Genomic DNA, 72,089 nt, shown 5'->3' with positions numbered 1-72,089 from the left:
AGTTTGATTCATTCTAATCTTCCCCAACACTGAGAATTACTGGGGCAGTAGATAAGTGGCTTAACAACTTTTAATACTGTAGCACAATCTGTTAATACCATTAAAGTTAATATCTTCGAAGAAATGATGAATCGTGGAAAATGTTTTTTGAATTTGTGTATCATTTTCTGTAACCACAGCACATTCCACAGTTACCCATCTTAACCAATAAATTTCGCTTGCATTCCAGCAGCAATATCATTCATGCTATTTTATAACAAAAGGGAACTGAATTGCAACAGTAAATCATTAATTGCTCTGGTACTCAAAAGCACACGTCAAACAGCTTACGAAAATTTCGTTGTGTTTTGCGCATGTCTGGACTAATACATTTTCGTTCTTAAAGGTGATGCTCCTCAACCAGTGTTATTAAATTCGATTACTATAGCTGCGCTCCGTTTTCTATATATAACTGTAAATAATTTAAACTGCGATTTCACTTAAAGATGAATATCGAACTGGCAAGTATTCTAAACAACGGCTATTCACATCCCCATCCAGTCCTTCACAGTTAGGTTTTCATTGGTTTCCGCAAGTCGCATAAGACAAATGTCGTGATGTTTCCTTCGAAAACGACTCGTCACTTTTCTTCTCCATCCATTTCCAAGGCGAGGTTATGCTCTGTCTCTAACGACCGTGTCGTCGACGGGACCGTGAAACTATAATCATCATTTATTCTTAAGCTATGAACCTGATGTGTTACTGTGGATCAGATGGATGCCATTTAACTTACGAAAAGTATCGGTTTTAATCGCTAGCTATTCACACAGTTTACACCCAGTGGCATTATTAACCTACACTCCTGGAAATTGAAATAAGAACACCGTGAATTCATTGTCCCAGGAAGGGGAAACTTGATTGACACATTCCTGGGGTCAGATACATCACATGATCACACTGACAGAACCACAGGCACATAGACACAGGCAACAGAGCATGCACAATGTCGGCACTAGTAAAGTGTATATCCACCTTTCGCAGCAATGCAGGCTGCTATCCTCCCATGGAGACGATCGTAGAGATGCTGGATGTAGTCCTGTGGAACGGCTTGCCATGCCATTTCCACCTGGCGCCTCAGTTGGACCAGCGTTCGTGCTGGACGTGCAGACCGCGTGAGACGACGCTTCATCCAGTCCCAAACATGCTCAATGGGGGACAGATCCGGAGATCTTGCTGGCCAGGGTAGTTGACTTACACCTTCTAGAGCACGTTGGGTGGCACGGGATACATGCGGACGTGCATTGTCCTGTTGGAACAGCAAGTTCCCTTGCCGGTCTAGAAATGGTAGAACGATGGGTTCGATGACGGTTTGGATGTACCGTGCACTATTGAGTGTCCCCTCGACGATCACCAGTGGTGTACGGCCAGTGTAGGAGATCGCTCCCCACACCATGATGCCGGGTGTTGGCCCTGTGTGCCTCGGTCGTATGCAGTCCTGATTGTGGCGCTCACCTGCACGGCGCCAAACACGCATACGACCATCATTGGCACCAAGGCAGAAGCGACTGTCATCGCTGAAGACGACACGTCTCCATTCGTCCCTCCATTCACGCCTGTCGCGACACCACTGGAGGCGGGCTGCACGATGTTGGGGCGTGAGCGGAAGACGGCCTAACGGTGTGCGGGACCGTAGCCCAGCTTCATGGAGACGGTTGCGAATGGTCCTCGCCGATACCCCAGGAGCAACAGTGTCCCTAATTTGCTGGGAAGTGGCGGTGCGGTCCCCTACGGTACTGCGTAGGATCCTACGGTCTTGGCGTGCATCCGTGCGTCGCTGCGGTCCGGTCCCAGGCCGACGGGCACGTGCACCTTCCGCCGACCACTGGCGACAACATCGATGTACTGTGGAGACCTCACGCCCCACGTGTTGAGCAATTCGGCGGTACGTCCACCCGGCCTCCCGGATGCCCACTATACGCCCTCGCTCAAAGTCCGTCAACTGCACATACGGTTCACGTCCACGCTGTCGCGGCATGCTACCAGTGTTAAAGACTGCGATGGAGCTCCGTATGCCACGGCAAACTGGCTGACACTGACGGCGGCGGTGCACAAATGCTGCGCAGCTAGCGCCATTCGACGGCCAACACCGCGGTTCCTGGTGTGTCCGCTGTGCCGTGCGTGTGATCATTGCTTGTACAGCCCTCTCGCAGTGTCCGGAGCAAGTATGGTGGGTCTGACACACCGGTGTCAATGTGTTCTTTTTTCCATTTCCAGGAGTGTATTTTACGAGGTACTATTGGTTTTTAAAATCTTCTCTGCACACTTAGCAAGTGGTATTACCATTTACAATGCTATCTGTGTTCTTTTATATACGCATTACACAAATGTGAGTGATAATGCCCTTTTGTATCGGAATCAAAATGTTCAAATGTGTGTGAAATCTTATGGGACTTAACTGCAAAGGTCATCAGTCCCTAAGCTTACACACTACTTAACCTAAATTATCCTAAGGAAAAATATACACCCCCATGCCCGAGGGAGGACTCGAACCTCCGCCGGGACCTGTGTTGGAATCTGATGGCAGGTTGTGCTCGTACTGCGTGTAAATGTCGTCTGTTGCGACTTGCATAATGTGTACATCGTATGTCACGATTTGCGTAACGCAGAAATTATATGTATTTTCGCTATCAAATTAACTACTTTGATTATTAAATGTTAATGCTGTGGCATTATTTTACAAGCGTACCACGTATCAGGTAAGAGCTTGTAATACGATCGTGGTACAATGTGATTGCTATATGGTTAGCTGATTCCTCCCTAGTGGATATTACAGGATAATTCCAAGATCGGGCTAAAACTTTCTTGAAACAGGATACGTTTCCAGCAAAATTACACAGCAGCGCAAACTGTCAGGATGCCTACGGCATGAACTGACGAATTATTTCTGAAATATTTTCTGCGATTTTCCGACAGCTATATAACTGTTTTTATGGTATACATGATTCAGCAGGTACCTCTTTCTTTAATTTTATTTTTTTCTTAGGACACGATATAGAAAGTTACTCTACTTCGAACGCCACACCATCTTCATAGCGAGATGTCATGATATTCGGTTTTCGGCAAATTTCTCTTATTTGCCTGTTGATGTTCTTGCTGTATTTTAATGATGTGCTGTTTGTTTGAATTATGAGACAGAATTAGTCATATATGCACATGATGCAAGCAATATATCCAAGTCAAACAAACAAGTATGAACATGCAAAATAGGAAATTATGTTTCTGTTGCTATTAACTAGTCTTACACAAATGAGATGGCTTTAAAATCCGAGAAAACGCAGATTACCCAGTTTTTATATTTACAAAAGTAGGCCTACGAAATCTTTTGTGTATATATTGTGTGTGACAACAGACCGTGGCAGAAGAGAATTGATGTAGCTGAGAGTTAGTAACGGCGCAAATATGGGCTCTGGCGCCGCGAGTATGAGTGCAGCAATTTTTTTGTGATTGCCAGACGCACTGCCAAGTTACAAGAGCCACAGTACGCTGGTTGCTTAAAACGACGCTTGGAGAGAAATAAAAGAAAGAGTAATCGTTCGTCCACAGCTAGTGTGAGGTGTATTTGCACCAGAACATGAACTATAACATGAAATTATGGAACATATCTGAAGGCATCCAAAACTGGAAGATGAAACAGCTTCAGAATATTGACTCTGTCAAAGGCTTGACTGTGTTTTGTGTGGTGTCACCGCCAGACACCACACTTGCTAGGTGGTAGCATTTAAATCGGCAGCGGTCCGTTATTATACGTCGGACCCGCGTGTCGCCACTATCAGTGATTGCAGACCGAGCGCCGCCACACGGCAGGTCTAGTCTAGAGAGACTCCCTAGCACTCGCCCCAGTTACACAGCCGGCTTTGCTAGTGATGGTTCACTGTCTACATACGCTCTCATTTACCGAGACGCCAGTTCAGCATAGCCTTCAGCTACCTCATTTGCTACGACCTAGCAAGGCGCCATATTCAGTTACTATTCTTAACAGATAATATTGTGAATCATGTACCGTCAAGAGCGACGTTCATCATTAATGGATTAAAGTTAAGTATCAAACTACTTACGTCCGCTTTCTGAATTCTATGTCCTTGTTATGTTCCAGAACTCACGTCAGTATAGTTCTCCCCTCCTCACGCCAGCGTGCGTGAGCTAAAGCGCGTGCATTTCGGCCTCCTCTAGTAACACGGTGTTGGCTCTTCTGCCAACACTACATTTTGTGTAATTTAGACATTGTATTTTCTGTGTGATATTTAATTACAATTTCATAGCAATATCAAAAGTCACGATTACTTGGAACAGGAGCCATGTTCTGTATTCCGAGTGTCACATTATGGTTGCTACATTTTAACATCATGGAAGAAAATTATTTAGCAAGAAAGCGAAAGCAAATTTTTTCTTGAGTTTGAAGGTTCATGTGGTTGCTAATTAATTAAAGACTTTACTTAAAGTCTGAATACAACAGCCGGCCGGAGTGGCCGAGCGGTTCTAGGCGCTACAGTCAGGAACCGCGAAACCGCTACGGTCGCAGGTTCGAATCCTGCCTCGGGCATGGATGTGTGTGATGTCATTAGGTTAGTTAGGTTTAAGTAGTTCTAAGTTCTAGGGGACTGATGACCACAGCAGTTAAGTCCCATAGTGCTCAGAGCCATTTGAACCATTTGAATACAACAAAAACAACTAATTTTTATAGGAAACATTGAAAAGAACTGAAACTTCCTGGCAGATTAAAACTGTGGTCCGGACGAGACTCGAACTCGGGACCTTTGTTTTTCGCGAGCAAGTGCTTTTTTTTTCTTTGCATTTTGTTCGGTATTGCTCGTTGCGTTTGGCCTGCGCTATCGCCACAAGACATCCACTCACGTTGATCGTTGATTCCTTTACTCTGACCGAACACGCTGAGCTACCGTGCGGGTCATCCGTCTGAGCTACAGAAGCACGATCGCGCCCCGTCTCCACAGCTTTACTTCTGGCACTACCTCGCCTCCTACCTTCCAAACTTCACAGAAGCTCTCTCGCAAGGTTCACAGGAATTCCAGCCTTCGTCGCTGATGAACAGCAGTCAGCATGGGTGCGTGAAATAGGCGCCTGCTGCGGAGACCCATACGCAGCAGAGTTCGCTGAAAGATCATTGAGGAGTCACTGGCGGTAGCCCATTGGTTCATAGGCCGATCAGTTGCTTAACAGTTGAACATCTATTCGCCGATACACATCTCCACAGGCATCGCTCACCCCCTTATCTATGACGTGTGGTGCACTGCACTTGCCTCGGCTCCGGTTTTGGATAGGACCATATTGCAATGCACGGTGTGTTTTAACCAGGACGGCAAGGAATATTACAAGCTTACCCGTTTCGGAAATGCTTTCACTCTTGGCTCGAAATCCGTATCACGCCCTTTTAACGTCAGATACATCACTAGGTTTCAGCATTACGACAAGGACTGCACTGCTTTCCGCCTATCCCCGATACGCTAGTGCTAGTGCTGCCACCTGCCGTCTATGAGCGGTTATTGCACGCTGTCCGCAGCTCGTGGTCGTGCGGTAGTGTTCTCGCTTCCCACGCCCGGGTTCACGGGTTCGATTCCCGGCGGGGTCAGGGATTTTCTCTGCCTCGTGATGACTGGGTGTTGTGTGATGTCCTTAGGTTAGTTAGGTTTAAGTAGTTGAAAGTTCTAGGGGACTGATGACCATAGATGTTAAGTCCCATAGTGCTCAGAGCCATTTGAACCATTTATTGCACGCTGACGTCGAATTTACGTAGGTTGGAAAGTAACTAGTGGCAACACTGCTGTGGAGACACTATGCAATGGAATCTACTATTGTCACTGATAGCACACGTTATTGACTTACCTACCTTATCTCCGAGAAAATGGACTCGCCAGTCCCACGTCACCGGCGTGCGCACAATGGGGGGAAACACAGTCACTTGTGAGCGAACGGTCTAACGTAACGGTGTCAATATGTTTTCGAAACAGAAACCGCGGCGTTGGATCAAGATAGAATGTGCCAACATGATTAACGTAGAAGTAAGTATCCACCGAGTAGTGAAGCAACTCAAATCACTTAATAAAAGCAAGTCTTCTGGTACAGACTGTATACCAGTTAGGTTCCTTTCGGAGCATGCTGATGCATTAGCTCCATACTTAACAATCATATACAACCGTTCTCTCGGCGAAAGATCCGTACCCAAAAACTGGAAAGTTGCACAGGTCACACCAATATTCAAGAAGGGTAGTAGGAGTAATCCACTAAATTAAAGGCCCATATCGTTAAAGTCGATATGCAGCAGGATTTTAGAACATAAATTTTGTTCGAACATTATGAATTACTTCGAAGGAAATGGTCTATTGACACACAGTCAACATGGGTTTAGAAAACATCGTTACTGAGAAACACAACTAGCTATTTATTCACATGAAGTGCTGAGTGCTATTGACAAGGGATTTCAGATCGATACTGTATTCCTGGATTTCCGGAAGGCTTTTGACACTGTACCACACAATCACCTCGTAGTAAAACTGTGTGCTTATGTAATATCGTCTCAGTTGTGTGACTAGATTTGCGATTTCCTGTCAGAGAGGTCACAGTTCGTAGTAACTGACGTAAAGTCATCGAGTAAAACAGGAGTGTTTTCAGGCGTTCCCCAAGGTAGCGTTAGAGGACCTTTGCTGTTCCTTACCCGTATAAACGATTTGGGAGGCAATCTGAGCAGTCGTCTTCGGTTGTTTGCAGATGATGCTGTCGTTTATCGACTAATAAAGTCATCAGAAGATCAAAGCAAACTGCAAAACGATTTAGAAAAATATCTGAATGGTGCGAAAAGTGGCAGTTGACCCTAAATAACGAAAATTGTGAGATCATCCACTTGAGTACTAAAAGGAACTCGTTAAACTTCGGTTACACGATAAGTCAGTCTAATCTAAAAGCCGTAAATTCAACTTAATACGTAGGTATTACAATTACGAACAACTTAAACTGGAAAGAACACAGAAAATGTTGTGGGGAAGGCTAACCGAAGGCTGCGTTTTATTGGCAGGACGCTTAGAAAAAGTATCAGACCTACTAAGCAGACTGTCTACACTACGCTTGTCCGTCTTCTTTTAGAATACTGCTGCGCGGTTTGGGACCCTTACCAGGTAGGACTGACGGAGTACATCGAAAAAGTTCAAAGAAGGGCAGCACGTTTTGTATTATCGTAAAATATGGAGAGAGTGTCACAGAAATGATACAGGATTTGGGCTGGAAATCACTGAAAGAAAGGCGTTTTTCTTTGCGACGGAATCTTCTTACGAAATTTCAATCACCAACTTTCTCCTCCGAATGCGAAAATATTTTGTTGACACCGACCTACATAGGACGGAAGGATCACCATGATAAAATAAGGGAAATCAGAGCTCGTAAGGAAAGATATAGGTGTTCATTCTTTCCAAGCGCGATACGAGATTGGAATAATAGAGAATTGTGAAGGAGGTTCTATGAACCCTCTGCCAGGCACTTAAATGTGATTTTCAGAGTATCTATGTAGATGTATATGTCGTGCAGAAAGACAGTGTCATCGAGGTCCTCAAGAGGCGTTCTTTGATTCAGCATTGCCATACAGAACAGTGGCACGCTGGGTAAAAGTCTTCTACGAAGGTCGGCAAAGTGTGGCAGACGTGCATCGGGAATGTCGTGCTAGCGTCTCTGAAGAAGAAGTGCATGTTGTTGTCGCGTTAGTGGACAATAACTGACGCCATACGATTCGTGAGCTCACTCACGAAACCGGATAGCGCATACGACTCTGCTCCGCATCCTGATGGAACGCCTGGGAATGCGAAAAAATTGCACCACTATGGGTTCCGCATGAATTGACGGAAATGCAAAAATGGATGCGTTACGACGCTGCTTAGACGCACTTGGAGCGCTATGAGCGCGAAGAAGAGGCTTTCTTACGCCATATCATAGTACTGGATGAGACAAGTGCCACATCGTACGAGCCAAAACTGAAACGCCAATCCAACGAATGGCGTCATTACGGGTCGCCGCGAAAGTCGAAAGAGCGTCAGAGCCCCAGTATGGTGAAAGTTATGGTGGTTCTCGTGTACAACTCTGATGGTGTTATACTAACGCATTATGTTCCTCCACTGCAGACCGTCAATGCACAGTATTACTGTTAGTTTTTGGAGCATCACCTGTGACCAGCTTTGCTAAAGAAGCGGCGACACTTTCTGGGCAACCCACCCATCATTTTGTACGACAATGCGAGGGCGCATACTGCGCAAGGTACGGCTGCTCTGTTCGGTCCATGGGACTGAGAAGAACTGTACCATCCCCCATACTCCGCGGACTTAAGTCCTTGTGACTTTGATTTGATTCCGAAGGTGAAGGAACCACTTAGTGGCATTAGCTTCAGAACTGTTCCAGAGATTCGACAGGCAGTAGACCGCTCCATTCGCACCATCAACCGAATAGGCTCTGCTAGCGGTGTACTACGCCTTCCACATCGCTGGCAACGGGTTCTACACAACGTTGGTGACTACTTTGAAGGACAGTAACAGGTTTAAACACGTAACTCTTTTGTATAAATAGTTATCAATAAATAGTTGCCACTATTTAAGTTCCTACCCTCATTGGTGCGACTGGAGCGTCTATAACAACCAGCTCCACGGACGTCTGTGATTTATGCCGGATGGATTTCGCTTGGCCGCAGTCTCGTTCGGTGAACATGAAGCATAAGGAAAACAGAACGCGAATTTAGCTTCAACGCTAAATCGATAGAATGTATAGAATACGTATAGTTCGTTCTCATTACCGGGTGTTGTTGAAACGGGAGAAACAAGAGTGGCCCGTTGTACATTTTGTGGCACGACACAGTACGACCATTTCCTCTGTGGCAAACGCAGGCGCGGTTAGTGGCAGGAGGTATCGCCACTCTGCTTGAAATCAGAACAATTGTGAGGAGGCTGTTTAGGTTTTTATATTGGTAACGCCACGTAGCGCTCTGTATGAAAATCACTGGCTGTGCTGTGTGCAGTCTGTGGCTGGTTGGCATTGTTGTAATACTCGCTATTGTAGTGTTGGGCAGTTGGATGTGAACAGCGCGTAGCGTTGCGCAGTTGGAGGTGGGCCGCCAGCAGTGGTGGATGTGGGGAGTGAGATGGCAGAATTTTGAGAGCGGATGATCTGGACGTGTGTCCCTCAGAGAGTAAATTTGTAAGTCTGGATGTCATGAACTGATATATATATATATATATATATATATATATATATATATATATATATATATATATATATATGACTTTTGAACACTATTAAGGTAAATACATTGTTTGTTCTCTATCAAAATCTTTCATTTGCTAACTATGCCTATCAGTAGTTAGTGACTTCAGTAGTTAGAATCTTTTATTTAGCTGGCAGTATTGGCGCTCGCTGTATTGCAGTAATTCGAGTAACGAAGATTTTTGTGAGGTAAGTGATTCATGAAAAGTGTAGGTTATTGTTAGTCAGGGACATTCTTTTGTAGGGATTATTGAAAGTCAGATTGCGTTATGCTAAAAATATTCTGTGTCAGTTTATTGATGATCTGAATAATTAAAGAGAGAAATGTCTGTGCACGTTCAGTTTTGCTCAGCTGTTTGAAAATCAAAAAACGTTAGGGGTTTATCGGCACAATCATTCATAAATGTTTCCAAGGGGAGGTTTCATATATCGACCCCTTAGCCGAGAATACCTTACTGGTATCTTCTAATTTTTTCTTGTAGTTTGTGTAATTAGTGTAGCTTTTGTTTATTGAGAGCACGTAATTGTAGAGAGAATATCCTTTGTAGTTGCAGTCTTTCATTGTTGTACAGTGAAACAGTTGTGGCATGCATGTAGATTTGCACCAAGGTTTTCGTAGCTGCGCACCACCATGTAATGAATTAACAGACATTCAAAGTAGTAATTTGGTAATTGTGCATAGGGAAATGGACCAGGCGGCAAATAGTAGTGTAGACAGTGAAACAATTAGTGAACAGGGAAGCATTGTCGACCGATCGGTCGGCAACAGCTCGCCTCAGGAATCTGAAATGACAGGACAAAATTTTGCAAATACTGTAGATTCAGGTTTTGCGTCATTACCCGTTTCTCAGTCAAGTCACAACACATTTTCTGTTTTTCAGAATGCCGATAAGCGCACAAAGGAACAAGTTCCAGACACTAATACATTGTTATTGCAATTGATGTAACGAATGGAACAAAATAAGGAACGAACACAGCAACAGCTACAAAAGTTAGACACAATGGAACAAAATCTTCAAAAGTTAAACACAATTGAGCAAATGCCTGAACAAACTCGTAAAGATTTAACTGCTGAGTTACTTAAAAGCGAATCGAAATGTCAAAAAGTCTATAATGACGTAAAAACACAAATTTGTGAGCATTTCCAGCCTATTTTTTCGCGGCATGAAAATGCATTACAGAATCACGAAGCAGCCATAAAAGAACTGCAAACTGTTGTTCAGGAAAATCACGAGACCTTGAGGGCTAAAATTGACTGAGTTGCATCTACCAATTCGGTTACGCAACTTGCAAAAACTCAGGAAAACTTAAAGGACACAGTAGATACTCTGAAAATTGTTTCAGAATGAGACACGGAGGAAATTAGTTCATTATCAGAGAAAGTAGTCGAACTTTCGGATCAGCTAAATAATTTATCTACGAAGGTAGATGATAATCTGAATGACACAAGACCGGTAGTCTTTAACGACACAGAAGAGTACGAACAAATTAGGAAATTGAAACAAAACCAGAATCAAATTAATACACAGTACAAAAGAGAAATCCGGGAAGTACAAGATCAGTTGGCAATACAAGAATTACATACTTCTGAGGACACTCGCGCTCCAACACGGGAAGAGGGACTTAAAACATGGAAAAACGACACCAGCGTACTTCGCCGTGGCCTCGAAGACCCTACATGAATAACAGGCTTCCACTACCTAGAAGAACCTGGTGTTTACTCAACAGAATCCGATGTAGAAATGGAAGAACTAAGTTCTTCACGTACAAATTGGGACTCTCAGACTCCCCGATGTTCGACTGTGGAGCAGCAGAACAGCCTGTTGAACACATTGTAGAGGAATGTTCCAATACAGGTTTTAGTGGAGCCTGGAACGACATAATCAATGCCTCGCCAACAGCACTCGATTGAATAGACTCTCCGGATATCAGTTTTTGATATAATTAGTGACGATAACTCTTGCACATTCCTATTGTTATGCCCTCAGATTTTCACCTTTCGCCGCTCTCCATCGAACAACCTTCAAAGAAATTCCTTTACGGATGAAAATGCGCTCTGAACATGTCTCGACGAGTTTTTCGCTTCAAAACCACGTGATTTCTACAGTAGTGGAATCTACAAGTTTCACCAGGCTTGGCCGACAGTTGTAAATGTTGAAGGAGAATATATTGTTGGTGACTAATGTGTCTGTTATGTGTGGCTGTAATGTTCATTAAACTTACGGAAAAACGTTACTCACTTACGCACCAACCTAATAGTTTATGTAGTTCAATTAAATCCTGAACGAAGGGGGACTCAAGCGTTTCTATTCTCTGTAATACAGATTTAATCAGCAGAAACTGGCGACGTGTGTAGGTATGTAAGGTTACGTTTACTTTCGTTACCTGCAAAAATAAAACAGTTTGCGCGTATTAACGTTAGACTTTGTTCTGTCTTTGCTTCTTCGACATGTTGGTTAAATGGAAGACTGCAAAGGTGGATGGTGTGAAGATATAAACGACAGCCGCTTAATCGAAGGTCGTTCGTTTCAGTGAAACGACAAATTCCTGATCTAATGGTAGGCTGGTGGCTTGACACGCACTTGGGCAGAGATTAGTAAAAGCGGCCCCTACGCTATTCCCTGTGGAACCGGCAACCCGGAGTAGCCTCCGGTGTCCCGCCTTGATATACGTGTACACGATTTGCTACTCACGCGAATAATGGCTATCGGCATGCAGCCTGCTGGCGTGTTTAAAGCGTCCATCAGAAGTGCCGAGTCGTGTCCATCCGTCCCTGCGGGTGCGTATCACTTATATCCGGCGCACGTCTACAATCATTTTACGTTTCTGTAATCTATGCAAAACCTGTCCTCCTCCTCTCGACATGGCGACATTACTGGCTGGATGTAATCAACAACGTCCGTTGCATCGGAGTACAATTGCATAAGCGCATCAAAAGGTTACTGAAACGTATAAGAAATCACAAATAACGCGAAAGAGTGGCGCAAAATGTATTGTTGTAGTTGTTGTTTTTGTGGTCTTCGGTCCGGAGACTGGTTAGATGCCCCTCCCAATGCTATTTTATCTTCCAGAAGTCACTTCATCTCTTAATAACTATGGTACCGCTTATTAACTTGAGCCTGTTTGGTCTTCCCCCGCCACTCTTCCTACCTTCCCATCCACCCAAACACATACACGAATACTTTTCACCATTTCAGAATTAACTATAACTTGATGGCTCAGGTTGTGTGTAATCAATCCAACGCAATTGATTTAGCAACAATGACATATTGTCGACTGACATTAAGTGCCTGCCTGAGTAATTATCATCCTTATTTTCTTGCAACAACTACTACAAACTCATTTCAAATTGCAGTTACCCAAGTCAATCAGCCAGTGATCACCATTAGTCTACGTGCTCATGGTGTTAAAGGTGATGTACACTACTGGCCATTAAAATTGCTACACCACAAGGATGACGTGCTACAGACGCGAAATTTAACCGACAGGAAGAAGATCCTGTGATACACAAATCATTAGCTTTTCAGAGCATTCACACAAGGTTGGGCCGGTGGCGACACCTACAACGTGCTGACATGAGGAAAGTTTCCAACCGATTTCTCATACACAATCCGCAGCTGACCGGCTTTGCCTGGTGAAACGTTGTTGTGATGCCTCGTATAAGGAGGAGAAATGCGTACCATCACGTTTCCGACTTTTATAATGGTCGGGTTGTAGCCTATCGCGATTGTGGTTATCGTATCGCGACATTGCTGTTCGCGTTGGTCGAGATCCAATGACTGTTAGCAGCATATGGAATCGGTTGGTTCAGGATGGTAATACGGAACGCCATGCTGGATCCCAACGGCCTCGTATCACTAGCAGTCGAGATGACAGGTATCGTATCCGCATGGCTGTAGCAGATGGTGCAGCCACGTCTCGATCCCTGAGTCAACAGATGGGGACGTTTGCAAGACAAAAACCATCTACATCTACATCTACATCTACATCCATACTCCGCAAGCCACCTGACGGTGTGTGGCGGAGGGTACCTTCAGTACCTCTATCGGTTCTCCCTTCTATTCCAGTCTCGTATTGTTCGTGGAAAAAAGGATTGTCGGTATGCCTCTGTGTGGGCTCTAATCTCTCTGATTTTATCCTCATGGTCTCTTCGCGAGATATACGTAGGAGGGAGCAATATACTGCTTGACTCTTCGGTGAAGGTATGTTCTCGAAACTTTGACAAAAGCCCGTACCGAGCTACTGAGCGTCTCTCCTGCAGAGTCTTCCACTGGAGTTTATCTATCATCTCCGTAACGCTTTCGCGATTACTAAATGATCCTGTAACGAAGCGCGCTGCTCTCCGTTGCATCTTCTCTATGTCTTGTATCAACCCTATCTGGTACGGATCCCACACTGCTGAGCAGTATTCAAGCAGTGGGCGAACAAGCGTACTGTAACCTACTTCCTTTGTTTTCGGATTGCATTTCCTTAGGATTCTTCCAATGAATCTCAGTCTGGCATCTGCTTTACCGACAATCAACATTATATGATCATTCCATTTTAAATCACTCCTAATGCGTACTCCCAGATAATTTATGGTATTAACTGCTTCCAGTTGCTGATCTACTATTTTGTAGCTAAATGATAAAGGATCTATCTTTCTGTGTATCCGCAGCACATTACACTTGTCTACATTGAGATTCAGTTGCCATTCCCTGCACCATGCGTCAATTCGCTGCAGATCCTCCTGCATTTCAGTACAATTTTCCATTGTTACAACCTCTCGATACACCACAGCATCATCTGCAAAAAGCCTCAGTGAACTTCCGATGTCATCCACCAGGTCATTTATGTATATTGTGAACAGCAACGGTCCTATGACACTCCCCTGCGGCACACCTGAAATTACTCTTACTTCGGAAGACTTCTCTCCATTGAGAATAACATGCTGCGTCCTGTTATCTAGGAACTCCTCAATCCAATCACACAATTGGTCTGATAGTCCATATGCTCTTACTTTGTTCAATAAACGACTGTGGGGAACTGTATCGAACGCCTTGCGGAAGTCAAGAAACACGGCATCTACCTGTGAACCCGTGTCTATGGCCCTCTGAGTCTCGTGGACGAATAGCGCGAGCTGGGTTTCACATGACCGTCTTTTTCGAAACCCATGCTGATTCCTACAGAGTAGATTTCTAGTCTCCAGAAAAGTCATTATACTCGAACACAATACGTGTTCCAAAATTCTACAACTGATCGACGTTAGAGATATAGGTCTATAGTTCTGCACATCTGTTCGACGTCCCTTCTTGAAAACGGGGATGACCTGTGCCCTTTTCCAATCCTTTGGAACGCTACGCTCTTCTAGAGACCTACGGTACACCGCTGCAAGAAGGGGGGCAAGTTCCTTCGCGTACTCTGTGTAAAATTGAACTGGTATCCCATCAGGTCCAGAGGCCTTTCCTCTTTTGAGCGATTTTAATTGCTTCTCTATCCCTCTGTCGTCTATTTCGATATCTACCATTTTGTCATCTGTGCGACAATCTAGAGAAGGAAGTACAGTGCAATCTTCCTCTGTGAAACAACTTTGGAAAAAGACATTTATTATCTCGGCCTTTAGTCTGTCATCCTCTGTTTCAGTACCATTTTGGTCACAGAGTGTCTGGACATTTTGTTTTGATCCACCTACCGCTTTGACATAAGACCAAAATTTCTTAGGATTTTCTGCCAAGTCAGTACATAGAACTTTACTTTCGAATTCATTGAACGCCTCTCGCATAGCTCTCTTCACACTACATTTCGCTTCGCGTAATTTTTGTTTGTCTGCAAGGCTTTGGCTATGTTTATGTTTGCTGTGAAGTTCCCTTTGCTTCCGCAGCAGTTTTCTAACTCGGTTATTGAACCACGGTGGCTCTTTTCCATCTCTTACGATCTTGCTTGGCACATACTCATCTAACACATATTGTACGATGGTTTTGAACTTTGTCCACTGATCCTCAACACTATCAGTACTTGAGACTAAACTTTTGTGTTGAGCCAACAGGTACTCTGAAATCTGCTTTTTGTCACTTTTTCTAAACAGAAAAATCTTCCTACCCTTTTTAATATTCCTATTTACGGCTGAAATCATCGATGCCGTAACCGCTTTATGATCACTGATTCCCTGTTCTGCGTTAACTTTTTCAAATAGTTCGGGTCTGTTTGTCACCAGAAGGTCTAATATGTTATCGCCACGAGTCGGTTCTCTGTTTAACTGCTCAAGGTAGTTTTCCGATAAAGCACTTAAAAAAATTTCACTGGATTCTTTGTCCCTGCCACCCGTTATGAACGTCTGAGTCTCCCAGTCTATATCCGGCAAATTAAAATCTCCACCCAGAACTATAACATGCTGGGGAAATCTACTCGAAATATTTTCCAAATTATCCTTCAGGTGCTCAGCCACAACAGCTGCTGAGCCAGGGGGCCTATAGAGACATCCAATTACCATGTCTGAGCCTGCTTTAACCGCGACCTTCACCCAAATCATTTCACATTTCGGATCTCCGTCAATTTCCTTCGACACTATTGCACTTCTTACCGCTATAAACACGCCTCCCCCTTCACTGTTCAGCCTGTCTCTGCGGTATACATTCCAATCTGAGTTTAGGATTTCGTTACTGTTTACGTCTGGTTTCAGCCAACTTTCTGTCGCTAGTACTATATGGGCGTTGTGATCGTTTATTAATGAGAGCAGTTCTGGGACCTTTCTATAGACGCTCCTGCAGTTTACTATTAGCACATTAATATTGTTATTCCCTGTTGCATTTTGCCTACTCCTATCTTGCCGCGTCTCAGGAGGCGTCTTGTCGGGCCTAGGGAGGGGATTCTCTAACCTAAAAAACCCCCATGTGCACTCCACACGTACTCCGCTACCCTTGTAGCCGCTTCCGGCGTGTAGTGCACGCCTGACCTATTCAGGGGGACCCTACATTTCTCCACCCGATAGCGGAGGTCGAGAAATTTGCACCCCAGATCTCCGCAGAATCGTCTGAGCCTCTGGTTTAAGCCTTCCACTCGGCTCCAAACCAGAGGACCGCGATCGGTTCTGGGAACGATACTACAAATAGTTAGCTCTGATTCCACCCCGCAAGCGAGGCTTTCCGCCTTCACCAATTCCGCCAACCGCCTGTACGAACTGAGGATGACCTCTGAACCCAGACGGCAGGAGTCATTGGTGCCGACATGAGCAACAATTTGCAGTCGGGTGCACCCAGTTCGACAACGTTTGCAGCAGCATGGACTATCAGCTCGGAGACCATGGCTGCGGTTACCCTTGACGCTACATCACAGACAGGAGCGCCTGCGATGGTGTACTCAACGACGAACCTGGGTGCAGGAACGGCTAAACGTCATTTTTTCTGATGAATCGAGGTTCTGTTTACAGCATCACGATGGTCGCATCCGTGTTTTCCGACATCGCGGTGAACGCACATTGGAAGCGTGTATTCGTCATCGCCATACTGGCGTATCACCCGGCTCTCTTTGGTTACACGTCTCGGTCACCTCTTGTTCGCATTGACGGCACTTTAAACAGTGGACGCTACATTTAAGATGTGTTACGACCCGTGGCTCTACCCTTCATTCGTTCCCTGAGAAACCCTACATTTCAGCAGGATAATGCACGACCGCATGTTGCACGTCCTGCACAGGCCTTTCTGGATACAGAAAATGTTCGAATGCTGCCCTGGCCAGCACATTCTCCAGATCTCTCACCAACTGAAAACGTCTGGTCAATGGTGGCCGAGCAACTGGCTGGTCACAATATGCCAGTCACTACTCTTGATGAACTGTGGTATCGTGTTGAAGCTGCATGGGCAGCTGTACCTGCACACTCCATCTCAGCTCTCTTTGACTCAATGCCCAGGCGTATCAAGGCCGTTATTACGGAAAGAGGTGGTTGTCTGGGTGCTGATTTCTCAGGATCTACGCACCAAAATTGCGTGAAAATGTAATCAGATGTCAGTTCTAGTATAATATATTTGTCCAATGAATACCCGTTTATCATCTGCATTTCTTCTTCGTGTATAAATTTTAATGGCCAGTAGTGTAAGTGCCCATTTACCCGTTTCTTCTACGTAACCGAACCACATTAACGTGACCACCTGTCAAAAGCCTGAATAACCACCTTTTGCAACATGGACGTGCAGGAAGAGAGTCAGTGAGATTCTGGAAGTTACCGACAGGATCGTGGAGCCACGACAACTCCAGTGCAGTGGAGAGCTGCACTAGGTTTCTCGGTTGACGATACTTGGTGCTAACAGCCCGACTGAGTTGGTCCCAAGGATTGTCGAATGAGTTTAAATCCGGGGTGTTTGCTGACCAGGGCAGTACGGTAAACTCGCCCAGGTGCTCTTCAAACCAAGCACGTACACTGCGAGCCATCTGACACGTTGCATTGTCCTGCCGGTAGTAACCATTGTGCTGAGTAAAAACAAACTGCATATAAGGAAGCATACTGATTTTTTGGTCCTTCCAGAATGACGATATCATCCAGGGAATGCCAAGAAAATATTCCCCAAGCAATGATGCTCCCTCTTTTGGCCAGGACCCTTCTGAGGATTGCTGCAGGGCCGAACATGCCAACGGCCAGCTGTATGGCGAAGCATAAAACGTGATTCATCTGAAAAGGCCACCTGTCGTCACACGGTTGACATACAGTTGCGGTATTGGCGTGCAACTTACAGCCTTCGTCGGCTATGAACAGCAGTCAGCTTGGGCGTCTGAACCAGGTGCCTCTTGCAAAGATCCATACGCAGCAAAGTTTGCTGAGGAGACACTGTTGGTAGTCCCTTGGTTCAACTGGGTGGTCAGCTGATCAACAGTTGAACGTCCTTCCGCCCGTACAGAACTCCCTGTCATCTATGGTCCGTGGTGAACCGCAGCTTCCTCGGTGCTGGATTTGAATTGCGCCACTTTGTCTTGCGTGGTATGCTTTAACAACGGCAGCAAGCGAAAACTGTACAAACTTAGACGTTTCGGAATTGCTTCCACTCTTGGTCCGTTAGCTAAAGTTGATGCGTTTTGGACGTCAGATAAATCGCTCTGTTTCCGCATTTCGACAACGGCAGCTCTGTTTACCGCGTCCCCCAGACACGCTTTATATCCCATCCACTGCGAGTGCTGCCACCGGCCGTCTGTGAGTGGTTATTGCACGTTAACATCGAACACAGGCGGTGGTCACATTAATGTGACTGGACAATGTTTTACACAACGATAGTCCGCATAGTATTGCAGGCTGTCTAAAGCTACCCCCATCCTGCTGCGGCAGCTCTATATCCGTGCGTGAAAGCGCATACGATGTTACACGAATGATGCCGATAGAAGACGAAGCACATGTGGTTTCAAGCGTCGAAGACGTCTACCGCAGCGCACTTCAGAACTCTAAGCCGCAGATATAAAATGATTTGGAAAATAAGTGAGTCTTTAAATTGAACAATATGGACTGCAGCTTTGTCTTGACAGCAATAGTAAAGATTATCAAAACGGAATCAAACGTGATACGGAGTTAAACGAAATGTGCTGTATATCGAAAGAATGTACGGTGGAGACAAAGTGCAGGAAATTTAGAAGAAAATAAAAGCTCAGCGTTGACAGTAGTGCCAAAAAAGACGTCATTCATAACCTCGAAGAGAAGTGATGCTGACAGTGAGAATGTTTACATACCAAAAGTATAGCTAATTCTGACAATCTCCGATTCACCAGTGCCATGGAATCACACAGTAGGCGATAACTTCAAGGAAGAAGTAATTAATTTTCTCATCAAGTATCTGGCTTCGTAATTTGTGCGGCTTAAGGTCCAATAGTAATCACCAACGCAATGGAATCACACAGTAGGCCATAACTTCAAGGAAGAAGCAATTAATTTTCTCATCAAGTATCCGGTTTCTTAATTTGTGTCGTTTAAGGTCTAATAGTAATCGCTAATTATCCTTGTGCCTTCTCCATATGTTTCGAAACAGTTATTCGTCCTCTAAAAGAAATATTTTTGTTCTAGGGAAGCAACTTCAATCACTTAAGAGTCTTCCGGTCCAGATAGTATACCAATTAGTTTCATTTCAGAGAATGCTGATACAATAACCCATTCTTAGTAATGATATACAACCACTCGCTCGACGAAAGATCCGTACCTGAAGACTGGATAGTTGCACATGTCACACCAATACTCAAGAAAGGAAATAGGAGTAATGCAATGAATTATTAACTCATACACTGACATCGATTTGAAGTACGATTTTGGAACATATATCTGTGTTCGGACATTATGAATTACCTCTAAGGAAACGGCCTACTGGAAACTAGCACGGACTCAGGATATATCGTTCTCGAGAAACACGAATGTCCCTTTATTCGCACGAAGTAATTAGTGCTGTCGTCATGAGATCTCAAATTGACTCCATATTCATGGATTTCTAGAAGACTTTTGTCACTTCTAATCAAATTGTCCGACTATGGAGTATCGTCTCAGTTTTGCGACTGGATTCTAGATTTCCTGTTAGAAAGGTGGTATTACGCAGTGGTAGACGGAAAATCATCGAATAAAACAGAAGTGACATTTGGCTGTCTACAAAGAAGTGTCAAAGGACCTCTGCTGTTCCTAATCTAAGCAAACGATTCAGGAGACAATCTCAGCAGCCGACTTACATTGTTTACAGATGATGCTGTCATTCACCTTCTAGCAAAGTCACCAAAAGATCAAAACCAACGGCAAAATTACTTAAACCTGATATCTGTGCGAAAAGTGCCATTTGACACTGAATAAGGAAAAGTGTTAGGTCATGCACGTGAGTACTAAAAGAAATCCGTTATATTTCGGTTACACAATAAACCGCACAAATCTAAAGGCTGTCGATTCAGTTAAATACCTAGAAATTACAATTACGAACGACTTAAATTCCAACTATCGCATAAAAATTGTTGTAGGGTAGGCAAACGTAAGACAAATGTTATTGGCAGAACACTTTGAGGATACAACGGGACTATCAGGCATACTGCCCACACTACGCTTGTCCGTCCTCTGCTAGAATATTGCTGTCCGGACGTGAGGAGGACTGTGATGGGAAAAGCAATTAATTACTCCTACCGAGAAGTTATCGGCAACTCTAAGATTCCATGCCACTAGTGAATCGAAGTCTGTCGAAATCTATACTTTTGGAACGTGGATATTCTCATTCCGAGCCCCATTTCTATTCGAAGCCTCAGCAACACGTCTTTCTCGAGAGTACTTTGAATGCACAATTGTTATTTGGATTTTAATTTCCTCCTGTATTGACAGCAGGCCACAGGTACAGCATATTTAGTTTAACGCGGTAATGTGTTTGTTCTTGAATCAATAATCTGTACTTTTAATGTCATAACGATACAGAATCAGTTCATATTATTCGGTTATAAGATACGTACTATTCGCGCCAAGTTCTGGTATTCTACTTCCTTTCTTCTCTAATTTACTTCGTCTGTCGTAGGAACTTTAAAGTGCACAGCTGCAGAATTGACCGCTGCTTGAAAGCACACGTGCGAGTGAATGCTTCGGCTCCTATGGACAGCATTTGTAAACATCCGAAAAGTAAGCATAGCTATGGGATCCCCGCCCCCATATGTTTCAGAAAACGGGAAGTAACGCAAGAAAGATACCATCATGGATGAGACAGAATGCAGAACTTGTTTTGTTTTTGACAGTTAAATAGAATGAGACAAGAAAGAAAACCTAAAAATGTATTTGAATATAGACCGCAAAAACAAGGCGCAGAGGAAGACCGCGTTTTAAATAGATTCAAAGAATAGAAAAGAGTATGACCAATAGAAATTTGACAGTTGAAGACACACAAAATAGGTTATTATTGAGGCTGAAATGCAGGTTGCAGCAGCGGCCATAGGATTCCCGCCAATTCATACTAACGAACCCGATCTAATTTCCCCTCTCTCTGTCCATCTCCTCCTCGTTTCCACTCTTTCTGTACATGACCTTCACACCCTCTGTTTATCCATCTGTTCCTCCCTCCTCTCTTTCTCCACCTCCTCTTCCCCTATCTCTCTGTTCACCTCCACCTTCCCCCTCTCTATGTTCGTTACCTTCTCTCCCTCTCTGTCCACCTCCTCCCCCCACCCCTCTCCCTCACCATGGGCTTTCTACATCCACATATACATCTACATGGATATTCTGAAAATCACATTTAAGTGCCTAGCAGAGGGTTCATCGAACCACCTTTACGCCGGCCGGAGTGGCGGTGCGGTTCTAGGCACTACATTCTGGAACCGAGCGACCGCTACGGTCGCAGGTTCGAATCCTGCCTCGGGCATGAATGTGTGTGATGTCCTTAGGTTAGTTGTGTTTAATTAGTTCTAAGTTCTAGGAGACTGATGACCTCAGAAGTTAAGTCGCATAGTGCTCAGAGCCATTTTTGAACCACCTTTACAATTCTCTCTTATTCCAATCTCGTATAGCGCGCAGAAAGAATGAACACTTACATCTTTCCGTACGAGCTCTGACTTCCCTTATTTTATGGTGGTGATTGTTTCTCCCTATGTATGTCTGTGTAAAAAAATATTTTCGCATTCGGAGCAGAAAGCTGGTGATTGGAATTTCGCGAGAAGATTCCTTCGCAATGAAAAACGCCTTTCTTGTAATGGTGTTCAGCTCAAATAATGTATCATTTTAGTGACGCTGTCTCCCATACTTCGCGATAATACAAAACGTGGTGCCCTTCTTTAAACTTTTTCGATGTACTTCGTCAGTCCCATCTGGTAAGGACCGCACACCGCGCAGCAGCATTCTAAAAGGGGACGTACGAGCGTAGTGTAGGCAGTCTCCTTAGTAGGTCTGTTACATTTTCTAAGTGTCCTGCCAATAAAACACAGTCTTTGGTTAGCCTTCCCCACAACATTTTCTATGTGTTCCTTCCAATTTAAGTTGTTCGTAATTGTAATACCAAGGTATTTAGTTGAATTTACGGCTTTTAGATTAGACTGATTTATCGTGTGGCCGAAGTTTAACGAGTTCCTTTTAGCACTCACGTGTGATGACCTCCCACTTTTCGTTATTTAGGGTCAACTGCCACCTTTCGCACCATTCCAGTACTTCTTCTAAATGTTTTTGCAGTCTGTTTTGATCTTCTGATGACTTTATTAGTCGATAGACGACAGCGTCATCTGCAAACAACCTAAGATGGTTTCTCAGATTGTCTCCCAAATCGTTTATATAGATAAGGAACAGCAAAGGGCCTATGATACTACCTCGGGGAACGACAGAAATCACTTGTGTTTTACTCGATGACTTTCCGTCAATTATTACGAACTGTGACCTCTCTGACAGGGAATCATAAATCCAGTCACATAACTGAGACGATATTCCATGAGCACGCAATTTCACTTCGAGCCGTTTGTGAGGTACAGTATCAAAAGCCTTCCGGGAATCCAGAAATACGGAATCGATCTGAAATCCCTTGTCAATAGCACTCAACAGTTCATGTGAATAAAGAGCTAGTTGTGTTTCACAGGAACGATGTTTTCTAAACCCATGTTGACTGTGTGTCAATAGACCGTTTTCTTCGAGGTAATTCATAATGTTCGAACACAATATATGTTCTAAAACCCTGCTTCATATCGACGTTAACGATATGGGCCTGTAAATTAGTTGATTACTACTACTACCTTTCTTGAATGTGTGACCTGTGCAACTGTCCAGTCTTTGGGTACGGATCTTTCGTCGATCGAACGGTTGTATATGATTGTTAAGTATGGAGCTAATGCATCACCATGCTCGAAAGGAACCTACTTGGTATACAGTCTGGACGAGAAGACTTGCTTTTATTAAGTGATATAAGCTCCCTCACTACTCCGAGGATGTTTACTTAATCCGAGGATATTTTGTTTATTGTTATTACAAACGAAACGTTGACTGGCTATTAAAATCGCTTAAAATGAATGAGTAAATCGTTTGGTATCATTGGTATATGGTTTATGAGAGAGACCTTTAGTTGCTGAATCTGGGAGGATTGTAGTTTCAATCATAGTATTTCACATAGCCTTAATCTGTGAATGGGTAGGACTATACGTCTTTGGTGTGACGTCACGTGTGCTGCACTGCTGTTGAAATAGCTCATTAATATTTTATAAATTTTAGACAGCATTTACTTATTTTAAAATTTATTTGTTTTAATATTTGCCGTAAGAGTAACTTATTAGTGGATTTTAATTAATTTCAGTCTTTCTTCCTGTGTTATTGACTCGAATGGTCTATTATTGGTGAGTCTGCTTTCATCGTTCGTCTAAGCCTCGCGCCTCAGTAGTGTGTTTACATTTTGCGGTGTGCACTCCAGCTGTAGCGGTTGTAAGCTAAGTACTGACAAACATATTTGTGCTCTGTAATACAGTTATTAAATTTAATAGATTTCAGCGGTCTTGCGTGCCGTTTGTGGCGAAATAACGACTTAATAAACTTTTGTAATCGTTCGCTCGCTGTGTTTTATAGAGTTTTCAGTGTGTTGAAGTCGTTTAGTAAATTTCGTGCTTTAGTTTTCAACTGACGTTTATTATTCTTTCTAGTGAAATATTTCAGTAAAATTTTCATTTAGTGTTTTAACCTCGCTTAGTGTTACAGTGGTCGTTTTAATTTTTTGGTTTTAGCTAATAATTTTGTGAAGTTTTGCTGGTATTGGTATCGGCTGTGTTGTAGTAGTATTAATACAAGTAGCTGCTTTCTTAGTAGGCAGAGAATTTCGAGACCATTATTGTTAGTTCTTAAATAGTTCTACTGGTGTAACTGAACTTTGGTAACGTAGACGTATAGTTTTTTTAAGTAACTGTAAAATTTTACCATGAGTGAAAAGTGTGGGCTCTGTCGTAGGTTTGTGAGTAGTAGATTACGGTGTGGGATTTGTTCAAAGTATTTTCATTGGGGGGAATGCAGTGGGGAAGCCAGTGGTCATTTTAGGGAGATCCTCTCCTGGGAATGTAGAATCTGTAGTAGAAACAAGTTAATAGAGGAGCAGGAGCTTAAGGTCTGTGCCCTTCAGGTGCAGTTACAATGCGCAAAGGAGGAACTAGATAGGTTGAGAAGGGTGTAGGGTGGTGGGGAATGGGAACTGGCAGTTGGCAAGAAGGTAGCTAGGAAGAGGAGGTATTCAGACAGTTTTACTTTGCATACATACAATAGATACGACCAACTGCCAGAGTTGAGCGGAGAGGAGCCTCGTGTAGCCGTAGATGTAGGTACCTTGCAGCAGTCCTCAGTAATTAGGAGGCCTAGGTTAGTTGCAAAGTTTAGCAGAAAGAAGGTTCTGCTGCTAGGTAGTTCCCACGGTAGAGGTGTGGGCCAACAGTTGCAGGAAAAGCTTGGGAGTGAGAACCAGGTCATCAGCATTGTGAAGCCTAGTGCAGGGTTGGCTCAGGTGACTGAAAGCATAGGGGTGTTATGTAAGAATTTTACGAAAGATCAGGTAGTGATAGTGGGTGGAGCAGGGAACAGTCTCGATAGGGACGGGGAATATGATATCAGTGGTGACTTGGTTAAGATAGCTACTCAAACTGGTGGCACTAATGTGCATTTCGTGCAACTGTTTCAGCGTCATGATCGGCCTCACCTTAATGCGGCTGTTAGGCGCGTTAATGTGGGGCTGGGGAGGGCACTGATGGCGGAGGGCATGGATCACATCTCAGTGGTGCCAGTTGGGTCTATCAGTAGATGGGGTTTCACTAGGCATGGCCTGCACCTCAATTGGTATCGGAAGGGGAGGCTGGCTAAGCTTATAGGTGACAGTGTAGTGGGTGGTGGTGGTGGTATCACTCATGGAAAAATTCCTGTAGTAGTTGGTGTTAGAGCTGCACCTTTTTTAGACTGAAGTCATCTGATAGGTATACCTGCTTAAAGGAAGTGCCTCTAACTAAGGGCTCACCTCCAGAGGATGTAATGCTTCAAAGTAGAGAAGGATTTATCATATTTCATCAAAATATAAGAGGTATTACAGATAAAGTTAGTGAACTGCTAATAGATGTTAACTCTGAAACTATTGGTATATCAGAGCACCATTTAAATAATTTGATAATTCAGAGGCTTCCTTTACCAGGCTACAGATTAGCTGGCTGTTTCTCAAGGAGTTCCTTGCGGGGTGGGGGAGTGGCTCTGTACGTAAAAAACAGTATTTCATTTGAGTCCATAGACGTATCACGACACTGCACTGAACAGATATTTGAAAGTTGTGCAGCATTAGTTGAATTTAGTGAAGCTTGAAAGACGTATACATTGCCGGCGATGGGCGAGGCATGACAGAATCTCTGACCAGAGAGTAGTTTATCCTTAGCTGTTCCTAGTCTGCACTTGACCGCGCGAGTCGACAGTAGTAGTTGTGAGTCGACAGTAGTAGTCAGTCCGTGCTAGTCGGCGGGAGTCGGCATGCGTCGGCTGCGTGCTCTGCTCGCGACTCTGGTCAGGACTCTGGAGGATGAGTATTGTTGTACAATGTAAAGAAGCAGCCTTGCGCATATTTAATAATGTATGTTAAATGTAATTTAATTTGTTCAAAGAAATGCCCCAATAATAATTTTTATAATATAAAGCAACTCTTTTAAAGAAAAGCATTCATTTCAATTTAAAGAATATTTCAAATGCATGATCATTCCTTCCAATAAAAAAAAAATACGCCAGCATTGCACGAAGCTGTGTCGAAAAATTTCAACTTAAGAGCAGATATAATTGCGGTTTTTATTGAGGTACGAATTTTTGCTTTTTTATTCAGAATACAGGGCCGAAGGGCAGCGCTGCTGTCCTCAAAAAAATTTATCAGGTTACTAAACTTTATTATTTTTGGTGTTTAGGAATTTTTCTATTCCGAACTTGACATTAAATGAGAAAAGAATTTTGTGGGAATATTAAGTGTGAATGTATTCTTTGCACATAGACTATAATGGGAGCCAATTTTGTTCAGAGGTTACATTAAAATCAATTTTGTTCAGAGGTTACAATATTTAAAAATTCATTTAATTGTAAGTTATTATATTTTGTGGGAAGGTTACTCTTGTCTCACATTCACATTCACATTTTTTGCGGGGAGGTTACAAGCTAAACTTCTAATTGCTGTTGTTTATAGGTCCCCTAACTCAGACTTCAGAGCATTTTTGCTTAAGCTAGAGATGGTTCTTGATTAACTTTGTAGGAAGTACCAGAAAGTAGTTATATGTGGTGACTTCAATATCAATTTTGTACCTGATTGTGTAAGAAAAAGGATGTTGGTAGATATCCTAAATTCATATGATCTGATGCACACTGTGTCTTTTCCAACTAGGATGCAGGGAAACAGTAGCACAGTCAGACAATATTTTTATTCATTCTTCATTACTAGATGGGCATTCTGTTAGTAAAAGGGTGAATGCCCTTTCAGACCATGATGCACAAATTTTAACACTAAAAGGTTTTTGTACTCAAACCAATGTCGTATTTAATTACAAACTACGTAGGAAAGTTAATCCAACAGCAATAGAGAGTTTTGCAAAACTTGTCAAGGAACAAGAGTGGCAAGATGTTTATAGTGCCGATAATGTAGATAAGTACAATGCTTTCCATAACACATTGCTCATGCTCTTTGAGAGTTGCTTTCCATTAGAACATTCTAAATGGGGTACTAGCAGTAATGGGCAGCGTGGTTGGCTGACTAGTGGGATAAGGATATCATGTAAAACAAAGCGGGAATTTTATCAAAATGTTAGAAGTAGTCACAATAAAGCTACAGTAGCCCATTACAACAGTATTATAAGGTGCTTAAAAATGTTACTAGCAAGGCAAAAAGGATGTGATATGCAAATAGGATAAAATTAAAGCCATATGGTCGGTTGTGAAGGAAGTGTCTGGTCAGCAGCACAAGGTTGATGATATAAAGTCAGTTCGCAGTAATAATATTTGTTACTGGTAAATAAGATATATGTACAGTTTTCTGAGCATTGCTGGTGAATTAAATAAAAATTTAGTTTCTACAGGAAATCATATAAATTTCTTAGCAAATGCCTTTCCGAGAGTGACGTCTGAAATACTCCTCTGTGATACAGACAAGAGGGAGATTGAGTCAATAATTAAATCACTGAAGACTAAGGACTCTGATGGTTATGATGGAGTGTCTAGTAGAATATTAAAGTACTGTGCTGCACTTGTTAGCCCTGTATTTAGCCATATTTGAGTGGTCAGTTTCCTGAGCGATTAAAGTACTCAGTAGTAAAGCCGCTTTATAGAAAGGGAGAAAGGGATAATGTAGATAATTTTAGACCTATTTCTATGCCATCAGTGTTTGCAAAAGTTATCGAAAAGGCTGTGTATGTAAGGTTAATTGATCATTTTATATCACACAATTTGCTATCAAATGTACAGTTCGGCTTTAGAAGTCGTTTGACAACTGAAAATGCTATATTCTCTTTTCTCTGTGAGGTACTGGATGGGCTAAACAAAAAGTTTCGAACGCTTGGCTTATTTTTTGATTTAACAAAGGCATTTGACTGTGTTGATCTCACAATATTGCTCCAGAAGTTGGACCATTACGGAATAAGGGGAGTAGCTCACAATTGGTTCACCTCTTACTTTAGCAACAGGCAGCAAAAAATCATTATTCACAATGTTGATAACGGCTGTGATGTGGGATGTGAGTGGGGTACTGTGAAGTGGGGGGGTGCCCCAGGGATCAGTGTTGGGGCCACTAGTGTTCCTTATTTACATAAATGATATGCCCTCTAATATTACGGGTAACTCTAAAGTATTTCTGTTTGCTGATGACACTAGCTTGGTAGTAAAGGATGTTGTGTGCAACATTGGCTCGGTTTCAAATAGTGCAGTACATGACCTCAGTTCATGGCTTGTAGAAAATAAACTAACGTTAAACCACAGTAAGACTCAGTTTTTACAGTTTCTAACACACAATTCAACAAAACCTGACGTTTTAATCTCACAGAACGGGCATATGATTAGTGAAACTGAACAGTTCGAATTCCTAGGTGTTCAGATAGTGAGCTGTCGTGGAAAGCCCACATTCAGGATCTTGTTCAAAGACTTAATACTGCCATTTTCACTATTCGAACGGTATCGAAAGTGAGTGATCCTTCGACACGTAAATTAGTCTACTTTGCTTATTTTCATCGGATTCAGATAAGCCGAATTTGATGGCCAAGACATCAACGTGAGTTCACAATCATGTTTCTCAGACCATTGCAGCACGATTCTGGCCTTGTGACACTGACAGTTATTTGCTGGAAGATGCCGTCGCTGTTGAGGAAGGCATCAAGCATGGGCGGTTACAGGTGGTCCCTAATAAGATTCATGTAGCCCACAGCTGTCATGGTGCCTTCCACTGCTACCGCTGGTCCAATGGAAGCTCAGGCGAATGTCCCCCAAGCATAATACTGCTTCAACGCCCTTAGCGCCCTGCATGTTTCCAGCAGCCGTTCACCTGGACGACGGCGTATCTGGACAAGATTACCGACCTGGTTTGACAATACACGGGATTCACCAGACCACGCGACACGATTGCATTGATCCAAGGTCCAAAATCGGTTATCCCTGTAATCACAATTGACGATGCTGTTGGGTCACCACGAGAACACGCAGGGGCCTTCTGCGGCGGGACGCCGTGTTCAACACTGTGCTGGACGGTGTGCTCCAAAACACTTTTCCATGCGCCAGCACTGTGTTGCTTTAGAGCGCGGGAAAGCATCCGATCCCTATGTTCTGGACGTCCAACTTCTCTATTCGCCTATTCGTGGTTACAGCATTCTTCAATCACTCTCCATAGATGTTCATAACAAATGGAAATGGATCCAGAATGAGATTTTCACTCTGCAGCGGAGTGTGCGCTGATATGAAACTTCATGGCAGATTAAAACTGTGTGTCGGACCGAGACTCGAACTCGGGACATTTGCCTTTCGCGGGCAAGTGCTCTACTAACTGAGCTACCCAAGCACGACTCACGCCCCGTCCTCACAGCCCCCCAGGCTGTGGCTAAGCCATGTCGCCGCAATATCCTTTCTTTCAGGAGTGATAGTTCTGCAAGGTTTGCAGGAGAGCTTCTGTAAAGTTTGGAAGGTGGGAGACGAGGTACTGGCATAACTAAGGCTGTGAGGACGGGGCGTGTGTCGTGCTTGGGTAGCTCTGTTGGTAGAGCACTTGCCCGCGAAAGGCAAAGGTCCCGAGTTCGAGTCTCGGTCCGGCACACAGTTTTAATCTGCCAGGAAGTTTCAAATCGAAATGGAAATGAACGTATTGCATCGTCGGCCGGGAGGCCCCATCCGGGGAAGTTCGGCTACCAAGTGCAAGTCATACTACAGTCGACGCCAGATTGGGCGACTTGCGCGCCGGTGATGAGGATGAAATGATGATAACACAACACCCAGTCCCCGAGGGGAGAAAGTCTCAATTCCGACCGGGAATCGAATCCGGGCCCGCTTGCATAGGAGGCGAGCACGTTATCACTCAGCTAAGCAGGTGGACTGTTCATGGTAGTAGTTCGCGAACAGCCCACCAGCTTCGCCGTTTTCGAGATGCTTGCTCACAGCTACTGGACCATAACACTCTCGCTTTTGTCAAAGTGTCTGAAGTCGGCGGATTGTCACAATGCGCCACTTACCGTCTCTAGAATGATTGACCTTTCGTCCCTGCTTCGCTCATATACTTCTACTTCTCTTACCGCGTCACGTGCTCTCAACCCCACCACACGCATACTCGTACAACCCCACAGTGGGCAGCGGTCACAATGTTTTGACTCATCGGTGTAGTTGGCAGTCGTATTTAATATTGAAAGGTTTATACATAAAGTGAAATTGTAGTAAATTACGGTTAAAAAGTTACAATATAATTTCAAAGTATGTTCTTTAGTCATTTATAAATATTCCACATAGCGTATCTCCAATGTTCAAAGAAAATTGGCTTTGGTCAAATTTGTTCTTTCAGGCCTTGCACTTTTGCGCAAACAGTTATTGATTATTTTGAAAAGAAAATCAACAGCTAAACTGGTAAATACAGCAAGTTGAAAGAAATAAGAATAAACTTCCGCGCATTGGTTTCTTTCAGCTCATCATTCTTGCAGTGCAGCTAGAGCAGAGTCAAGTTATCGGTTGCAAGGTTTGTTATAGGGTCTGGACGAACATTTTAATAGAATATGAAGAACAATTTTCAGTATTGAAATTTCATGTAATTTCAACAGATGCATTTTTCTGCAAAAGGCAGGCAGAGGGTTGGGTTGTTTGGGGAAGAGACCAAACTGCGAGGTCATCGGTCTCATCGGATTAGGGAAGGACGGGGAAGGAAGTCGGCCGTGCCCTTTCAAAGGAACCATCCCACCATTTGCATGGAGCGATTTAGGGAAATCACGGAAAACCTAAATCAGGATGGCCGTACGCGGGATTCAACCGTCGTCCTCCCGAATGCGAGTCCAGTGTGCTAACCACTGCGCCACATCGCTCGGTCCGGCAGGCTTAAATTACGTAACAGTGGGTCATTCGAAGTATTGTCGTGAATCAGTCTTTTTATTATGCAATCTAATTTACAGTCAGATGCATTTCAGATTAATTAAAATCACATTCCTGAAAAATAATCTGCATAAATAAATTCATGTCCAAAAGCAGGGTAGCTACGCCGATTCTCGTTCAGACTCTGCAATCTGAATTTGAGTCAGATGTTTCTCACACTGTTAACAAGAAATTCAGTTACACGCATTTTCAGCAGACAGACATAAAATTTTCAACGTGGGCAACTTTCGGTATTTGTCTGCGCTCTAAACTTCATTAGAACACTTGCGGATTAATATCCAATTCTTATACAATTACCAATACTTGAAAATAGTTTATCTCGTTGCCCCTCTACACATTACATAATATTTTGTGCGTTAATGATATGTCGTGATTTTCTTTGTCTTTCGTGTATGGAAGGTTATGTGAAAATGCATGGTGCACTGAAGGGCATTCGTGTTTAATCTCTAAACAATAAGTTAAGTATACACACAGTTCAGGATTCTCATGAACTTGTTTTTCACTCCTCTGATTTTCCTCCACCTGTGTTCACTTCAGAGCTACCTACTACTCGAGTATAATGACTTTTCTGGAGACTAGATATCTACTCTGTAGGAATCAGCATGGGTTTCGAAAAACACGATCGTGTGAAACCCAGCTCGCGCTATTCGTCCACGAGGTTCAGAGGGCCATAAACACGGGTTCCCAGGTAGACGCCGTGTATCTTGACTTCCGCAAGGCGTTCAATACAGTTCCCCACAGTCGTTTAATGAACAAAGTAAGAGCATATGGACTATCAGACCAATTGTGTGATTGAATTGAAGAGTTCCTAGATAACAGAACGCAGCATGTCATTCTCAATGGAGAGAAGTCTTCCGAAGTGAGAGTGATTTCAGGTGTGCCGCAGGGGAGTGTCGTAGGACCGTTGCTATTCATAATATACATAAATGACCTTGTGGATGGCATCGGAAGTTCACTGAGGCTTTTTGCGGATGATGCTGTGGTACATCGAGAGGTTGTAACAATGGAAAATTGTACTGAAATGCAGGAGGATCTGCAGCGAATTGACGCATGGTGCAGGGAATGGCAATTGAATCTCAATGTAGAAAAGTGTAATGTGCTGCGAATACATAGAAAGAAAGATCCCTTATCATAAAGCTACAATATAGCAGGTCAGCAACTGGAAGGAGTTAATTCCATAATTTATCTGGGAGTACGCATTAGGAGTGATTTAAAATGGAATGATCATATTAAGTTGATCGTCGGTAAATCAGATGCCAGACTGAGATTCATTGGAAGAATCCTAAGGAAATGCAAGCCGAAAACAAAGGAAGTAGGTTACAGTACGCTTGTTCGCCCACTGCATGAATACTGCTCAGCAGTGTGGGATCCGTACCAGATAGGGTTGATAGAAGAGAGAGAGAAGATCCAACGGCGAGCAGCGCGATTCGTTACAGGATCATTTAGTAATCGCGAAAGCGTTACAGAGATGATAGATAAACTCCAGTGGAAGACTTTGCAGGAGAGACGCTCAGTAGCTCGGTACGGTCTTTTGTTGAAGTTTCGAGAACATACCTTCACCGAGGAGTCAAGCAGTATATTGCTCCCTCCTACGTATATCTCGCGAAGAGACCATGAGGATAAAAACAGATTAGAGCCCACACAGTGGCATACCGACAATCCTTCTTTCCACGAACAATACGAGACTGGAATAGAAGGGAGAACCGATAGAGGTACTCAAGGTACCCTGCGCCACACACCGTCAGGTGGTTTGCGGAGTATGGATGTAGATACGTTGTCTAAAGCCGAGAGAGAAGAGGCTGCCTTCAGCAGTGAGCAAATCCTTCTTTTAGCTAGTTAGTTAAGTTCGTGTTGCTGTCTAACTTCCGGACACCATTTTGCTGAGAAGGAGATTTTAAAATTCTGCTGTCACACTAGCTCGGGTCCTTTCAATTTTTTTGGCTCTGAGGGATATGGAAGGCTGGCGCGAATTACATCTATAAGCTGTAATTCAGACACCAGCATAGTGAGTAGCTGTATGAGTTTTGTCGCGAGGACTATGTTTTTAGTTTTGTCTTGCTTCAACTATTGCTAAACACCCTTCCAATTTTTCTGTTGCGCTATGAGAAAATTCTTGACGCTACGAAATTTAAAACATAGCTAGACATCGGTTTATTCACGTCTGCGTCATATTCCACATAAAGAAATAGTTTCAGAGCATTAAAAACTGCTGTCGTAGTCCCTTATGTAGTCGCAGGTTAAAGTATAAGTAGCGGAAGGGTTTCGAATTGTCCGAAGATGAAGGGCTGAAAATTCATTTCAACATTATACCCTGATGATCCAAAACATTATGACCACCTCTCCAATAGCTTGTTTGTCCGTTTTTGGAACGAAATAAGTCACTGATTCTGCGTATCGGGGATGCGACAGTTTGTTGGTAAGTTTGTGGAGGTGTGTGTCGTTATATGTCTACACACAGGACATGTAATTCCCCTTAATAACGGGGCCGCTGATTGCGTACGCAGTGATGACGCCCGATAGCGACCCAGATGGGTTCCATATGATTTACATTAGGTGAATTTATCAAGGATATCAACGCGAGTTCACTATAATGCTCCCCAAACCGCTGTAGCGCGGTTCTGGCTCCGAGACATGGACAATTATACTGCTGAAAGATGACATAGCCGTCGGGGAAGAAATCAGGCATGAATGAATGCAGGTGATTCGAAACGTGGTTTCCGTTATTACCACAGGTCCCATGTAGTCGTTGGGAATGTCTCCCATAGCATAATACTGCTCCCACCAACCTGCGACCCTGGCGCGCTGCACGTTTCGAGCCGCCGTTCACCTCGACGGTGGCGTTTGTGGAGACGACCATCGACCTAATGTATCAAAATTGTGATACACCCGAAGAGCCCTGGACCAAATCTCGATGGTCCCGTGTCCACTGAAATCGTAATTCGCGATGTCGTGGAGTCAACATGTCAACACGTAGGAGTGATCTACTACGGAGCTGCAGGTTCGAAAACGTATGATAAATGGTGAGCTCCAAAACAGTTGTGCGTGCACCAGAGATTGTGCGGATCACTATCTATCGCATTTTACGGAGTAGACAAGCCCCTGAAGCCAACGTTCTCTGAAGAGTCGTTGACGTTCAACGGTTTAGCGCCTAGTCCTTCTACCTCTTTCTGTAGATAGTCATGATAGTAGTAGGTGAACCAGCTTCGCCGTTTTAGAGATATCCGTTCACAGGCTCTGCGTAATAATAATAATCTGCCAAGTCGCTTGTCTCAATGGACTTCCCCATTTTCAGCGCCCGTCTTCATTACTTTCATCTGCTGTCGGTGTCTGCTCTGCTTACATACTTTCGTTACCGCGTCACGTGCCCACACCACCACCAGGCGGCCTCCAACGTCGCATTGGCCAGTGATCGTAGTGTTTAGCGTAACAGTGTAATGCACTGTAATTGCAACGTATTATTAATAAAAGGAGCTTCTCTCAGCGACGATAGTCATATTTAAACTACATACATCAAAAAAAGTTTTGCATCATCCCGGTTCCCAGAACTCCTGAACACAGACGTTGACTGTGGATATTGTATCGCAGACACAATCCCTTTGACTGTTCAGAGATGTCAGTAAATCCGCCCAAAGATGTAAACAACCATGCATCAGCAGCGCCTATTAGACGGAAGGGGGTGCGACAGCCGATCAGTTCCAGTCATTCCACCAGGAAGGAGGTACAGGTGTACGCTCGTGTTGCCTGTAGTAAAAACCATGCCTAGACGGTCAATATCGCGGATCTATCGCGACCGCTTTGTTACTTTGTGCTGGGCAGGGCTCTGAACAAGGGAAGTGTCCAGGAGTCTCGGAGTGAACAAAAGCGACGTTGTTCGGACATGGAGGAGATACAGAGACAGGAACTGTCGATGACACCTCACTCAGGCCGCCCAAGGGCTACTACTGCAGTGGATGAACGCTACCTAACGATTACTACTCGAAAGAACCCTGACAGCAACGGTACCATGTTGAATAATGTTTTTCGTGCAGCCACAGGACATCGTGTTACGACAAAAACTGTACGCAATAGGCTGCATGATGCGCAACTTCACTCCAGACATCCATGGCGATTTCCATCTTTGTAACGACGACACCATGCAGTGCGGTACAGATGGGCCCCACAACATGCCGAATGGACCGCTCAGGATTGGCATCACGTTCTCTTCACCGATGAGTGTCGCATATGCCTTCAACCAGAAAATCGTCGGGGACTTGTTTGGAGTCAACCTGGTCAGGCTCAAAGCCAGCAAGTGCAGCCGGGTGGAGGTTCCCTGCTGTTCTGGGGTGGCATTATGGGAGGCCGACGTACGCCGTTGGTGGTCATGGAGGGTGCCGTAACGGTTGTACGATACGTGAATCCCATCCTCCGACCGATAGTGCAACCAATCGGCAGCATATTGGCGAGGCATTAGACTTCATGGGCGACAGTTCGTGCCCCCATCGCGCACCTGTTGTGAATGACTTCCTTCAGGATAACGACATCTTGTCGACTAGAGTGGCCAGCATGTTCTCCAGACATGAATCCAATAGAATCTGCCTCGGATAGATTGAAATGGTCTGTGTCTAGATGATGTGGTCCACTACCACTCTGAGGGATCTACGCCGAATCGCCGTTGAGGAGTGGGACAATCTGGACCAACAGTGCCTTGATGAACTTGTGCACAGTATGCCACGACGAATACAGGCATGCATCAATGCAAGAGGACGTGCTACTGGATATTAGAGGTACCGGTGTGTACAGCAGTCAGGACCACCACCTCTGAAGGTCTCGCTATTGGTGGTACAACATGCAATGTGTGGTTTTCATGAGCAATAAAGAGAGTGGAACTGATGTTTATGTTGATATCTATTGGAATTTTCCGTACTAGTTCCGGAACTCTCTGAATCGAGGTGATGCAAAACTTTTTTTGATGTGTGTATTTAGCAGTTGTCAGGTAGAAGGCTGTATCGCTTTCGCCAGCAGTACATGCATGGTAGCTGTACTGGCACTCTCGGCTCCTAGTGTCGTGCCACCTCCGCCTTGCAAAGCATTGCAGCTGTCAGTTTTCAAGCACGTAAATTTTCCAGACTTAAAGATTTCTGTTTGTACATAAAATAAAATTCAGGTCCTCAAGTTCCTGATATGATTGTAGACACTGTAGATAGTTAGGTGTTTCATTGATCAGTCTCATGGAAAATGTTATGATGTGGAACATGTCAAGTGCATGCACACATGAATCAAGGTTTTTTAAAGCTTAAAATTTTTATTACCTACCCATTTCCTTAAATGGCCCAAAATTTATATTTTATACGAATAGATTTATTTACTCCTATTCAACAAATCATCTATGGTATAGAAAGTGTTCTCAAGGAGATATGATTTCAATTTATTTTTGAAATTATTACTGCTGTCTAAACAGAAAAAAGTAAGCTTCTCCCGAACAAGCCATGAAGACCGAGCGGTACCGACCGGCCTCCGTGTCATTCTCAGTCCATAGGCGTCACTGGATGTGGATATGGAGGGGCATGTGCTCAGCACACCGCTCTCCCGGCCGTATATCAGTTTACGAGACCGGAGCCGCTACTTCCAATCAAGTAGTTCCTCAGTTTGCCTCACAAGGGCTGAGTGCACCCCGATTACCAACAGCGCTCGGCAGACCGGATGGTCATCCATCCAAGCGCTAGCCCAGTCCGACAGCGCTTAACTTCGATGATCTGACGGGAAGCGGTGTTGCCACTGCGGCAAGGCCGTTGGCCTATTACTGCTGTCTGTCAGACATTTTCTTGCATCTGGTAATTTATCTAAAAGTTTTACAGCAGCATTTTTTACCCCTTTCTCTGGCAAAGATAGCTTAAGTAGAGGATAGCATAAATATTTCTTTCTTATGGTATTATAATCATGAATGTAGCTGTTTTTAAATTGGTCCTTGTAGTTGTGAACAAATTTCATTACTGAGTAATGAGTACTGCGAAGCTGTTGCCAGAGCTCCTAACCTTTTAAAGCGATGTCATCTGTTGATGTGTTATATTGTAGAAGGATGTACCAGACATGATTTTCATATTTCGACTCGATTTTTGTAGGGTGTAGAGACTTGAATCTTTTTCCTTGTTACGAGTCAAATGCCGACAAAATTTCAAAAAGAAAAAAAAATCTCGACGAGTGCGAGTAGAACTCTCTGTCTGAGGATTCCGTACAAACTTATTTATCTTTATAAATAAAAATAATATAATTATTATAATTATAAATTCGGGTGACCCAATGGCCTGGTACAAGACTTTTTTGGACGCCACTTCAGCGGATTGTATGTCAGTAATAAACCGCAATAATACAACTGGGGTAGGGAACCTACAGTTTAATGTGGAATAGGAACAACTTTTTGTTTCTGCTGACTCCTCACATTGCCGGGAGGTAAAAGCTAGGTTAAAACGAAGAGTGAAAAATCCGTGGTCCAATCGAGATTTGATCCCGCGATTTCCCGGTTTCCAAGCCCGCTGAGCTTCCATACCAATATAATTGCTCCTGAAAAAAGTGATCTTAACTAAGGACAGACAGACAGACAGACAGACAGAAGGACAGCAAATGGCAAAAAATTTCGGTATAGTTACAAATTAACATTTTCGGAATTTTTTCTGTACTTGCTCTGTTAGACCATGCTTCTTGTCAAATTTTATGATCCTAGTTCAACCGGACGTATCCTACATGTTTTGATGATTGAGCGTGCGAGTGTCAAAACATGTGACATAAATAGCCGTCATTTTTGGTTGTATTGACTTGGAAGCCTAAAATGCTTACACTACCAAAAGAGTGTAGACCTTAGTACCCAACATAAATACCAACGTGATACCTCTACCCGTTATTGAGAAACAGTAATCTTAACAGTTGCAAAGAAAGGCAGACAGTCAAACGTGGGACAAAGTGACCCTATAATGGTTCCGTTCTTGTCGATTGAGGTACGGAGCTCTAAAAGTAGTCTTAGGAAGCATTCACACGGCAGACACATTGGGATACGAAAATCTGCCAATATCCGCTGTCCAGTGAAGCATTTTGGCAATCGATAAAAAAGTTTTTCAGTCTGTTTAGCAGTTTTCGAGATATGTCATATATTTGAAACTGACTGAGAAATCTGTATTCGTTAAAAAAAAAAGCAAAAAAAGCGTAATTCTGCCCCCAATAATTCATTATGAACAAATTTTTGATAAGGTTAACAACACTGTAGAGCTCTACATAGTATGTTAATATATTTTTTATCTCAGTTTTGTGGTAGATGGGGCCATTAAAGCGATTTTCTATTGCCGCGAAAACCGAAGCACTGTGCCAACAGCCTGCAGACAATATTCGTCGAGACATCGTCACACCTTCAGAACTCAAACTACGGATGGCAACCAGCTTAAAATCGACTATAATACAAACGATAACAGACAATCTTGTAACGACTCGGGAATTTTATTTCTTCGTGTTAGAGCCACCATGACGCGTTAGTTGGAATGTTTGATACCAGTACGTTTACACGCGTAATTTCACTTGCACAATTACGAACAGCTTGCGGTATCGGACTGCACTCCATCACTGTCCAGTTACTGGGCCCATCTGTAACATCGCGCAATTGGCGTCGGCCTAGAGAATGACGCAGTCGCCGCTCGGGAAATCAACAGGCCGGACAATGGAATGCAAAGTTATTAAAAAGAAACGAGCAGACTTCATTGCTGACGTTCGATTTCAGCTGTCAGGAACATTCTCGAGGGCTCGCGATAGGTTTGGCGTTGAATCAATCGTCGCAAAATCGTGTGCCGAGTCATTTTGAAAAAGATGGGTAATAATACAGCAATTGAACGTACCTCGAACTGTCGTCATTATCACTGTTAGTGCAACAGTAATAACTTCGGTATATGGCTAATGAAATGTGACAGGAATGTGATGAGAATATTCGTATCAGGTAATGGAGCCTATATTAAGTAGAGAGCTGCGAAAGGAGGAATGCAGTTCGAACTGGAGTAGTGACAGGTGCTACGTGCATCTGCCAGTTAGCGAGGCGGCGCGGGATGTAGGAACATCATCTACGGGAACTTCGATATAAAAATCGACTTCTGTCTTTTCATAGTGTTTTTGCAGGGTGTGCAAAGTAAAACTGGCACGGAAAATATTTCATGACCTTAAGAGAGACAATCCAACTTAAACCATCCTCATTTGGTGTATGGATAATGTAAGATGGGTTGCCAACCTTAATGTGTATGAAATACTTGCTGGGCCAGTGTTATTACGCCCTCTTTGTACAACAACAACAACAACATATATATCGAAGCCTCAGTTCTACTGTCGGGGCTTCAAGTACTGTACAAGAAATTTCGTTGCGATGTGTAATCAATCCATCCCCATCAGAATTTCTGCTCGAATAATGAAATGAAAAATGAAACAGAAGCCGACCTCGGGGAAGATCAGTTTGGATTCCGTAGAAATGTTGGAACACGTGAGGCAATACTGACCCTACGACTTACCTTAGAAGAAAGATTAAGGAAAGGCAAACCTACGTTACTAGCATTTGTAGACTTGGAGAAAGCTTTTGACAATGTTTACTGGAATACTCTCTTTCAAATTCTGAAGGTGGCAGGGGTAAAATACAGGGAGCGAAATACTATTTAGAATTTATACGGAAACCAGATGGCAGAGTCGAGGGACATGAGAGGGAAGCAGTGGTTGGGAAGGGAGTAAGACAGGGTTGTAGCCTCTCCCCGATGTTATTCAATCTGTATATTGAGCAAGCAGTAAAGGAAACAAACGAAAAATTCGGAGTAGGTATTAAAATCCATGGAGAAGAAATAAAAACTTTGAGGTTCGCCGATGACATTGTAATTCTGTCAGAGACAGCAAAGGACCTGGAAGAGCAGTTGAACGGAATGGACAGTGTCTTGGAAGGAGGATATAAGATGAACATCAACAAAAGCAAAACGAGTATAATGGAATGTAGTCAAATTACCTCGGGTGATGCTGCGGGAATTAGATTAGGAAATGAGATGCTTAAAGTAGTAAAGGAGTTTTGCTATTTGGGGAGCAAAATAACTAATGATGGTCGAAGTAGAGAGGATATAAAATGGAGACTGGCAATGGCAAGGAAAGCGTTTCTGAAGAAGAGAAATTTGTTAACATCGAGTATAGATTTGTCAGGAAGTCGTGTCTGAAAGTATTTGTATGGAGTGTAGCCATGTATGGAAGTGAAACGTGGACGATAAATAGTTTAGACAAGAAGAGAATAGAAGCCTTTGAAATGTGGTGCTACAGAAGAATGCTGAAGATTAGATGGGTAGATCACATAACTAATGAGGAGGTATTGAATAGAATTGGGGAGACCAGAGCTTGTGGCACAACTTGACTAGAAGAAGGTATCGGTTGGTAGGACATGTTCTGAGACATCGAGGGATCACCAATTTAGTATTTGAGGGCAGCGTGGAGAGTAAAAATCGTAGAGGGAGACCAAGAGATGAATACACTAAGCAGATTCAGAAGGATGTAGGCTGCAGTAGGCACTGGGAGATGAAGCAGCTTGCACAGGATAGAGAAGCATGGAGAGCTGCATCAAACCAGTCTCAGGACTGAAGACCACAACAACAATGATATGTTCAATACGATCTAACTTTTAGCGAGACCTGAGTTGATTACCTTGCGTAAATTATTGATTTCTTATCTATGAAAACTTTTAAGGTTTTCCCACTGTGAAATAAAATGTTTCCATAAATATATTTATGTACTTGTATTCCGATATATTATCAGTATCGATCTTATACCATGAAAACTACTGGTCACAATTTTAAGTGTAAATGATCTGGAAGGAAGTCTACGTTAGATACAACAATTTGTATTCTTTAGTATTATCTGTAAACAAAATACTTGTATCCATTTATATAATTTTACTTTCGATAATGAAATAGATTTTATAAACTACATGAAATTTGTATTTTTCATAGTTTCGTAACTTTGTAATCTTTGTTATTAAGCATATGGTCGATAAATCTTCACTTAAATACTTATTTTTGGGAAAAAATACATAAATTAAAACTGATAAACAATTTCAGTAACAAAAGTTACCATAATGCTCATTTCCTATCTGTAATGGAAGCTGGCTTCGTAACATATATACTACTCTTTGGCGCCAAGCCAATCAGAATTGTATTAGGCTTCATCAGAGTGGGATTGGCATCTAGAGTTTGGTTCATGTGGCTTGATGGATTTCGATTAAAATCTTTGGACTGTATGAACAACATACATTTTCTATATTTTGCTTTTAAAAGATATATGCAGTATTAGTGAAAACATATGTGTTCAAATAAGATAATTAAAATAAACAGCTATTGCAAACTGAAATTTTTAATTTTTCGGACAAGGTTAATGGTAACACCCAGGGCCTCCTTCATAAAATGTTACCCAGCAGGAGAAGAGACCTAGACACTGAAGCCATCATCAAAATATAAGTAACAAATTGTCTACAACATGAGACATTTTGTATCAAAGCTATTATGAAGCAGTAACGTAATTATTGTGAAATATTTACGGGCGGGTTCATTACAGATGTCAACACCCCAGCAATGCACAACTGTAGGAGATACACTGCATCCTTAATTGCAGTTTGCGAAATTATGGCAGAATATTTATATATTTATGGTAAAGAGTTGCAAAACGGTACGTGCAGATTTCTGTTAAAACCTTCCTTTTTTTACCTGCGAGTTTTGTTGACGTGCTTTGTATATATTAGTCAAGTAACTCCAATTTGTTACACTGTTATACTAATGGATCCAGTTTGTAAAGATGACCTTACACAGGTCAAAGAACTTGATACCTTACACGATTGAAAGAAAATGACACACTGCACAGATGTATGTGATTACTACAATCTTCTGAAAAAATTCTTCCTTGTTTGTGCCTCACACAATAACTCAGTTCTGACAAGTGATTTTGTAGACAGCAGACTGAACGTATCTAACGGATGTTGTTTGTGGATCGATTGTGAGGGCACTTCGTTCTTTGTATAGAAGTTTACATTTGCATCTCACTTCTTTAGGAATTTTTGCTGTTTTGAGGGAAAATTTTTGAACAACTTGAAGTCTGAGTGGATCATTTGTGAAACCCATCCAGCCTGAGCTGGTTATTTGCGGACAGAAGGACTATACCAGAAAAACTGAACTTCATTCACGATGTCAAAACAATTTATTGTTCTCCGATGTGGCGGTAACAGCAAAACCAAAACTTCAATAACACAACAGTAGACACAAAATGATCGTGCTATCAGCCATGAGGTTGATGACCAGTCGGATCTACGGGGACAGGAGCACGGATGGGCGTCGCTCAATAGTCTGGACACGACGCAGTACGTACTGACTGGATAACGGCAACACCGGAACTTCTAAAACATATATACACAGTGTAAGTAGGCTGTTCAGATTTTTATGTTGGTAACGTCACGTTGCGCTCTGTATGAAAATCACTGAATGTACTGTGTGCAGTCTGTGGCTGGTTTGCGTTGTTGGAATATTTGTTATTGCAGTGTTGGGCAGTTGGAGGTGAAAAGCGCATAGCGTTGCTTAGTTGGAGGTGAGCCGCCAGCAGTGGTGGATGTGGGGAGACAGATGGCAGAATTTTGAGAGCGGACAATCTGGACGTGGGTCCATCAGAAAGAGTAAATTTGTAATATTGAATATCATGAACTTCTATATGTAAGATAATTTTTGAACTTTATTAAGGTAAATACATTGTTCGTTCTCTATCGAAATCTTTCATTTGCTAACTATGCCTATCAGTAGTCAGTGCCTTCTGTAGTTTGAATCTTTTACTTAGCTGGCAGTAGTGGCGCTCGCTGTATTGTAGTAGTTAGAGTAACGAAGATTTTTGTGAGGTAAGTGATTCATGAAAGGTATAGGTTATTGTTAATCAGGGCCATTCTTTCGTAGGGATTATTGAAAGTCAGATTGGGTTGCGATAAAAATATTGTGTGTCAGTTTAATGAGGATCAGAATAAGTAAAGAGAGAAATGTCCGAGTACGTTCAGTTTTGCCCATCTGTTGGAAAATCAAATAACGTAAGGGGTTTACCAGAACAGTAACTCATAAATTTTTCCAAAGGGGACGTTTCAACAGGTATCTTAAAGAACAAATCACAACAAATTAAATTTCAAAAAGAAACAAACACTGATTGACCTGGCCAGTTAATAATCACCTCAAGCGCAAGGTAAATTCCTTTAGACATAATAGTATGCAAACAATTTACGCACAAGGAATAGGAATAATGAGATTTAAGCAGTCAAACATACATTAATTACTCCAGAATAAAGAGACTTAAAGAACTTCAGGACATGGTAAATAACAGGAAGCAAGATCGTAACAATTTAAATGCCAGGTAATGTTTTTTGTGACTCTGAAGTTTATAAACCCTCCTCGTTAGAATAAGATGCTACAATAGAACCTGTAAGAGTTATGACCCCTGCAGGATTAATGCATAGCTGCAAGCGTGTTTTGTTCCCATCGCCCAAATCAACCAACCAACCAACCAATCAATCAAGCTGCAATCAACCGCCGTAGCAGTCAGTCCTCTTAATATACGTTCACTACTGCCCATTAAAATTGCTACCCCATGAAAATGACATGTTATAGACGCGAAAGTTAACCGACAGTAAAAAGATGCTGTGATATGCAAATGATTAGCTTTTCAGAGCATTCACACAGTTGGATACTGACGGTGTGTAGCGGAGGGTACTTTGAGTATCTGTATCGGTTCTCCCTTCTATTCCAGTCTCGTACTGTTCGTGGAAAGAAAGATTGTCGGTATGCCTCTGTGCCGGCTCTAATCTCTCTGATTTTATCCTCATGGTCTCTTCGCGAGATATACGTAGGAGGGAGCAATATACTGCTTGACTCCTTGGTGAAGGTATGTTCTCCAAACTTCAACAGAAGCCCGTACCGAGCTACTGAGCGTCTCTCCTGCAGAGTCTTCCACTGGAGTTTACCTATCATCTCTGTAAAGCTTTCGCGATTACTAAATGATCCTGTAACGAAGCGCGGTGCTCTCCGTTGGATCTTCTCTATTCCTTCTATCAACCCTATCTGGTACGTATCAACAGATGGCGACGTTTGCAAGACAACAACCATCTGCACGAACAGTTCTAAGACGTTTGCAGCAGCATGGACTATCAGCTCGGAGAACATGGCTGAGGTTACCCTTGACGCTGCATCACAGACAGGAGCGCCTGCGGTGGTGTACTCAACGACGAACCTTGATCCACGAATAGCAAAACGTCATGTTTTTCGGATGAATGTAGGTTCTGTTTACAGCATGACGACGGTCGCATCCGTGTTTGCCGACATCGCGGTGAACGCACATTGGAAGCGTGAATTCGTCAGCGCCATACTGGCGCCACCCGGCGTGATGGTTTGCGGTGCCGTTGGTTACACGTCTCGGTCACCTCTTGTTCGCACTGATGGCACTTTGAACAGTGGACGTTACATTTCAGATGTGTTACGGCCCGTGGCTCTACACTTTATTCGATCACTGCGAAGCCCTACATTTCAGCAGGATAATGCACGACCGCATGTTGCAGGTCCTGTAAGGGCCTTCCTGGATACAGAAAATGTTCGGCTGCTGCCCTGGCCAGCACATTCTCCAGATCTCACACCAATTGAAAACGTCTGGTCAATGGTGGCCAAGCAACTGGCTCGTCACAACACGCCAGTCACTACTCTTTATGAACTGTGGTATCGTGTTGAAGCTGCATGGGCAGCTATACCTGTACTCACCATCTAAGCTCTGTTTGACTCAATGCCCAGGCGTATCAAGGCCGTTATTACTGCCAGAGGTGCTTGTTGTGGGTACTGATTTCTCAGGATCTACGCACCCAAATTGCGTGAAAATGTAATCGCATGTCAGTTCTAGTATAATATATTTGTCCAATGAACACCCGTTTATCATCTGCATTTCTTTTTGGTGTAGCCAGTAGTGTATTTCTTCTCATTAACCAAAGCTAAACACCACGTAGTAGAGTACGGTGCCCACCGGTCGATCTGAAATCAGACAGATAAATAAATACCAAAATATGTAATTAGAGAAGAGTGAAAAAATTCTTTGTTTAGGCCGTGAAGGAGAACATACACTCTTGTGGGGGAGGAGGGGGGGGGGGAAGGCCGATGCATGAGCCAGAATGCCAACAACCTTTAATCATGCGTTAGACCGCACGACGATTATCGGGGCACAGTTGTTTCTGTGTGACAGAACACTAGCACCCACAATTCCAAATCTGTCAGTCTCAAACACGTTCACCCAATATCACTCTTCCTGGGGAGTTCTGTTGGCGGTAGCTGACTTGCGTAGCTGTGGCAGGTATTGTACTGTGGCACATGGCTTCTCCTCTTCAAGCTGCTGCCCACACGAACACTCTAGACGCCTGTCCGGGCAGAAGCAGTTGAATTGATGCCTTCCTGGCTCCAATGCTCTGAGCACTCTGCAGAGCGGGCGCAGGATGTGTGTTCACTGATCAGAGACTGCGACTTCACGTATCGGCTGCTCGCATCGACGACGACTTGACGTATCGGCTGCTCGGGAAGGCGGTTGAGTCTCTTCCGTCGGCGCCATGTTCCCCAACTCTGTCAAGTGTTCTCGTCGTGTCCAGCAAGCTTGCTCTCCTCCTTTCGACGGCGGACCCAGGACCTGAGACAGCAGGACGACTCGGAACACTCGCATTCATTCATTTTCCCCACTTGGTGCTTTCAGCAACTAACCTGAAACGGTTATCCGGCCGTTAAGAGGCCTCGCACCTATTGGCGATGGAAGCTCAGTAGCATAACGTCTATGGCTGCAAAGAGTGTATCGCTAACTATCGACTCTTGAATATTCAGTTTTAATTTTTTCTGATGGATGAGCTCAGTTTTTCAATCTGGGTAGGCCGTTTATTAGCAGCCTGTTCTATTACTTACGTTCCTTTCGTGAAAATCTCATGGGATAACTGTAGCTTGACTACACTTTGCAACTAAGATATGGAAACAGTTTATGTGAGTTCGTGTGACACGAATCCTTGGGAATAGTGTGTGGTATTCATGGAAAGAAAGAAGGAAGGAAGGAAGGTAGGGCTGAACGCCCCGTCGACATCGTCTTTAGAGACGGAGCACAAGCGTGGATTGTGTCAAGGATGGGAGGGAAATCGATCGTGCCCTTTCAAAGGAACCATCCCGGCATTTGCCGGGAGTGATTTAGGGAAATCACAGAAAACCTAAACCAGGATACATAAAAGTTTTCTGGGTTTGGTACCGCGTCATAATGTAAAAAACTACTGCTGCTATAGAAAAGCCAACGTTTCGGCCACGATTGCAGCGGCCGGATTAGACCCAGAAGAAGGCCGCCGCTGCAATCGTGGCCGAAACGTTGGCTTTTCTATAGCAGCAGTAGTTTTTTACATTATGACGCGGTACCAAACCCAGAAAACTTTTATGTCGACTGACTCTGGCCGCGGAAGCCTACGCAATTATACTAAACCAGGATGTCTAGACACAGATTTGTGTGCTAACCAGTGCAATTCACTGATAAACGAAAGCGTTATGACCACCTGCTAAATAACGAGTCGGTCCACCTCTGGAACGCAATACAGAAGCGATTCTGGGTGGAATTTATTTGTTTTACGGAGGTAAGTGGCGCCAGATACATACGCAGAACTCACGCAATACCAGTACATTACACGTTGGTTTATGGGCACAGAGCTAGCGCCCGAGAGCGTACCTGATACGGTTCAGACTAGGTTAACTGGGTAGCCAAGACAGCAACGTGTGTTCACCGTCATATTACTCATACCACTGTAGCACGGTTCTGGCCCTGTGGCATGGACAGCTACCCTGCTGGAAGATGCCATCGCAATCAGCGAAAATGTCAAGCACAAAGGAATGCAGAGGGTCCGTAATAAAGTTAACATAGTTCACGGATGTCATGATGCCTTCAGTTAGTACCACAGGTTCCGCGGGAGCCTATAGCATAATACCGCCAGCACTCACTTACGTGAGTGGAAGAGTATTTGTTTCCAGCAGCCGGTCGCATGGAATGGGGTATATCGCGACGCGATCATCGATCTAGCTGAACAAGGAACGTGATTCAACTGACGTAGTTGCACGATTGCGTTGATCGCCGATGTCTTAGGGTCGACATGGGAACACGGAAGTATCATCTGTGGCCCATCACATCAACGATGATCAGTGAACGGTGTCTGCACCACTACTTTATTCTTTTGTCAGATCATCCGTAGATAGCCGCCTTTCCTGCTTCACAGAGAGGGTAAGCCTCCTAGGTCCACGATCTGTGATGAGACGTGTACGTCCAACACCTTTCGCCTACCCGTGCTTCCACGATTACTCAAGCACTTTCCAAAGATAGCCTGGGCAGTAGCACGGACAGCCGACCAGCTTCATGGTTTTATATATACACGTCCTCAGGCACTAATTCGTATCAGTCTGTCATTTGGTAAAGTCCGTTACGTCAGTGGATTTTTCCTATTTGAAACCCGTGTCTTCGGTAGAATGCTTTTCTACTCGCCTCTGCTCTACTTACTATAATGATGCAACACATTGTACCACCTGCTTAATAGCTTGTTTGTCCGTTGGGTTGGGTTGTTTGGGGGAGGAGACCAGACAGCGAGGTCATCGGTCTCATCGGATTAGGGAAGGCCGTGCCCTTTCAAACGAACCATCCCGGCATTTGCCTGGAGCGATTTAGGGAAATCACGCAAAACCTTCTCGTGATAACTGGGTGTTGTGTGATGTCCTTAGATTAGTTAGGTTTAAGTAGTTCCAATTTCTAGGGGACTGATTACCATAGCTGTTAAGTCCCGTAGTGCTCAGTCATTTGAACCATTTTTGAACGGAAAACCTAAACCAGGGTGGCCAGACGCGGGATTGAACCGTCGCCCTGCCGAATGCGAGTCCAGTGTGTTAGCCACTGCGCCACCTCGCTCAGTGTTTGTCCGTCTTTGGAACGAAATATATCACTGATTCTGCATATCAGGCATCTGACAGTTTGCTCGTAGACTTGTGGACGCGTGTGGAATTTGATACCTACACACAGGTAATAACGCGATTTGTGTACGCGATGATGGCGCCCAATAGCAACCGAGATGGGTTCCATAGGATTTACATCGAGCGAATTTGATCGGCAAGACATCAATGTGAGTTCACTATAATGCTCGTCAAACCACTGCAGCACGGTTGTGGCTCCGAGACACAGACGATTATACTGTTGAAAGATGACAGCGCCGTCGGGGAAGACATCAAGCATGAGATACAGCTGGTCTGCAGGTGGTATGGTGTCTTCGATTACCGTTCTCAGTAGTGTGCGTCCGCCGCGCGGTGCACGTTTCAAGCTGTAGTTCGCCTGGTGCAGCAGAAATGTCATTCATCAGCCTAGGTGACACGTTTCCATTGATCCACAGTCCAACTCAGCTGATCCCGTGCCCACTGCAATAGTAACTGGCAATGTCGCCGGGTCAACAAGTGCTCACGTTGGGATGGTCCGCTGGGGACCAGCGATGTATGATGGAAGGTGTGCTCAGAAATACTTGTGCCTGCACCAGATTTGTGCTCCTTCGCCAGACGTGCCACAGATCACCATCTATCCTACTTTACAGAGCAGACAAGCCTCCGCACACCCACGTTCTGTGAAGAGTCGTGAACGGCAAACCATTTAGCGCCTAGTGGTATGTTCTCCGCCCTGCAACCACTTTTCATAGATGCTCACGACAGTAGAACGCGAACATTCGACCAGCTACGCCGTTTTCGAGATAGCCTTTACAGGCGCTCCTTAATACACTACTGCCCATTAAAATCGCTACAACACGATGTCGTGCTACAGACGCGAAATTTAACCGACAGGAAGAAAATATTGTAATATGCAAATGATCAGCTTTTCAGAGCATTCACACAAAGTTGGCGCCGGTGGCGACACCTACAATGTGCTGACATGAGGAAAGTTCCCAACCGATTTCTCTTACACAAATAGCTGTTGTCGGCGTTTCCTGGTGAAACGTTGTTGTGATGCCTCGTGTAAGGAGGAGAAATGCGTACCATCACGTTCCCGACTTTGATAAAGGTCGGATTGTAGCCTATCGCGATTGCGGTTTATTGTATCGCGACATTGCTGCTCGCGTTGGTCGAGATCCAATGACTGTTAGCAGAATATGGAATCGGTGGGTTCAGGAGGGTAATACGGAACACCATGCTGGATCCCAACGGCCTCGTATCACTAACAGTCGAGATGACAGGCATCTTATCCGCATGGCTGTAACGGATCGTGCAGCCTCGTCTCGATCCCTGAGTCAACAGATGGGGACGTTTGCAAGACAACAACCATCTGCACGAACAGTTCGACGACGTTTGCAGCGGCATGGACTATCAGCTCGGAGACAATGGCTCCAATTACCCTTGACGCTTGTAAGGGGTCTGTAGGCCCTTACTATAAGTTTGCACTCGGCACAGGTCGATAGGGCAAACAATCGATTGTGTCGTGTTGCGAGAGCGAGTGTGGAGTTTGAGTCAATCCCATGTTGCGGGCCGAGCTGTGTGGAGGCCAGTTGTTGTAATGCAAGGCTTTACCGACAAAGGGAGTGGCCATCGCCGCGGTTTAACCCCTTTGTACTAGAATAATATCGGGAAAGTGAAGAAGTATAATTAGGAGAGTGATCAGTGATATTTCTAGTGCCGATATTTTGGTTTCACGTCTGCCGCGCCGGCATCACTTTTGGATTGCAGTTTTGGATTGCAGTGATTGGATTTGCGTGTGACGATAATGAATAACGAAGAAGCATGTGCTGAGATTAGCCGCAATTAGATATGTATGACGAAGGTAGTGGCTGTCTCCTCCTTTTTGTGTTTTTGAGACGAATAAAGGTTCTTGATTAGTGAAGCTGTGTTGGTGTTCTTCTTGTTACCAGTCATTTCATTATTACAGCATTTGAGAAGGACAAACTGGAAAGTAACAACTCCGTAGCAGTCAATTCCGATTGCCAGCCCCATTAGGTACACGGTCACATTAATTAATAATTATTGGGCTGCTTTTCGGTCAGATCAGATCGGACCGAAAATATAAATCGGAGGTGTTACACCTCGGAGTCAATGGCTCCAATTACCCTTGATGCTGCATCACAGACAGGAGCGCCTGCGATGGTGTACTCGACGACGAACCTGGGTGCACGAATGGCAAAATGTCATTTTTTCGGATGAATCCAGGTTCTGTTTACAGCATCATGGCGGTCGCATCCGTGTTTGGCGACATAGCGGTCAACGCACATTGGAAGCGTGTATTCGTCATCGCCATACTGGCTTATCACCCGGCGTGATGGTATGGGGTGCCATTGGTTACACGTCTCGGTCACCTCTTGTTCGCATTAACGGCACTTTGAACAGTGGACGTTACATTTCAGATGTGTTAGGACCCGTGGCTCTACCCTTCATTCGATCCCTGCGAAACATTTCATCAGGATAATGCACGACCGCATGTTGCAGGTCCTCTATGTGCTTTTGTGGATACAGAAAATGTTCGACTGCTGCCCTGGCCAGCACATTCTCCAGATCTCTCACCAATTGAAAACGTCTGGTTAGTGGTGGCCGAACAACTGGCTCGTCACAATACGCCAGTCACTACTCTTGATGAACTGTGGTAGTGTGTTGAAGCTGCATGGGCAGCTGTACCTGTACACACCATCCCAGCTCTGTTTGACTCAATGCCCAGGCGTATTAAGGCCGTTACCACGGTCAGAGGTGGTTGTTCTGGGCACTGACTTCTGAGGATCTATGTACTCAAATTGCGTGAAAATGTAATCACATGTCAGTTCTAGTATAATATATTTGTGCAATGAATACCCGTTTATCATCTGCATTTATTCTTGGTGTAGCAATTTTAATGGTCAGTAGTGTAATAATCTGTCCCTTGTCAAAGTCGCTTACGTCAATGGGTTTTCCCATTTGCGACCTGTATCCTCACTAGTATGGTTCCCCAGATGTCACTGCTCCGCTTACATACATTTGTTACCGCGTTACTTCCCCACTACGCCACTAGGCGGCATCCACCCGAGCGGTGGGTAGTGGTCACAATATTTTGGCTCACCGGCGTACGTTGCTGTTCTTTTTTATAAATGTAGATTTGTGTTTTCAATTTCTTCTACTGATTTTCAGTTCCAGGAAGTTTATTAAATTATCCACAACGTGTTTTATTGTAAACTTCATGTTGCTATGTACACAGAATTGTGCGATATGTCCAAAAACTAGCAAATTTCGTTAGCTTCACTTTCAGTTGATTCTTCTTTTCGCCTACCGACCGAGGGTTGGTCAAAGCTGATGTATGTGACGTTTCGTGAGTACGAAATGTTCTTTTGCCTTACTTCAGCTGTTATCGTCATAAAATATTATTGTTTTTTCTTCATTTTGGCATGTTTGCATAATTATTTTAGCTAAATGAGTATCAGTCCAATCCCTTGGAAGTCGAGCGTCGTGTTTCAGCTTTGATAGCCGCCGCCTCCACAGCGTTCCGTCCTCTATCACGATGTCTCTGGTGGGCCTCGCCGAAGCACTACTATCGATATCGGCAAGCCATTGCCATCGCAATATATATATATATATATATATATATATATATATATATATATATATATATATATATAAATTAGTGTCTCACTCGTTCTCGTTACCAACATGATGCAAGTCTGTTACAATGTGGAATCATAAAAGAATTACTCTCGAATGCATTGTCTTCAACGGTGTCAACAACCCATTAATGGATGTTCACTCCATAAATTTGGCTTAGGGTTTCTATGACGACATCAATAGTTACAAATAAACGTTTCAATGTAATTGGGACTTCTGTTGTTATTGTAGGTTACAAAGGAAATTATGTGAAATTAAATTAAATGCCTGCACTGTGAGGGTTACTGTAGTGGCAAGTACTTCAGTTTGTCTATATGTCACTGGTACTTGCGAGAGGTCACTTACACTGCTCCCATTAGCATTGCGGAATATGATCAGACAACGCTACGCTGTTGCGTATGTCGGTGACATATATATTGGGTAGGTTATCTGTGGAAAACTGTTACTGACAAAATTTTCAACAAAGAAAAAAAACAGAATTACGGTTCGTCAACAGCAATTAAGTACTGTCAGTGCAAATAGATAAATTAACGTACAAGAGAGACAAGTTATGAAATATTGCTGCATTATGTAACCGAAGCTCGCAGATAGACATATTTATAAGTGTATGGTAATCGTAGAGATCAGTAACAGGTACATTTTTTAGTTCGCACTGGAAATTCTGCTAAATTTCGTCCGTGTTTACTAGATGATGATAAGGGATAATTGGTAAGAATCCTTAAGATATAATTAGCATCTGTAGAGCCTAACGCAAAGAAAATAATTCGTGTTCTGGTAAATCTAAAGTAGCGCAAACTATTCTACATCTACATCTACATCCATACTCCGCAAGCCACCTGACGGTGTGTGGCGGAGGGTACTTAGAGTACCTCTATCGGTTCTCCCTTCTATTCCAGTCTCGTATTGTTCGTGGAAACAATGATTCTCGGTATGCCTCTGTGTGGGCTCTAATCTCTCTGATTTTATCCTCATGGTCTCTTCGCGAGATATACGTAGGAGGCAGCAAATTACTGCTTGACTCCTCGGTGTAGGTATGTTCTCGAAACTTCATCAAAAGACCGTACCGAGCTACTGAGCGTCTCTCCTGCAGTGTGTTCCACTGGGGTTTATCTATCATCTCCGTAACACTTTCGCGATTACTAAATGATCCTGTAACGAAGCGCGCTGCTCGCCGTTGGATCTTCTCTATCTCTTCTATCAACTCTATCTGGTACGGATCCCACACTGTGGAGCAGTATTCAAGCAGTGGGCGAACAAGCGTACTGTAACTTACTTCCTTTGTTTTCGGATTGCATTTCCTTAGGATTCTTCCAATGAATCTGTCTGGCATCTGATTTACCGACGATTAACTTTATATGATCATTCCATTTTAAATCACTCCTACTGCGTACTCCCAGATAAATTATGGAATTAACTGCTTCCAGTTGTTGACCTGCTATATTGTAGCTAAATGATAAAGGATGTTTCTTTCTATGTATTCGCAGCACATTACACTTGTCTACATTGAGATTCAATTGCCATTCCCTGCACCATGCGTCAATTCGCTGCAGATCCTCCTGCATTTCAGTACAATCTTCCATTGTTACAACCTCTCGATACACCACAGCATCATCTGCAAAAAGCCTCAGTGAACTTCTGATGTCATCCGCCAGGTCATTTATGTATATTGTGAATAGCAACGGTCCTATGACACTCCCCTGCGGCACACCTGAAATCACTCTTACTTAGGAAGACTTCTCTCCATTGAGAATGACATGCTGCGTTCTGTTATCTTGGAACTCTTCAATCCAATCACACAATTGGTCTGATAGTCCATATGCTCTTACTTTGTTCATTAAACGAATGTGGGGAACTGTATTGAACGCCTTGCGGAAGTGAAGAAACACGGCATCTACCTGGGAACCAGTGTTTATGGTCCTCTGAACCTCGTGGACGAATAGCGCGAGCAGGGTTTCACACGATCGTCTTTTTCGAAACCCATGCTGATTGCTACCGAGTAGATTTCTAGTCTCCAGAAAAGTCACTATACTCGAACATAATAAGTGTTCCAAAATTCTACAACTGATTGACGTTAAAGATATAGGTCTATAGTTCTGCACATCTGTTCGACGTCCCTTCTTGAAAACTGGGATGACCTGTGCCCTTTTCCAATCCTTTGGAACGCTACACGCTTCTAGAGACCTACGGTACACCACTGAAAGAAGGGGGGGGGGCAATTTCCTTCCCGTACTCTGTGTAAAATCGAACTGGTATCCCATCAGGTCCAGCGGCCTTTCCTCTTTTGAGCCATTTTAATTGTTTCTCTATCCCTCTGTCGTCTATTTCGATATCTACCATTTTGTCATCTGTGCGACAATCTAGAGTAGGAACTACAGTGCAGTCTTCCTCTGTGAAACAGCTTTGGAAAAAGACATTTAGTATTTCGGCCTTTAGTCTGTCATCCTCTGTTTCAGTACCATTTTGGTCACAGAGTGTCTGGACATTTTGTTTTGATCCACCTACCTCTTTCACATAAGACCAAAATTTCTTAGGATTTTCTGCCAAGTCAGTACATAGAACTTTACTTTCGAATTCATTGAACGCCTCTCGCATAGCCCTCGTCACACTACATTTCGCTTCGCGTAATTTTTGTTTGTGTGCAAGGCTTTGGCTGTGTTTGTGTTTGCTGCGAAGTTCTTTGCTTCCGCAGCAGTTTTCTAACTCGGTTGTTGTACCACGGTGGCTCTTTTCCATCTCTTACGATCTTGCTTGGCACATACTCATCTAACGCATTATGTACGACGGTTTTGAACTTCGTCCACTGATCCTCAACACTATCTGTGCTTGAGACAAAACTTTTGTGTTGAGCCGTCAGGTACTCTGTAATCTGCTTTTTGTCACTTTTGCTAAACAGAAAAATCTTCCTACCGTTCTTAATATTTCTATTTACGGCTGAAATCATCGATGCAGTAACCGCTTTATGATCGCTGATTCCCTGTTCTGCGTTAACTGTTTCAAATAGTTCGGGTCTGTTTGTCACCAGAAGATCTAATATGTTTTCGCCATGAGTCGGTTCTCTGTTTAACTGCTCAAGGTAGTTTTCAGATAAAGCACTTAAAAAAATTTCACTGGATTCTTTGTCCCTGCCACCGGTTATGAACGTTTGAGTCTCCCAGTCTATATCCGGCAAATTAAAATCTCCACCCAGAACTATAACATGGTGGGGAAATTTACTCGAAATATTTTCCAAATTACACTTCAGGTGCTCAGTCACAACAGCTGCTGAGCCAGGGGGCCTATAGAGACATCCAATTACCATGTCTGAGCCTGCTTTAACCGTGACCTTCACCCAAATTATTTCACATTTCGGATCTCCGTCAATTTTCCTCGATACTATTGCACTTCTTATCGCTATAAACACGCCTCCCCCTTCGGTGTCCACCCTCTCTCTGCGGTATACATTCCAATCTGAGTTTAGAATTTCATTACTGTTTACATCTGGTTTCATCCAACTTTTTGTCCCTAGTACTATGTGGGCATTTTGACCGTTTATTAATGAGAGCAGTTCTGGGATCTTTCTACAGACGCTCCTGCAGTTTACTATTAGCAGATGAATATTGTTACTCTCTGTTGCATTTTGCCTACTCCTACCTTGCCGCGTCTCAGGAGGCGTCTTGTCGGGCCTAGGGAGGGAATTCTCTAACCTAAAAAAAACTCACATGGGCACTCCACACGTACTCCGCTACCCTTGTAGCCGCTTACTGCGTGTAGTGCACGCCTGACCTATTCAAGCATCCCTCCAGTGCAATCGAACTTCTTACTTTGTGACATATATACTTGCTTCACACAGCTAACTAGAAAGATTGGACGTCATGAAAGCTCAAAATGTGGTAATAGTCGGTCACACGGTCAAAATAAAATTACGTTCTACATCAATTTCAAAACAACAACTTCAAATATTTACCAAAAATAGTAAGAAGACTGTAAAATAAAGTAAAAATATCTGCAATCGATAGTTCCATTTGATATCGATATATCCAGGATGAAAGTGCCACTTGCGTGCTCGATATTTTTTGCAGAAGATTTCGATATGTCGGTGTATCGATATTTTGTCCGTAACCCCAGTATGGACTGAAAATGACAGGCCTTATTACTGCATGAGTCAGCACAAGTGTTGACGTCCTAGTCGAGAAACTGGTTTATTTCCTACGGTTCCTCGTTTTGTTAGGAGAGAGGCTGTCCATCTACATCTAAATGTGCACTCCGGACGCCACTGTTCAGTGTATGTCGGTGGGGACATCGTACCAACATTACCGAATTTCTGTCCTATTCCATACCATGTATCTCTACGGCTCTGTGCGTACCCTAATTACCTTTACCTTATTTTCATGAACCCTACGTAAGTTCTAAGATGATGGCAGTAGCTTCCTTTCGTGAGCATCAATGTGAAGTCAGCTTAGGGCGATAAAAATCGACCAAACTGCTTTCGATTAACTTAACCATTTATTATTTTAATCAGTACAACACAGTTCCCAGTATACTGACTGTTCTTGTAAGGTTTGTTGCTTTTAGTGTGATTAAAGGTGTTGACAGTTTCAAACATTGCTTCAAAATAATTATACAGCCATTACGTGCAATGTGGCGTGAGTAGTTGCTGCCGCTCCAGTGTGGAGTTTGTTGCACAAAACTTATTAAGCTAAGAAAGTTCTGGATGAGCAGGTTCTAAGTGATATTAACATTCTGAAAAAAAATCCTAATCAAACGAAATTATTACGAATCTGATCTGATTTATCAAGCTGCTTGTAGCTTTGGAAACGAAACATCTAGCCGCAAATGTATGGACTTAATAAAATGCTTGATATTCGTACATACAGTTAACATTGTCAATACTGGGAATATTAAATATCATTATTAATACTGCTTCGAATTATAGCTTAATTAAAGACATTTCCCTTCCTCTTCGTAAAAAATTGATGGCTCTATTGGGGAAATAGATGTTGAAAAATAAAAATATTTATCGAATAAATTAAATCAGCAAGTTTGCCAAAAGTTGTTCGGAAACGAAAACCGTATTTGCTCTCAACTAACATCGTCTTTCCACTGCTCACTGTTAAAAAAACTCAGATCACATTAAGACTGACAATTCATGTCATCTGACGTACTGTACAAACAAATTTCCCACTCAAAAGCCTGTTAATATTAGTACCTTCACAAAAGAAGTGCAATATCATACTGAATAGCAATGAGATGGCTACTTTCCCAGTCAGCGGCTCTGCATGCAGCGAAACACAGTGAGGAAGGAGAGTCCGCAGTGACGAACTTATTTAAAATTTTTACGACAAGGCAGTTACATTTTCTTATAGCTCCAGCCTGGAAGCCTCTGCGCATTTATGAAATAAACCTTTCAAACATATTGAAAAGCTCTGCTGTGCTCCAGAGACGTAATGAGAGAGATTCAGGATCTGATACAAATTAGATTTCTATCTCACAGTCCTCAAATAGTAGACCGTGTTTGTACGGAAAGCGAACTGCTTCTTAGAGTTTCTTCAACTGAAGCACCTCCGCTTTAAGCACTCGGAGTCAGATCCAAAGAATAAGTATATATTTCTTCCTCCTCCTATTTCGTGATTTAATGAAATGCATACGTGAATGGTTTTCCATGCAAGCGCATTTAATTTTCCTAAACGCCAAATAATACTAGTAGTTAACAAACTAGCGTTCTTCCACGAGCGATAAGCTAAGTTGAGACTAACTGCTATTAACTATCTTACGCTATTTCCATTTCTATTACGTCCTCAGTGACGTCTAACGAAACTGGATGTTGAATGTAGCTGTCTAAGTTTGCTGGCCAACCATTCTCGTACATCGTTTCTTGCGTAACTACAAAACAGCGATTATGAAGTGCCACTAGGAACGTAATTCAAAATATAGTGCGTTCTGGAAGACGCTATACAGTGGACTATGAACTATATAGATCACATTAGAAGCTCGAAACAAAGATGACAGAACAAAAGTTGGCAGAAATGTGTTTTCATAGGTATGAATTGCTTTTTATAATTAGTTATACTCGAAGACATAGAATACCATAGAGAAGGAACACAGAGACCGGAGAGAAGTAAATTGAAAAACCATCCGCCATATTTTCGGAAGTCAAAAGAACGGGTCGTGGTACGTGACAATGCGCGCGGAAATTCGAAATGGCAACTATTAGCGTTTATTAACAATGTTACCTTTGAGTATAGCACACTAACTCATTTCTCAATAGTGTCGGTAGGTTCCATTTAAATACTGTAACTCCAGGTCTTCACTAGCAGAGTGTTTATAAGTGAAGGATATGGTCTGCGCAGGTTCGAAACCTGCCTCGGGCATGGATGTGCGTGTTGTCCTTAGTCAGGTTTAAGTAGTTCTAAGTTCTAGGGGACTGATGACCTCAGATGTTAAGTCCTGTAGTACTCAGAGCCATTTGAACCATTTGATATGGTCTGTAAAGTTCAATTTAGGATCCATCTTCGTGTGTTTTAGTGCATTTCAAAAAACTTTCGAAGAATACCAATCATTTCGGAGACGAAAGTTCTATAGAAAGATTACATTAACTTATATTGCATGTATCATTCATTTCACACAAAAACCCAAAACTGTGCTGCACTGAGCAGGGAGACACCACTCCGTCCAGCAGGTACATTACGGTCTAAGCCACGCAGCCAGTTGAAAATGCAATGAAGTTTATGGTTGATGGTAAGTTTATTAAAATAATAGCCAATATATTACCTTGTCTTCCTGATGAATCAGATTACTCTGCTTACATATAATTTTATATATAGAGGACAATTTTACATAGTTACGTAATAGACTCCCTTACATTCTTCGTAGTTTGTTTATGACCTACGTACATAACTGCATCGAAACATTCGGAGACATGTCCGTTATCTAACATAAGTTTTCTGAATTTACACTGCAGTTTTAGCTTTGATGACGAAAAGTGCTTTAAATATGGAAAGTACGTTTAAATAAGCAGCCAATGTAAAAAATAGGCTTTGCTACACGTCAGTCTCACCACTACTAAGATTTAAGAGGCGATGTGGGGGTGGGAGGGGGCGGGGACGTCCAGTATCACACTGCAGCCCCAGGGCTAACATTCACTATCGGATTAATGCTAGCACATTATACCTAATCTAAACATTTATTGGACGTTATAATTTAAAGTATGAACGACCTGCTGAAGATCGAAACTTTGCAAAATGGCTATCCACATTAAACCATACCAAGCTTGATTCAGAGTAATGTGTACTTTATACTTTGCATATAACGGGCGCGTGTCAATTTGAAATTATAATTTAAAATAAATAATTTAAAATAAATAACTTTTCAGTATCTTTTATGAGTCTTCAGCTCTAGTGTCGTTCTCCATTTTCTCTACTGTTCCTTGTTTATTTATTTTTTAATTTTCTTTTGCGGTGTTTTTTCACGGGATACAGTTGAAATGTGACTTGCGTCATCTCAATTCACTGCTATGACTTCCGTGCGTCATTCTGAAAAATAGCGAAAAGTAATGATTACGTTTTATTTTTCAGTTTCTAAGAGACCAAGAGATAAAAGAATAGAAGAATATCGCTAGAATTTTCGAAGTGAGGTGGAACTTTTCTCACTGTACAGGGGCGATAGATAGCGAACATGTACAAGTTACCTGTCCTGCCAAGACTGGAAGTGAATAGATTAACTATAAAAAAATTAAGCATTGTTCTTATGGAAACTGTAGACACAAATTACTGTTTTCAATACGTACATGCTAGATGTCAGGGCCACGTATCCGATGGAGGCGTTTTCACTCAATCTGCTCTAGGAGTAGAAAAGTTTATTTCCCATTAAGCTCTGAAATCGTGAAACCATATTATGGGGAATTACCGAAGTCACGGGGAACAGTATTTAGTTAATAGCTTTCTTGAGCAAGATGTATTCTTGTAAATGCGTTTGGAATAATGTCCTATGTTTTCAGATCTTCTAGAAAGCCTGTGTTGTTCAAAGTAGAGAATCTTGAAACGTAACAAAAATTTGTACATATCCACACAATTTTTTAAGGCATACTAGAACTTCCAGAATAATTTAACTATCTCCGAATAGTTCTGATGCAGAAGACTTAGAGCATGGTGCAACTGTTCTTGGAGACTGAAGAAAAGCTACTCGCAATTATAGAGATTTAACCCATTTAGCAATACCTCGAATACCTTCCAGTGATGCACAGCTAGTGCCAGAAGAGGTCAAGGAGTATTGTATGATAGTACAAGGGAGGGCTGAATGACAGGACATACACTAATTGGATCATAATAAGGTATGTTAATTTATGTGAATGAATGGCTTTATACTAATGAACAAAAAGTTTTTAGTTATTTTGGTTCTACTAACTTACTCGTGTGGACTACTGTAGTAGAATGAATTTGGAAACTACTATTACTTTTTTACATCTATCAATTATATATTTATTGGAATGTATTTGGTAGAAGATATTTATTACTACAAATTTGAAAAATGAAGCATTTCATGAATAAGATTTCTTAAACTAAAAATTGCTACTCGGAATTAATAGTTTTTGTTATGAGCCCTCATGTAATAATGTTAACGCTTTTCCACCCCAAATATCTTTTTTTACTTACTGTAATATAATACGACATTCGATGTCCCTCAGGCAAAATTAGTATTTGCGTTAGAATACAAAATGAAAAACACGTTATTATTGTTTTATCGGAAAAGCATAGAAAGCAAAATCATAATTTGCGGAAGTTAATACAGTTTAATACGCAACATTAATCAGGTCCGATTTAAGGAACGCAATTTACCAAAACATGCAATCACGAAAGGGCTTACATAATGCAGCAATACTTTTCCCTGAGAAAGGGAATTCAATACGATCTTTAATTACACTAAAAATTTCCATTTTTTCCCTTGCACGTTGCAACGCACGAGATTCCGTAATATTTACTTCAGTTGTAATTGTTAAAATAGTTTCTGTTGCTTCAGACATGGATGCATGTCTGAAGCACATGGCAATGTAAGATACAGAAACTGTATAAATAGACATTATAATAATCAATGATATTGAAAACTAGATTCAACTAACCTTATACGCGAAAACACGCCCAGGAAGGGGCGCTTGTCTTGAGTGAACACTGCACACCTGCCAGTAGCACAGCTAAACCAACAGTCTACTTGCCGTGGTGAATTATCAAGCAACCTGCAACAAAATAAACACAGCTACCATGAAGTGGTCAGTTCGCGATATGGATATGTGACGTTTTCCGTGCACGTTGAGGCACTTAACACGTATTTTTCAGAGACAAACTAAAAACTGCCGTTTTGAGACTTGTCTCACTTTCCATTCTGATTTGCGAAACGTGCTTATGATATTAATAATTTTATGTTCCTCGACTGGTTTACTACAATTTGCTGCATATGTTCCCTTACTGTTATAAAAAGCGCATAGTTAATGAAATATCGAGATGTTTGACATTAAGCTGGTCATCCCTGGACGTAGTTTAGTCAAATCGAGAATGAATTTTAACGATTCGTATGCGAACGGCTTTCTGTCAGTCGTAGTAGGCGTTGAACCGCTTTTGTATTGGTCACGCGGAGGTGTTCTCGATGAAACAGGCTTCGTAGACTTTTTATCTTATCCTTCAAAGTGCTCTCGTCGATTACGTATTTTACTCCGAGGCTCCGTATAATATATCTTTTGTTATGGTTATTTTTGTGGTTTGTTTCACGCGCGTTCCACAGCACCTCGGATTGCCAGTATCTGTCAATAAATTCTAGATACTTATCGTTGAATCGGGTGTACTGCCGGTAGTCTGCGTTTATCCAACACAACATCGTACCTCGGCATCTTCATCAGGTGTTTCCTGTCACTGAGCGACAGGCTGACCGTGTTCCGTATTTATGTCTGGACGGTGTCTGGCGTTCCCTACGCCGTCCGCTCCCGCTGCGACCGTGTCGGTTGGTCGCCAGATGTTCCGTCTTCCGTCCGCACCCGCTTCCGCTGTTTTCCCCGGTGCCGGCCGTTTCATAGCGTACCCTACTAGGTCCGCGCCCGCCAGGCGCTTTCCTCGCACTGTCGACAGGCTGCGTTTGTTGTTGGTGACCTTTACGACTTTCTCCAGCGCCCCTGTCATTCTCCTGGTCTTGTGTTGTCTTCCATTGTTTTCGGTAGATTTTGTAATAGGTCCAAAGCCCGGTTCCACGTCGTGCTGATTTGGTATCCAGCTTCCCGGTTTATCAAGTTCTCTCATCTTGATTTCGATCAGATCAGTGATGTCGCTGTCCCGAAATTTGTGGGTCTGAGATAAGATCTTGGTTTTATCATAATTCATGGTGTGCTCAAGTTCTAAGCAGTGTTCTGTTATTGCCGATTTAGTGGCTTGTCGTAGCCTGGTATGTCTCTGCTGCTCTTTATATCTTATATCAACGGTCCTGGTGGTCTGGCCATTGTAAGTCATACCGCGTTCACATAGTATATGGTAGATACCAGGTTTTCTCAATCCCAGATCATTCTTAACCGTTCCAAGAAGTGCACTGATCTTGTTTGGTGGGTAACACACAATCTTGATATTGTGCTTTTTCAGTATTCTGCTGATCTTCGCAGATATAGGTCCTGCATACGGTAGAAAGGCTTACCCTCCTGGTCTCTTCTTCTTGTTCTTCTCTCTCAGTATCACGTCGTCTGGAGGGATGTAGCGCCTTGCGGATGTCCCTTGTTGAGTATCCGTTGTCTGTGAACACTCGCTGTAGGTGTTCTAACACTGCTGCCAAGCTGTCTGAGTCGGGCAGTGTTTTGGCTCGGTGAACAAGTGTTCTCAGCACCCCATTCTTCTGTGCCAGATGATGGCAGCTCTCAGCCTGTAGGTATAAGTCGGGGTGTGTGTGTGTGTGGGTGTGTGTGTGTGTGTGTGTGTGGGTGTGTGTGTGTGTGTGTGTGTGTGTGTGTGTGTGTGTGTGTGTAGGTTTTCTATCCACACTATGGCCTAATGTGCCATCTGTCTTCCTTTTCACCAGGACATCCAGGAAAGGAAGTTGACCATTATTTTCTAGTTCCATTGTCAACTTACTGCTGGGGTGTCTCGAGTTCAGATGGTCAAGAAACTCGGGCAGTTTTTCCCGACCATGAGGCCAGATGACAAACGTGTCGACAACATACCTAAAGAAATAGGTCGGCTTGTAGGCAGCGGTCGTAAGTGCCTCATCCTCGAATCTCTGCATAAACCGATTTGCCACTACCGGAGATAAGGGACTACCTTCAGTCTGTTCATAAAACTGGCCTCCACATACGAAATAGGTCGATGTTAAGATATGCTTGAAAAATTCCAACACAGCTCCAGTAAATTTTTTCACTGATTAACTCAAGTGTGTCTTGAAGTGGTATCGTAGTGAACAGAGACACAAAAACCTACGAATCTCTAAAAAGATATCATGGTCAGCTTCAGTGATCCACGATTTAATTGTCCAACTATAGCAAGAAGAAATGAAATACCTATGTTTCAACAGGATGGCGCTACTGTACACACAGCTAAAACACTTCGTGTCTTTTGTAAGAGTTTTTTGAGAGACGTTACTTCTCAAGACATATGGCCTCTTTGTTCCCTGGACCTTACGCCACCTGAAAGTTTTCTTTGGATAGCAAAATCTGTAGTCCATCATATTTGCCCGGTTTTTGACTTAAAAACTGAAATAACTGCGTAAATGAGGAACATATCACCATCAGATCTGCAGGAAATGTTTTCCAAAAAGTTAACCTTATTCAGACGAACAGTGGTCCATGAAAGTCATTTACAAAATAAGTTGTAACTGCACAGCAACTTTCTAAAAACCCTCCACTTTCAGGTTCTTCGACCACATAAATTTATCCATAGAGTATTCAGTATTTATTCAGTGCCAAAATACTGTGTGGTGAGAGCTGTCTGCTGTGCGATTTGGGACCTGAATGGTGGACGTGAGAAAATGAGGCACCACCCTTGAAATGTAGTAAAAGAATGTAGGAATAAGCAATTACAAAAGAATTCTTTAATGACCAAAGAAAAAGTCATAGTTAATATTCTTCAGAAGGGTCATACGATAAATTTTCAACGCTCCTGAGAACTGAAAGGGCAGGAAAAATTTGGTCCAAACATTTCTAAACATCTACATTTATTTGATCGAGAAAGAAGTTGCTTAAAACATTTCAAAGTGCACATCACAAAGTTTTGCATCACCCCGGTTCCCAGAACTCTTGAAGATAGACGTTGACTGTGGATATTGTATCACAGACACAATCCCTTTGACTGTTCAGAGATGTCACTAAACCCGCCCAAAGATGTAAACAACCATACATGAGCAGTGCCTATTAGACGGAGAGGGTCAGACAGCCGATCAGTTCCAATCATTACACCAGAAAGGAGGTACACGGCCCGTGTTGTCTGATAGTTCAACCATGCCTAGACGGTTAATACCACAGTTCTACCGCTTACGTATTATTACTTTGTGCCAGGAAGGGAACAAGGGAAGTGCCCAGGCGTCTCAGAGAGAACCAAAACGATATTGTTCGGACATGGAGGAGATACAGAGAGACAGAAACTGTCGATGACATGTCTCGATCAGGCCATCAAAGGCAGTGGATGACCGCTGTCTACGGATCATGCCTCGGAGGAAACTATCCAGTAACGCCATCATGTTGAATAATGCTTTTCGTGCAGCCACGACGTTGTGTTACGACTCAAACTGTGCGCATTAGGCTGCATAATGCGCAACTTAACGCCAGACGTCCATGGCGAGGTCTATCTTTGCAACCAAGACACCATGCAGCGCGGTACAGATGGGCCCAACAACAAGCCGAATGGACAGCTCAGGAAGACATCACGTTCTCTTCACCGCTGAGTGTCGCCTTCAACCAGACAATTGTCGGAGACGTGTTTGGAGACTGAAGCATTAGAAACATTGGCCAGCGAGTGCAGCAAGGTGGTTTCCTATATTTGGAGGCAACCCGGTCAGGCTGAAAGCCTTAGACACACTGTGCAGCGAGTGCAGCAAGGTGGCATTATGTGGGGCCGACGTGCGCCGCTGGTGATCATGGAGAGTGCCGTAACGGCTGTACGATACGTGAATGCGATCGTCCGACCGATAGTGCAACCATATCGGCAGCATATTGGCGAGGCTTCCCCCCTGCGGGTCCGGGGATTAGAATAGGCCCGAGGTATTCCTGCCTGTCGTAAGAGGCGACTAAAAGGAGTCCATCCCCCTCACGGGGGTAGTTAGCGCCTGCGTCCGGAGACGGACGGTTCCTCGACCTATTATTGTGGTCTTTTTGGTTTTTCACTTCTCGTTTCTTCCTTCCTTTTGTTGGTTCCTTTCTTTGCTCTTCTCCACCTCACTGTCTTCCTTACTCTTTCCCTTGACTTCTCCTTGCCTTTTTCTCCTTGCCTTTTTCTCCTTGCCTTTTTCTCCTTGCCTTCTCTGGTCTCCGCCTTGGCGTTTGAGACAGTCTGTCCTCTTTCTCCCTCTCTCTCTTCTTTTTCCTCTTCTTCCTTCCTCCCTGTGCGTGCCTGAAGGCCGACCCACGCGTTCGCATGCGTAGCCGGTGACGGGGTAACGCCTAAGTCCCCGCCCTGGGTAGACATGTAAGGCACGCGCGTACCCCCTGGTAAAGGCCAGGCCCGGGGAGGGGTGATTGCCTGAGCTGATACCTTCTGACCATGCCGATTGGTCCCTCCGTCTGTTTCTCGGGAGGTGTGACCTGAGGTGTAAACATTCACCCAAGGCGGGAGTGCCCTCTGAGAGGGTCCCCACAAGGAAGGAGCGCGCCATCGGAGACGCTGGCAATCATGGGGGATTCCTCCGCAATGGATTCTACTCCATCTCTCTCGACTTCGACCCAAAAACGGAAACGTGACCAGCCAACAGTGACAAAAGTACTACCGCCTGCCCCACAGTTCCTCGTAGTTTCTCGATCTGAGGACGGAAAGGATTTTTCCTCTGTCAACCCTTTCGTTATTCAGAAGGGCGTAGATGCCATAGCCGGATCTGTCAAATCTTGTACCAGGTTGCGTAACGGCACCTTATTACTAGAAACTGAGAGTGCCTTTCAGGCACAAAAACTGCTTCGGGCCACCCTCCTGTACACGTTCCCTGTCCGGGTGGAGGCCCACCAAACTTTGAATTCGTCTCGTGGTGTAGTCTATACTAGCTCCTTCGACGGATTGACTGACGAGGAGCTTCAATCTTTCCTCGCTGAGCAGGGCGTGACGGCTGTTCATCGGGTCATGAAAAAGGTCAACAATGACCTTGTACCGACCCGGACACTTTTCTTGACCTTAGATAGTGTTAAGCTGCCATCGCGCATCAAGGCGGGCTACGAGGTTATTTCTGTTCGCCCCTATGTCCCGACACCTACGCGCTGCTACCAGTGTCAGCATTTCAATCACACTCGACAGTCTTGTTCCAATGCGGCTAAATGTCACTTGTGGCAGGGATGCCCATGAGGGTGACTGTCCACCTCCGTCTCCTCGTTGTGTGAACTGTCAGGGTGACCATGCCGCATCCTCCCGCGACTGTCCTGTCTATAAGGAAGAACGCTGTATCCAAGAAATTCGGGTCAAAGAGAAAGTGTCCACCTCGGCTGCTCGCAAGCTATTGGCTAGTAGGAAGCCCACGCTGCTCCCAGCGGGGAAATACAGTACTGTCCTCGCCTCTCCTCGGACTACCCGGGAGGTAGCAACCCAGACATGCGATCTGACCTTCAGCACCACGGTCGTCCGTTCGGCCAGTGCTAAGATCGCGCGGTCGACGTCTCCTCTTCCTCCCATCACCTCACAGACACCTGCCCCTTCCTCAGCGTCTGCTAAGTCGAAGACCCTGAAGTCAGATGCACGGGCCTTCAAGAAGGAACCATCCCGTGCAGACTTCGACCGGTACTTCCACCAAACGTCCTTCCAAAAAGGCGCATAGGAAGCACAGTTCTCCTTCTTCGCCACGGCGCATTTCTTCTCCTGCGCCACCCAGCGGTTGCCGCCCCAGGCCGTCATCCGTTTCGCTTGGCCGCACCGCTGGTAGCCGTACATCTGGCCATTCACCGGCGGAGGAAGCTCCCCCTCCCGGCCATCCTCCCGAGATGGCCGATGACCCTATAGACCCCATGGACGATGACTGTCCGCCTACTGATAGCGGCGGCAGTGCTCGCTCGAAGCCAGGCCCTAAGCGGCCTTCGAGGTGACCCCTTCTCTCATCTTCCTTTTCTTACGATGGCACTTATTCACTGGAATATTCGCAGCATTCGCTCCAACCGAGAGGACTTGAAGTTGCTGCTCCGCTTGCATCGTCCGCTCGTCGTCGCCCTCCAGGAAACGAAGCTACGCCCATGCGATCAAATTGCCTTGGCACACTACACCTCTGTGCGTTTTGACCTACCCCCTGTGGTAGGTATCCCAGCTCATGGAGGGGTTATGTTGCTGGTCCGGGATGATATTTACTACGATCCCATCACGTTGCACACCGGCCTGCAGGCAGTTGCCATCCGCATTACTCTCCCCACTTTTACGTTTTCCTTTTGTACCGTTTACACTCCATCGTCATCTGCCGTTACCAGGGCAGACATGATACAACTTATTGCTCAGCTACCTGCACCATTTTTGTTAACTGGAGACTTCAATGCCCACCATCCCCTTTGGGGCTCTCCAGCATCCTGCCCGAGGGGCTCCTTGTTAGCAGACCTTTTCAACCAGCTCAATCTCGTCTGCCTCAATACTGGCGCCCCTACTTTTCTTTCGGACACATCTCACACATATTCCCATTTAGACCTCTCTATATGTACTCCCCAACTTGCACGCCGGTTTGAGTGGTATGCACTTGCTGATACATATTCGAGCGACCACTTCCCGTGTGTTATCCATCTCCTGCAGCATACTCCCTCTCCGTGCTCCTCTAGTTGGACCATCTCCAAGGCAGACTGGGAGCTCTTCTCTTCCAGGGCGACCTTTCAGGATCAAACCTTCACAAGCTGCGATCGTCAGGTCGCACACCTCACGGAAGTCATTCTCGCTGCTGCTGAATATTCCATCCCTCACCCTACTTCTTCTCCACGTCGCGTACCGGTCCCCTGGTGGACCGCAGCATGTAGAGACGCTTTACGTGCTCGTCGACGTGCTTTACGCACCTTTAAACGCCACCCTACAGTGGCGAATTGTATTAATTATAAACGATTACGTGCTCAGTGTCGTCGTATTATTAACGAAAGCAAGAAAGCCAGCTGGGCTGCTTTCACAAGCACCTTCAACAGTTTTACTCCTTCTTCTGTTGTCTGGGGTAGCCTGCGCCGGCTATCTGGCACTAAGGTCCACTCCCCAGTTTCTGGCTTGAAGGTCGCGAATGAAGTCCTTGTGGCCCCTGAGGCTGTCTCCAATGCCTTCGGCCGCTTTTTCGCAGAAGTTTCGAGCTCCACTCATTACCACCCTGCCTTCCTCCCCCGCAAACAGGCAGAGGAGGCTAGGCCACCTGACTTCCGCTCCTCGAATTGTGAAAGTTATAATGCCCCATTCACCATGCGGGAACTCGAAACCGCACTTGGCCGATCACGGTCCTCCGCTCCAGGGCCTGATTCTATTCATATTCAGATGCTGAAGAACCTTTCTCCTGCGGGTAAAGGTTTTCTTCTTCGTACATACAATCGCATCTGGATTGAGGGACATGTTCCCGCATGCTGGCGCGAGTCTATTGTCCCGATTCCTAAGCCGGGGAAGGACAAGCACTTGCCTTCCAGTTATCGACCTATCTCGCTTACCAGCTGTGTCTGTAAAGTGATGGAGCGAATGGTTAACTCTCGATTGGTTTGGCTGCTCGAGTCTCGACGCCTACTTACCAATGTACAATGTGGATTTCGTAGGCGCCGCTCTGCTGTTGACCATCTGGTTACCTTGTCGACCTTCATTATGAATAATTTCTTGCGGAAGCGCCCGACCGCGGCTGTGTTCTTTGATTTGGAGAAGGCTTACGACACCTGTTGGAGGGCGGGCCTTCTCCGCACCATGCATACATGGGGCCTTCGCGGTCGCCTCCCTCTTTTTATTCGTTCCTTTTTAATGGATCGACAGTTCAGGGTACGTGTGGGTTCTGTCCTGTCCGACACCTTTCGCCAGGAGAATGGGGTGCCACAGGGCTCAGTTTTGAGCGTCGCTCTCTTCGCCATCGCGATCAATCCAATAATGGATTGCCTCCCAGCTGATGTATCAGGCTCCCTTTTCGTGGACGATTTTACCATCTATTGCAGCGCGCAGTGTACAGGTGTCCTGGAGCGCTGTCTTCAGCGTTCTCTTGACCGTCTTTACTCCCAGAGTGTCGCCAATGGCTTCCGTTTTTCTGCCGAGAAGACGGTCTGTATTAACTTCTGGCGCTACAAAGAGTTTCTCCCACCGTCCTTACGACTCGGTCCCGTTGCTCTCCCAATCGTGGAGACAACCAAATTTTTTGGCCTTACATTTGACAGGAAACTTAGCTGGTCTCCACATGTGTCATATTTGGCCGCCCGTTGTACCCGTTCTTTAAATGTCCTCCGTGTTCTCAGTGGTATGTCGTGGGGAGCGGATCGAACCGTCCTACTTCGTCTATATCGGTCGATCGTCCGCTCCAAGCTGGATTATGGGAGCTTCGTATACTCCTCTGCACGGCCATCAATCTTACGCCGCCTCAACTCCATACAACATCGGGGTTTACGACTTGCGATCAGAGCATTTTATACTAGTCCCGTAGAGAGTCTTCATGCTGACGCTGGCGAATTGCCACTCACCTACCGGCGCGATATACTGCTTTGTCGATATGCCTGTCGGCTACTGTCAATGCCCGACCATCCGTCTTATCGTTCCTTTTTTGACGACTCTCTTGACCGTCAATACGGGTTGTATGTCTCTGCCCTGCTACCCCCTGGAGTTCGCTTTCGTCGCCTCCTTCAACACCTTAATTTTTCACTCCCTGCAACCTTTCGAGTGGGCGAGAGCCGCACGCCACCTTGGCTCCAGGCTCAGGTCCGCGTTCACCTTGACCTCAGCTCGCTCCCAAAAGAGGTCACCCCCGGTTCGGTCTACCACTCCCGTTTTTTGGAACTTCGTTCGAAGTTCATCAACATGACTTTCATTTATACAGATGGCTCTAAGACCAATGACGGGGTCGGGTGTTCCTTTATAGTCGGGGCACAAAGTTTCAAATACCGGCTCCATGGCCATTGTTCGGTCTTCACAGCTGAGCTCTTTGCCCTCTACCAGGCTGTTCTTTACATCTGCCGCCACCGACATTCTGCTTATGTCATCTGCTCAGATTCCCTGAGCGCCATCCACAGCCTCAGTGATCCGTACCCGGTTCACCCTTTCGTACACCGGATCCAACGCTCTCTTCAGCAGCTGGTGGACGTCGGTTCTCCAGTTAGCTTTATGTGGGTTCCTGGCCATGTCGGTATCCCTGGGAACGAAGCTGCAGATGCCGCGGCCAAGGCTGCGGTCCTCCAGCCTCGGTCAGCTTCTTGTTGTGTCCCTTCGTCCGATTTTAGCAGGGTCATTTGTCGGCGCATCTTATCGCTGTGGCATGCCGATTGGGCTGCACTTACCGACAACAAGCTTCGGGCCTTAAAACCTCTTCCCGTGGCTTGGACGTCCTCCTCATGCCCTTCTCGGCGGGAGGAGGTCGTTTTAGCCCGGTTAAGAATTGGACACTGCCGGTTCAGCCATCGCCATCTGCTGACGGCTGCGCCGGCGCCGTTCTGCCCATGTGGGCACTTGCTGACGGTTAGACACATTTTAATGTCCTGTCCAGATCTTAACACACTGCGCCTCGATCTTAACCTGCCTAATACTTTCGATGCCATTTTAGCGGATGACCCACGAGCAGCTGCTCGTGTTCTTTGTTTTATCAATTTGACAAACCTCGCTAAGGACATTTGATGATGTTGTTTTTTAATCCTATGCCTGTCAGTCTGTCTTTTATCGTGTTTTCCCTTTTAGTTGTTGTTGTCAACAACTTGTGCCTCGCGGTGCATTCTTAGAGTAGTCAGGGCGCTAATGACCATTGAAGTTGTGCGCCCTACAACCAACAAAAAAAAAAAAAAAAAATATTGGCGAGGCATTCGTCTTCATGGACGAGAATTCGCGGCCCAATCGTACACACTTGTGAATGACTTCCTTCAGGATAACGACATCGCTCGTCTAGAGTGGCCAGTATGCTCTCCAGATTCGAACCCTATCGAACATGCCAGGGATAGGTTGAAAAGGGCTGTTTATGGACGACGTGACCCACCAACCATTCTGAGGGATTTAAGCAAAATCGCCGTTGAAGAATGGACCAATCTTGACCAACAGTGCCTTGATGAAGCTGTGGATAGTATACCACGATGAATACAGGCATGCATCAATGCAAGAGGACGTACTACTGGGTATCAGAGGTACCGCTGTGTACAGCAATCTGGATCACCACCTCTGAAGGTCTCGCTGTATGGTGGTACAACATGGTTCAAATGGCTCTGAGCACTATGGGACCTAACTTCTGAGGTCATCAGTCCCCTAGAACTTAGAACTCCTTAAACATAACTAAGGACATCACACACATCCATGCCCGAGGCAGGCTTCGAACCTGCGACCGTAGCGGTCGCGCGGTTCCAGACTGTAGCGCCTAGAACCGCTCGGCCAACCCAGATGGCCGGTACAACATGCAATGTGATGTTTCATGAGCAATAAAAAGGGCAGAAATGATGTTTATGTTGGTCTCTATTCCAGTTTTCTGTACAGATTACGGATCTCTCGGAACAGAGGTGATGCAAGACTTTTTTTGATGTGTGTATATTTAGAAGGCAGTAAATACCGTTTATATCATGTTTTCATTCTAAGGGCCACTTTACATCGACAGTTATGTAAATAATTACGATTTTGTCAGTGTTGAAACGAACTTTATTAAAAAATTATTTAGATATTTATGTTCTTATTTATGCATAATACACGTTTTTCTCTTTGCCCAGTTATTATTAAACTTAGAGTGTAAGCAGAATAACTTGGCCGGTAGATTCGCGCAGTCGCAGTAAGCGTCATGGTTGGTGAATTTTGAGTAAAACCTATGTTTCTCTTATTGCCTCATTAAAATTTATTTCTTTTGCCAAAATATAGTGGAGTTCACACAATGTAACCTCACTGAGAAGTTGTACAGACACAACTGCGACAGAAATATGAGACAGTGGTTTATTCCTTTCTGAAGTGAGGAGCCCGCCCGGTTGGCCGTGCGGTCTAACGCACGGCTTTCCGGGCGGGAAGGAGCGCCTGGTTTCCGGCACGAATCCGCCAGGCGGATTTGTGTCGAGGTCCGGTGAACCGGCCAGTCTGTGGATTGTTTTTAGGTGGTTTTCCATCTGCCTCGGCTAATGCGGACTGGTTCCCCTTATTCCGCCTTAGTTACACTATGTCGGCGATAGCTGCGCAAACAAGTTCTCCACGTACGCGTACACCACCATTACTCTACCATACAAATATAGGGGCTACACTTGTCTGGTGGGTCCACCAGGGCCTGAACCGCACAATAACCCTGGGTTCGGTGTGGGGCGGCGGAGTGGTGAAGTGGACCACTGCGGCTGCGGCGGGGACGGAGCGCCTCCGTCATTTCTAGGTCCCCGGCTAACA

The sequence above is a fragment of the Schistocerca cancellata genome, chromosome 2, assembly GCF_023864275.1.
Source record: "Schistocerca cancellata isolate TAMUIC-IGC-003103 chromosome 2, iqSchCanc2.1, whole genome shotgun sequence".
NCBI classification, from domain to species: Eukaryota; Metazoa; Arthropoda; class Insecta; order Orthoptera; family Acrididae; genus Schistocerca; species Schistocerca cancellata.
The sequence above is the reverse complement of the archived record's forward strand: the minus strand, read 5'-3'. Positions refer to the sequence as shown.